The following is a 72,089-nucleotide window of genomic DNA, read 5'->3' as shown; positions in this document are numbered from 1 at the left end:
AGGTGTGGGGTATCCGGCCGGTGATGAGGGTCGTTCATGAACGAAATTTCGACGTGACTTGTTATCTTCCTCAACTGCTACCTTGTAATGCTCGTCGAGGTGTTTTTGCGCTTTTCATTCCCTTCCCTGAGGGGGATGGGCGGGATACTTGAGGACTTGCAAACCATAAATGTTCAAATGAGTGTGAAATCTTATGGGACTTAACTGCTAAGGTCATCAGTCCCTAAGCTTACACACTACTTAACCTAAATTATCCTAAGGACAAACACCCACACCCATGTCCGAGGGAGGACTCTAACCTCCGCCGGGACCAGCCGCACAGTCCATGACTGCACTTGCAATACCCTTATTTCTTTACTTATTCATATTTCATGCAGGATTGCGATTAATCATTTTTGACAAAAAAATGTTGAGCTTCGTATTGAATAACAATACATATATAAATTATAAAATTAAGGTTAAAATTATAAAATTAGCAAAAATAATAAATTGTAACGTCGCCTTAGAAAAATTAATGAATTACTGAGCTGGTAAGCCCCTACGTTATTTGATTTCCAAACAGCTGAGCAGAACTGAACGTACTCAGACATTTCTCACTTTACTTATTCTGATCATCACTAAATTGACACACAATATTTTTAGCGCAACGCAATCTGACTTTTAATAATCCCTACAAAAGAATGGCCCTGACTACTGCAATACAGCGAGCGCCAGTACTGCCAGCTAAATAAAAGATTCTAACTACTGAAGTCACTAACTACTGATAGGCATAGTTAGCAAATGAAAGATTTTGATAAAGAACAAACAATGTATTTACCTTAACAGTGTTCAAAAGTCATAATATATATCAGTTCATGACATCCAGTCTTACAAATTTATTGTCTCTGCTGGACACACGTTCAGATCATCCGCTCTCAAAACTCCGCCATCTCTCTCCCCACATCCACCACTGCTGGCGGCTCACCTCCAACTGCGCAACGCTACGCACTGTTGATTTTCATATAGAGCGCTACGTGGTGTTGTCAATAAAAAAAACCTAAACAGCCTACTTACAAAATTTTTAAGGCTGATGAGTTAATAAAAAAAGAGACTTCGTATTTCAATCGTTATGAACATAACAATGAAAGCAGTAATTTATGTTGTACAAAAGTATGGAACTGGTAAAAATTATTCACTGAGGTTAATGAATTAATAAAATTAAGGTTACAGGTTTTAAGGTGACTGTTTTATGTGCTTTGGTCCAAGTCTGTGGTGTTGCATTAGTTGTGCTTGCATTGGTATTCACTTAGGCTACCACTGAAATCACTTCTTGAGGAAGCAGAGTGCTAAAACTAACGAATATGACGAGTGCATGAGATGAGGAATAGTTGTGCAAATGAAAGATTAATTAAATCAATTCTTGTTGGCGTGTATGTAAATTTTTTTCCTGATAAGAGATACAATTTCTTGCTCTTTTCGTTCAAAATATTCTGCTGTTTTATAGTGGTCAACTATTGGTGGGAGGTGAGGATAATTTTAGTACAAATTACAATCTAGCCTTAGTAAAATTTACAATTTGTTGTTTGTTTCAGCTACCCTCGATTCTACACCAAAGCCTCCTGTCACCATAGAGAGTTAACCGAAGTGGGCAATTACAGGGTTTTAATGTACGCTACTATCTATGGCTACCTTATTCAAATGTGTGTGTGTGTGTGTGTGTGTGCGCGCGTGTGTGTGTGTGTGTGTGTGTGTGTTTGTGTGTGGAGTGTGTGTATTTTTGCGCGTGGATTGAGTCTAGTGTCGGTTTCCTTGTGGTGTGTTTGTCTTTTGTGCGGTTAGTGCAAAATCGTTCAAATGGCTCTGAGCACTATGTGACTTAACTGCTGAGGTCAATAGTCCCCTAGAACTTAGAACTATTTAAACCTAACTAACCTAACGACATCACACACATTCATGCCCGAGGCAGGATTCGAACCTACGACCGTAGCGGTAGCGCGGTTCCAGACTGCAGCGCCTAGAACCGCTCGGGCAACCCGGCCGGCGTGTGGTTAGTTATTCTGCGTTTGGTCCAGGTGAGTGGGTAGTGCGATCTCTCCTGTTAAAGGTTCCATAGTGGGGGCAAGGTCCGGGTATTTTTTGCTGGTATTGTGGGCTTGTGTACGCGCTGGATGAATATATTTGAAATTGGGTCGTCTGTTTCAGGACGCCATCCATGTCTGGGCATTTCGTCAGCATGTGTCTTCCATAGTTTGTTCTACGTTTAGTCAGTCTGGTCTGCAGCGGCTCTGCTCCAGTGATGTCATATAGGTCATCACTGGGTGTAAGCCTCGTCAGTCAGGAGACGGTACGTAGAGTCGAGTAAAGTCGCTACTGGTTTACGTGTGCCCCCTTAGGGGGTGCGGCATATTCTATCACGGATCTAATGTATGTCTTGTATGTGTGAATCGCAGTTTGGTCGTCGCAGCCACAGAATCGTCCTTGGACTCGTCTGATTACGCTCTGCCTCTTTCTTGTCTTGTCTAATAGGTATGTTAAGTGCGTTTGCCAGTTTAGGTATTTGTCTAGGAATACACCTACGTACCTAGCAGTATCATCAAGTCTCAGTGCTTTGTCCCAGAGGGTCAGTTGTACATCGTCTATGTTCTGTTGTCGTTTTTTTGGTCAGGTGTCTGTCTGAACGGGGTCATTTGGATTTTGGATGGGTGTAGCTGGAATCTCCACCTAGCTATCCAATTTTCTTGTCGTTTTAGGTAGGTCTCTGTCTTTCGTTGTATGGTTGTTGTCTTGAGTTCTGAACACCAGTAGGCGGTGTCGTCAGGATAGAGTCCTACTCTGTCAGAGGGAGGTAGTTACGTGAATCGTGAAAAGCACGTACAACAGCGGGTATAGGATGCCTCAGTGTGTTACTCCTGCCTGAGGTGTGAATTCTTGGGAGAACGCATGACCGACATATACCTTACACTTCCTGTTGGTGATATACGTCTTTATCGTACAACGCTGGTCAGGAAGTCCAATTGGTTTGTCAGAGCTTGTCGTTTCGTTAGTCAGGCAGTAATTGTAGACGAGGGAGAGGATGGGTATTAGGAAGTAGGGAAGGGCTTTCTGCAGATGTGTGCGTTTTATGTCATTCTGTCCAGGGATTGAGTTGCGTCCTGAGTGGACTGCGTTTATAATTTTTGTTTCGGTGATTTTTTTGGTCAGTGTGTTTTCGTCTTCTGACTGGGTTGATGGGGTGTTTAAAGTAAAGGTTAGTTATTCCTCTATATGTTGCCCGAAGTTGTCATCGAATTTTCGTCTTGTGGGTGGATGTGTACTTGTTGTAGAACTTGTTCCACTTTGTCTGTTGTTGTTTCGTTATCCAGTATTAATGTGGTGTGGGTTGACTGCTGTTGACATGTCAGCGTCTTAAAGTACAACCAGAGCTTACCTCCTTCCTTGTAGTTTAGTTGCCTGTACGTATCGTCCCACTGTCTTTGTCGGTGATCAGGGATGATTTTCTTTTATTTTCGCGTTAAATCTGTTGCATTGTCTTTTCAGGACTGGGCTGTGGTCGCGTCTGGTTTGGCTGTAATTCTTTTGTATTAGGTTGAGAGCTTCTTGGGAGGTGTTTTGTTTCCAATTTTCAACTTCTACAATACGGCTTCGTGAATTGCTTGGTGCGTGGCAGTCTCTAGTCTATTGATGGCGTGTTGGGCGTAGTCGTCGTCTGTAATGGCTACCGGTATTGACTGATAGGCATTCTGAGACTACGTCTTTGTATTTGTCCCAATTTGCGTATTTGCGAATTGGTCGTCTTGTGGGGAGTTGTTCCGGGTGGAGTGTGGCAGTGGTCGTGAAAAGGGCTGGCAGATGGTCGTTCGTTATAGAGATGCCGACGTCGGGCTCTGACTTTGTGTCGCTAGTGTATTGGCTATATAACACGTGGTCCGATGGCTGTTAGTCTGCGGATTAGGTCTACGGTTAGGAAGTCAAACAGATGGCGCCCGTTTCCGTTATCGGCTTGTCTCTTGTCAGGTGGTGCCTTGCGTTGATAGTAGCCTAGAATTATACAGAGGGTTCCAGAAAAATGTAGACATTCTTTGATAGTTAATATCTTTGGAATAAAATGACATATCGTTGCAATTTTGGGCGGTAGCATAGTCCATTGTTTTTTTTAACAGATCTTGGCGGGTATTTTCCAGCAGGCCGTACTGAAGTGGTACTGGAAGAACAAAAACGTGATGGAGGTACATCAGCAATGGCGTAACGTGTACGGAACTCAGCCACCAACTCGTACAACAGTTTATCATATTCGGGATAAATTTGAAGGTGACAGTACTGTTCAGTATGTGCATAAGGAAGGTCTGGCAGACCAAAAACATGAAAAAGTCCAACTTCCAGGACTGCTGGGTACCAATATTTTATTAGGTCTCCTAAAAAAATCTGTGAAGCAGGGTGCAATGAAAGCGGGGTAAGCTGATGAAGCGTACGACGAATTCTGAAGGCTGCAAAGTGGAAAGTGTACATTCCAAGACCGATGCACGATATGCAGGAGGACGACCCGAATCGAAGGACGGAGTACAGCAAGTGGTTTAGAGGCATGCGCGGCGAGGATGAATGGTTTGCACGGATTCTTATCTGGGCTGATGAGGCGCAATTCAAAGTCAACGGTACTGTAAACCGCCACATCTGCGTGTACTGAGCTCCTGAAAATCCTCACGTTCTCGTAGACAAACATGTTAATCTACGTTAACGTTCGGTGTAGTCTGTCATCGGGCGATTTGGTTGGCCCATTCGTCTTTTAAGACACCGTAACAGGTGAGGTGTTCTCCATATGCTGCGAACATCGATTTTACCTGTCATCCGAGAGGTGTTTGGAAATGAAAGATTTTATCTGCAACGAGATGGCCTCCACCTCGCTACCGCAGAGATGACAGAGTCTACTTGTATTGAAATCTACTTGAACGATGGACAGGTCGAAGAGCAGCTGTTGAGTATCCACCACGGTGTCGAAACCTTACACCTCTTGACTTCTGCTGCTGGGGGACCTTGAAAAATGAACAGAAGACAGCTACACTGAAGGAGCTACGAGAAACAACCAAGGCGTCCTATGCGGCTATCACACTGACAGCCGTAGTATGGTGGCCTCGATGTTGTTTCGCTGCTAATGAGGGTCACTTCGAACACATAAAATAACCTTCACCACGTACAAGAATTGTAACGGTATGTCGTTTTGTTCCATTAATACTAACTGTAAACGAGCGTCTACGTTCTTCTGGAACACTCTGTACATCTATTGTACGTCATGTGTCGTAGGAAATTACGTGGTATAGGTTTCGAGATGGGCTGTGGTGATGGTGCGACTGTTTTTCTTATCCAAACTGATATATATATATATATATATATATATATATATATATATATATATATATATATATATATATAAGGCTACTCCTCCTCTGCCATCTGGCCTGTCCTTCCAGAATGTTCTGAAGCTAGGGGGATCGAATGTTTGTTTGTTTGTTACTTAGTGTCAGTCGTGTGTCGGCAATACCTGCAACATGGATGTCTTCCTGTTGTACTGTGTGGATTAGTAATGCTCGTTTTGCTTTGACTCCTTGTGCGTTTACGGATGGGAGGTTTAAATTATTTATTTATTTAATAAATGTAGTGTGTCGGGCAGCGTGACGGTATGAAAATTGAAGGTGGAGAGAGGAGAAAGGAAAGGAAAGGGAAGGGATTATTTATGTCAGCTGCATCGGGACATTACGCGGAATCAACGGCGACGAGTAAAAATGTCTACTGGACCGGGATTCGAACCCAGGAGTTTCTGCTTACTAGGCAGATGCGTTAACCACTGTGTAGTAAGCAGGAGATCCAGGGATCGAATCCCTGTCCAGTACACATTTTCACTCGTCGCCGTTGATTCCGCATAATGTCCCGATGCAGCTGATATCACGCAATCGCTTCCCTTTCCTTTCTTTTCTCATCCGTCCTTCAAATTACCACGTGGTGTCTGTTCTTTCGAACATGTCCCGAAGAACAGGTGCAGTTCAAACTGAACGGTACTCTCCGAAAGAACAGGTACCACGCATTCATGTTACACATCCTGACGGTGTCTGGGGGATAGGGGTGGGGAGGGGGAGGAGGAGGAGGGACTTAGTGTTTAACGTCCCGTCGACAACGAGGTCATTAGAGACGGAGCGCAAGCTCGGGTGAGGGAAGAATGGGGAAGGAAATCGGCCGTGCCCTCTCAAAGGAACCATCCCGGCATTTGCCTGAAGCGATTTAGGGAAATCACGGAAAACCTAAATCAGGATGGCCGGAGACGGGATTGAACCGTCGTCCTCCCGAATGCGAGTCCAGTGTGCTAACCACTGCGCCACCACGCTCGGTGGGGAGGGGGAGGGGGAAGGAAGTGGGTTCCTGTTCAGTTTGTGTATTGTGGTGTGTTTCTGTATCGTGTTTCGTGCTGCCAGTAGTCATATGTTGTTAAGTGTATTTTGTTTCCAGACTGCATCACCATAAAGTCTTTTTCTGATGTTTGCCTAGTCGCGAGTCTGCGGGGTTTTCTGACTGCTTCCCCGAGCTCTTGGAACAAGTCGAGCAGGGTCGCAGCGTAGACTCCTACCAGGACTTCCTTCAGTTCAGTTTCGTTTTTCAGGTCATCAGTGTTTAACTAGCGATGGCACTGACTCGTCGATGATCTTGACGGGCGCGCAGGTTTCATCATTTGCGGCTTCCTTAGGACGCTGGGTGCACTTCTAGGAAAGCATTGAGCGGGCACCCTTGCAGTAGGCACAGTGCTCTTCCTATCGTCTGCAGCAGGAGAGGTAGTGCAACCCACTGTATCTTGGGCACTTTGTTCGTTTCTTGCAATTTGCAGTGGCGTGCTCGAAGTTGAAGAACCTGCCACATTGTGCTGGTTGAAAGGGGGGGGGGGGGAAGCCCCGTGGGGGTTCTGCTTTTCGTGTGGTTAAGTCGGTCTTGGCTCCTTCACTTAGAAGCCTGTCGACCGTATGTTGGCAACGCGAAACTTTTACCTGAAGGCATTGCGTTTACCATCTTTGATGCACCACGTCTTCTCTACGTCGAGGACTTGTTGGCGTAGTTGTTCGCGCATTGATTCGTCCGTTGTGCCGTGGCGTCTCTGTTTTAGGATGAAGCTCATCGAGGAGTTTTTCCGCACTTCCCTATCGAGCCTCTTGATTCCCTTGTGTGTTTGGTGCTAATTATCACTTCTGGGTAACCCAACTTCTCCTTAGTCCCCCCTCCATGGTCGGTTCGAGGCGTCCCATCCGCAGTCCGCTTCCGCTAGTAGCGTCCTTAAGCGTTCCCTCTTCGGTCCGGTGCGCCAGGCTGAACGTTGGTGTTTCGTTTTCGGTCTTCTCAGAGGAGCACGCAGGAGTGAAGACGAAACGGCAGTGGGTTCGAGACCGGATCGGAGCCGCCACAGCGCCACCGACCTGTCGTTTTCACCTGCCGCCGCCAGACTCCTGCCACGGGGCATTGGGTCGTGCCAAAAACTCTTGTACTATACAGTCAACAGATGAAAATTCTGACACGATTATTTGCGTTGATAAACTGTTCTCGTTAACAATGTTCAAGAAGATTGGTTTGGCCCACACAGAAGACGACACACCGATCGAACTTTTAAATTTTTTTTAAAAAATCTTTATGGTACGTGAAGTTTAAAACTCCAATATCAAACTTTCGAAGCAGACTCTGAAGTTTTCTGAGTATTCTTAACGCCCTGAAGCATTGTCGCTTTTGCAATTGTCTGTGTGGTAGGATGCTTGCCTGCCACGTGTATGGCCCGGGTTCCATTTCTGGCCGTGGTAAATTTTTAAACAAAGGTGCATGTTCGCCAAGCAATTTGGCGAAGCAGAGAGTATGAAAACATGAAGCAAAAACTTAATTTGTAATTTTGCTTTAATTTAATCAATTTTTGCTAACAATATCTTATAAAAGATCGGTATTGAAGAATGTACATTTGCAACAAAAACTGGATTTTTGTGTGTCATATGTGATAAGAAGTAAGAAGACGTGAATTTTTCATAAAAATGACAGATATATGTTAGGATACAGCTGATGAATTTTTATATTTAATGACGCAGGAATTCAAACTGAACGGAAAAATACGGAAAAAGACTACCGAAACGAGACTCTAACCAGCAATTCAGTGATTACAAGTCTCGAGCGGTAACGATATTTTTCCATCTTTGTATATTTTACGCTTCACGGAAATGCTCGTATAATGTTCACCTTTCTTTAAAATCTTGCAACAGCGGGGAATCGAATCCAGACCCCCTACAGGCCATGTGAGCATTCTGCTATGGAACCATAATGCTTGTCCACTATTCTCCCTTATTTGTTGAGAGCTGCATCTATGGGCTTCAACTGATTGATATTTTAGTTCTGAATCTGACATATCATAAAAACAAAAAATTTCAAAAATCAGATTTCTGGGTGGCCTCCTTGGTTCACCTGGACACACAGGGGACGTTTATTCTTTAACTTGTAACATCCCATTTAGTTGTCACACAAGGGTGCTCTTCATGTGGCGATTGTCTAGGACAGGGTCTTTTTCTGGGGGAAGGAGGCTTTCTCCAGCATTGACTTGATGGGCTAGTCTTCCTACAAGGATACTGGTCTGGACGTAAGAGGCCAGACTCAAAGACGAATAATTTCCCTACGATGGGAGTACGTACGTCCCATGCCTATACTCCTATAGTATTAAAACTGCAATGTTCATGACACAGTATCTCAGATAGAGACCTGAAATTTTGGTAAGTATTGTATATCTCCTTTTCTGATTACTGAACCATATTCAGAACATACAGAGGAATACATATTTAGTTAGGAATTTTTTGGACGATGTTTAATTTTTTCTTTCAAAACTCCAGATTTTCCCTTTGTAAGTGAAAAAACAGTTAGAGATAGATGTATGTGGGTGGTTCAGATGCTACAGTGCACCGAAAGACAATAAAGTGTAAAACTAGCTATAGATATCTGTAATACTTCCTGAGACACTGGGGCACATCTTTTAAAAAAAGTCATTTTCATGAAATCAAAGTTTCAAAAGATATCAACTCACATACAGAGTCATAGCAGCCCCTACAAACAGCCATATTCATAACCAGCATTGTCTGTATCTTGTTCTAGATCGTCCACCAAGCCTAGAGACTTCCTTATTTTCCTGCCTCTTGCTTCTTTAGTCATTTCTTCTGCTGCAAGCTGGGCTATTATGATTCTAAATCGATCCATTAGCTGGAAGGCTTGAACTGGCACCTGGAGTGCTACCTAGTTTCTCCAGTACACTGCCGGCCGTTGTGGCCGAGCGGTTCTAGGCTCTTCAGTCCGGAACCGCGCTGTTCCTACGGTCACAGGTTCGAATCTTGCCTCGGGCATGGATGTGTGTGATTTCCTTAGGTTAGTTAGGTTTAAGTAGTTCTAAGTCTAGGGGACTGATGAGCTCAGATGTTAAGTCCCATAGTGGTCAGAGCCATTTGATCCATGTTCTCCAGTTACCGTAATTCGACATTATCACAGCAACAAAACACCACGGTACAGAGTTTTCATTCGTACAATCATATTTATTTGTATGCAGGTCCACCATGCGCTCGACCATGGAGACATTTGGAAAGAAGGTCAGGATGAGCCAACTACCTATACACTGGTTTAATAGCTTCCATCGCTGCAGATGGTATGCTGTTTTTGTGCTTTCATTGTTCCTTTGTATCTGCTGCCTAAGCCCCCCGGTCGGCAAAGATCAATAGGGGTATCATCGCTGTATGATCTGTGGAAGAATGTAACCCACACTGGAGTTTCCATTTCTTGTAGGTTATATAAGTCGCATCTTATTGCCATTCCACAATAATGCTGGAGTTCATCAATGTTTTTATCTGTATGTCCTCCTTCAGCATTTAGAATTTATTTTTTTACAATTCAGTATTTACAAAGCACTAGAGGTATGTAAAATACTGCCACTTCTGTTTTCATAGCGTAAACCTCTTAACATAAGCATGAAATCAAGGAATAAATAACTGAAAACCACAGCCTTCTAGACTGCATACTTCCAGAGAGAGAGACATTTAAGTAAATCGCTGTAGAACTGCAGGATTTTATTACGTTATCTTTGAAATGATAAAAGGTACACTTCCAGTTGGAATTATTTGAAAAATAATACATAAAATTTTCCAGAAGACATAAATTATTATTAAGAAATAATGATTTGAAACTGTCACTTGTAGGCAAATTTCACCATACTTACTTCCCTTGAGTTTCCCAGTGTTCTGGGCGACGGTCTAAGGCGCTGCAGTCATGGACTGTGCGGCTGGTCCCAGCGGAGGTTCGCGTCCTCCTTCGGGCGTGGGTGTGTATGTTTGTCCTTAGGATAATTCAGGTTAAGTAGTGTGTAAGCTTAGGGACTGATGAACTTAGCAGTTAAGTCTCACAGGATTTGACTTCGCACACATTTGAACATTTTTGTTTGTTCTGGGCGAACAAGTGACCTACCACATAATATGTGATTAATTGAGTGTAAATTTTTTGTGATCTCTCGCTGTTTTAAAAGAAAGTACTTATACCAAATTTAAAATAAAAGAGTAATAGAAGATTATTAAAATAGTGGTCTAGGGCGTTTGAGTACGATCACCACCCCACGGCGAGAAACAGGAAAAGCAGTGGCGCTACATGAAGGAAAGCATGAACACGTGCGCCGACTAACAGTGAGAGACGAATTCTCAGCGCCGGCCTGAACGTATTAAGTAACCATGCACAACTGCACATCTAGTCACAGCCCTTACATCATATTGCGGAGCCTGGACGGTTGTGTTTTGTGATCGAGATGGACATGGCGAGCTTTAACAGATGAAAATAAATTTCAACTGTTTCCGTGGAATTTTCGGGTGTTATTTTTGTATGACTCTCTGTCAGTTGATTCTGATCTGTAGTCCTGTTACTTGTTGCGGTGGTTTTCGGCGGGTGTTGCTACTAGCCAGTTTGAGACTATTTGTTGAACTGTTTGGGGCGAACATATAACAGTTCAGTGATCAGGTGTCTGAATCTTTCCTAAAACTAGGTAGTTACGAGGAGACTTCAAAAAGTAAGTTAAACATTATTATGGCAAGCCAAGTAACTATTACTCAATGCTGCACTACACTTCGGACTGATACAGATACACGATGCTACTTTTTAACAGTCACCAGGCCTCTCTAAACAACGAAAAGAAGGTTGTAGCAAGCAGTTTCTCGACGTTAGAAAACTGATACTTGGTCATGGAGTCATTTGCGAATCGCTCTGTGAACGTCCTCATTGTCATAAAAGCTGCGATTGCTGGATGAACATTGTCGTCTGTGATAGCGCTTAATTTCTAAAATTTGAGGGACCGGAACCACGAGTTTCGATTTTTGAAACCTTGTGTTATTTTTAACAAAATACTGTTGCGAATTTAAAGTTTTTAAAACATAATTTCTTGTAATCGAAGTAATAAAACCACAAGATTTTATATAAACTACAGGTGCGACAGCCGGTCCCAGTAGGAGTGTCGCCACGGGGAGTGGCCGCGCGGTTTCAGGTGCCATGCACGGACTGCACGGCCCCTCCCGTCGGAGGTTCGAGTCCTCCCTCGGGCATCGGTGTGTGTGTGTTGTTCTTAGCACAAGCTAGTTTAAGTTAGTTTAAATAGTGTGTAAGTCAATTACCTCAGCAGTTTGGTCCCTTACGAGTTCACACACGTTTCAACATTTTTGAAGTAGCATTGTCACTTAATTCTCTAGTTGTGCTCGATACGTATTGCCACGACTCGGTAGTCTTAGTGGCTATGACGCCATGTTTTAAAAATACCGCCAGCCGCAACGTTCAAACAGTTGCATTGCAGCTACTCGGTGAACGTTATCTATTCCTCACTGGAACACGTTTCACAAGAATTCGGCATACTGGTAGATCACTGAGGTTGCTGGCAATCATAAACAAAAGACAGTCGACACGAAGGCTACCGATATTTACCGATCAAACTTCGGTACGAAGCTCAACTTATGCTTGGTGTACTGTAAACACACACACACACACACACACACACACACACACTCACACACAGTACCTCGTCCCACGCCCCTGCCCACCGCATTTCGTTGGTCAGCCATTGTCACGTTCGCTGGTGCCGGCGCAGCGACAAATTATAGCTGCGTTGCTATTTAATACAAGCGTACTGTTTTAAATTTTTGGTGACGAATTGTTTCACTGAATTAAAAAAAGATCCCTGGGAGGTGCCGCAACGTCGTTCCGGGGCGTTCCGGCCGAAATGAAGCCCCGATGTGTGGTCGTTGTTGATGAGCTTCCTTCCCTAACAGCATCACCCACGGTTTTGCAGCCTTGTTCAAACTGTTGACACCGTTTTACTATGGCCGCATCCGGTGCTGGATTTCGTCCATGTAAAGAAGCCAGAGCTACATGGTGAATACGTGTGTAGTTTAGACCTTTTCCCCACAAGAATCGCACTGTTCCGCGTATTTCAACTTCGGATTACGTTTCCAGTTGCTGCACCATTTGACTCCCATTGTGGGATGCACGTCTCATCCGTACCGCAGCATTACTGTGACTGCGTCCGCGGCTCGTGGTCTTGTGGTAGCGTTCTCGCTTCCCGCGTACGGGGTCCCGGGTCGATTCCCGGCGCGGTCAGGGATTTTCTCTGCTTCGAGATGACTGGGTGTTGAGTGTCTTTCATCATCATTTCATCCTCATTCACTCGCAAGTCGCCGTAGTGGCGTTAAAGAACTTGTGGAGCTGCGGCCGAACAGCCCCGTGAGGGGTCTCCCGGCCACCAATGCCATACGCTCATAATTATTACTGTGACTGCAGGAAACCAGTACTCTGACAACGCGACAATCGTGTTGAGCAATGTTCTTTGCTCCGGACGACGTGAGTATCTTATTTCTTGAAGTCCCCTCGCAGAAAGAATTTAATTATTGACTTTGTAGTTGTGACGAGATTAACGCTGTCTCACTGGTCGAAGCGAAGCTGATGTCCCTCAGTTAGAATGATTGGAAGTGTAGCGGAGCAGAAAATTAATATCTGTCGGACAGTATGTGTTTCCGATTAAATCTGCCGAGCAGTTCGTAATTTGTTCCACTCGCCTCACGTTGCCATGTCGGACGAAAAGAACGTTGCAAACTGTAGGCAACTTCTATGGAAATCCGGGCATGGAGATAGCAATTAAAGCAAGGTGGTTAGGATTCAGAGACAAGAGAGTGAGGAGTAGGATTAAGGTATATCTCTCAGTATACTGTCCAGGACAGAACTACATGCAGTCATCCCACTTAAGGAACGCAGATCCATGTTTCCTTCGAAAGACTTGTATGAGGTGAGCTATTAACAGGAGAATTCAGTATATGTTTCCATATCCTTTTAACAGTTTCGATTATTTGGAAGAGTAAGTCTGGAATACAGTGGCAACCGCCATGGTCGTTAAGTGCAGCGAACAACGGGATACTTGTTTTCATAGTAACTTGCTTGGCTCGAGAAAGACTGAGGAACAATGTGCCGCATGTTTTCAGCACAAAAGAACTTACCTGTAGACCTGCGTCCACCCGACGATTCACACATTATGCAAATTCCTATGACTGCTCGACCTGCCACAAGCAGTTCACCTACAAAATAACGACGAAAGTTCAAGAACACACAGTTTATACTATTCTCGGCAAGTGAAGTCTGTGGAATCCTGCCCAGTCGTCTCTTATAGGGTGCCTAGGAAGCTACTAAAAAAAAAAAAAAAAAAAAAAAAATGGTTCAAATGGCTCTGAGCACTATGGGACTTAACTTCTGAGGTCATGAGTCCCCTAGAACTTAGAACTACTTAAACCTAAGAAAACGGGGGATCTGTTAGATGACGATCAGCTTTGCTTTAGGAAAGGTAAAGGCACCAGAGAGGCAGTTCTGACGTTGCAGTCGATAATGGAAGTAAAACTGAAGAAATATTAAGGTATATTCATAGGATTTGTAGACCTGGAAAAAGCGTTCGATAATATGGTGCAGGATGTTCCACATTTTGAGAAAAATGGGGGGAAAGGTGGGTAAAATGCAGTATATAAAAGAACCAAGAGGGAACAATAAGAGTGGAAGACCAAGAACGAAGTGCTTGGATTAAAAAGGGTGTAAGACAGGGATGTAGTCTTTCGCTCGTTCTGTTCAGTCTATACTTCGAAGAAAGCACTTTCTTTCTCATTTTTCTGTAAACAATTCGTGGAAGTTGGTTGGTTAGAGGACAAAACAGCGACATCAACGGCTTAGGGAAGGATAGCGAAGAAAGTTGCCAATGTCCTTTCGTAGGAACTATGACGGCATTTACCTGAAGTGATTTAGGGAAATCACGGAAAACCTAAGTCAGGATGGCCGGACGCGGATTTGAACCATCGTCCTTCCGAATGCGAATAGAGTGTGCTAACCACTGCGCCATCTCGCTCGGTTTCGTGGAAGTATTTTGTAACCAGATGATCTATTAAATTGATAGCTGCGTATTATTGACACTTGTCCGCACCTACCTCTTTTGGAATTGGAGTTATTAGAATTGTTCTTGAGGATGAAGATATGTCACTTATCTCAGGTCTTTCAGTGGTCTGTCAATTTCTTCTCATAGTATCATATTTGCCGTCCCATCCTTATTTACTTCTTCCGTTTCTGTACTATTGCCTTCAAGTTCATTTCCCTCGTACAGTCCTTTCACATTCCTTCCACCTTTCAGCTGTCCCTTCGTTGCTAATGAAGATGATGATGTTTGGTTTGTGGACACTCAACTGCGTGGTTATCAGCGTCCGTATAAATTCCCAGTCTTTTGCACTGTTCAGTCTCGACATTTTGTCAAATGGTGATGAAAGGATGGGTGCAACACAAACACCTAGTTCCGGGGCGGAGAAAATACACAGTCTGACCAGTAATCGAACCGGGGACCCCGTGATTCAGAGGCAGCAACGCTAGCCACTGGACCATGAGCTGCGAACTGATTAATACTGCCACGTCATTTGAGCTCTTGACAGTAATATTGGTGCTTCTCTTTCTTCAAAAGCTCTCATTAATTTTTCTGTAGGCGCCATCTGTCTTTCGCCTACTTGTGCATGCTTCTACATCTTTGCATTATTCGTCGAGCCACTGGTGCTTAACCATTTTCTGCGATATCTGATAATCTCATTTTTAGAGGTCTGTATTCCCTTTTGCCTGCTTCATTTGCTACTCCCCTTGTTCGAGAGAGAGTTACTTCATCGAAATAGCGTAGATTTCGAGATAACGAGGCAATCCGCCAACAGATGTAGTCCCTAGATCGTACCCTAGTGACGCCAAGGACATAAAATAAACATTGCTGGATCCAAAAAGCGATGGCTTGCTGATTTCAGGAAAACTGTTGGATAACGACAGCACTAGATACGGAACCGAGTGATGTGAAACAATATGGTGGATGACTGCATTCAGCAAAGGATGGATAATGGCTAAAAAAGGACGTAAGATACAAAGACGCAGTAGAGAATCTTTCTCTTTACAGTGGTACTTGAAGCACAGCTGAACTGTCCAGGTTCCCATGTCTCTGTTCGGAGTGCACAAGAAGCGGTGTTCGCATGGCAGCATTCTTCCGTTGGTACCAAGAACTGGACGTCAGATCATTGTCGGATATGTTTAATTGACTACTAATAAAAAGACAGCTTGCTAGTGGCGGGATTATCGACACTGCCGACACTAGTAAACACTTATCGTTACGGAGGGCTTGGCCAGAAACAAGAATAACCAGTAGCATTGCACGTCATTAGTGTCGGGTCACGTGACTTCGCTCGCTTGCTACTTGGAGAGTCCATATTGAATTTCACATATGCTATTGTTTCTGTATTACAACTTGCGTGTTATGAGCCGGCCGAAGTGGCCGTGCGGTTAAAGGCGCTGCAGTCTGGAACCGCAAGACCGCTACGGTCGCAGGTTCGAATCCTGCCTCGGGCATGGATGTTTGTGATGTCCTTAGGTTAGTTAGGTTTAACTAGTTCTAAGTTCTAGGGGACTAATGCCCTCAGCAGTTGAGTCCCATAGTGCTCAGAGCCATTTGAACCATTTTTTTGCGTGTTATGACAGTTTGTCGTTTCACGGAAATGACCCGTGGAAGACATCACGGACGTCACTCTTGGTACGATTTGTTAAAATTAAGTGTAAGTTAACGACAAATAAACGGTTAAAAAAACTCTTTAAGAGATTCTAAGGCCGAGTTTCGAATGTGAATGGCGTGGTGTTGTGGTTAGACATGTGATTTTGGTACTGGAGGAAGTAGGTTCACATACTGAGTGATGGAAATTTTCTTTTCATTTTTCAGGTTATTTCTTATTCGTGTAACAGAAGTATGTTCTGCAATGTTCAGTGCCACTTACACACACGAGCATGCTCTCTCAGGAACAGGTTTCTTCGATTTTGTGACATCAGGCCTGTTAATAAACCAAATATGAAACTTTCGCAAGTGAAAAGACCAGCAGTGATAACCACGTTCTAGTTTGTTACGAATGCTTTGCTGTTTATTCCGAATATGTCGCAATTTCCGAAGACACCTTAAATCGTTGCGAGTGAAACAAACAGCAATCATTTTTCTAGTTTTGTTTCTCAGAAATACTTTACCGTTTATTCCTAAATGTCGCGATTTCCGAGGGTGTGATTAGGCAGGAACCTAAGAGCGCAGGTTAAATTGATGCAAGTGAAACGAGCAGCAATGACGTTTATATTCATGCTTGTCACACATATTTACCTACGATCGAATCGTTAACAACACTCAAACGAGCCGTGAAGACAAAAGGTCGCACCACAGAGCGAGTATGGACTTCGTGCAAAATGAAGCATGTACAGTGATGTTATGCTGTCCGACTCTGATTTTACCATAATTTCCATATTTCACGTTTTACGTCTCGGTAAATAATAATTTAAAGACAAAAAATGCACTGTAACTGTTGCAAGTAACACTATTCGTCAAGACAGCCGATTCAATACAGTGGCGGCTATACAAATTACAAAAACGTTTTTGGCGAATCTTTTACACTACGTGAATGTTACAGAAGAAGTCAGTCACACGAGAACTCACATATTGAAAATATGAACAAAATTTTATTTCCTCCTTTTTCTTCACAAAATGTATTGGGAAAATAAAGTGTTCCATGAATCATATGCTGAGAAATTGTTCTCGCAGTGTGTAAGGTGGGCATGTCATTTTAATTTTGTAAGTTATCGATGCACACCTCAGAGAGAGAACAAGCTATATTACTGTTAAACAATCTTTGATCTTGTTGTGGCACAGTCTTTGCTTCTGTGCAGACTGTACATTCTTAGTTGAAGTGTGGTACGTGATGGATGTATACAATAGTGCTGTGTTGATCTATGATTGTATCTGTTAGATTAAAGATTTAATGTAAAGCATAGCAAGGATGAATATGATGTGGATAGCATATTGAAAGTCGAAAAGCATATAATTTTTTTTTTAAAGGAGAAGAAGTTTGAGGTAAGACTGCAGCACTGCGCAGCTATTCCGTCGGAATGGTTATTGTCAGGTAGTTAACTTCGTTCACCTACTCAGAGCTGACAGAAAGACCACCCCGTATCCCTGAGTCATGCATCAATATATCAGGTGTTTAATCTGTTTGGTTTTTATAGAAATTCTCTGTTAATACTGTACCATTTTTAATTTATTGTTCACTTTGTTAAGCAAAGTATTGTTCAGACCAATGTTATGTGTGAAGGGAGTTGTACTCTGTCTTTTTGAATACATACTGCATTCTAAAATTTTTGTCTTGGAATACCATTTCATAGGAATAGTTACTCTCAACATCCCACTGTTTAAAACAGGTTTATCACTAGGCATTACCACACTGCACCATGTGTATCCAACAGTGTGAATACTGCTTGGAGCCGCGCGGGATTAGCCGGGCGGTCTGAGGCGCTGCAGTCATGGACTGTGCGGCTGGTCCCGACGGAGGTTCGAGTCCTCCCTCGGGCATGGATGTGTGTGTCTGTCCTTGGGATAATTTAGGTTAAGTAATGTGTAAGCTTAGGAACTGATGACCTTAGCAGTTAAGTCCCATAAGATTTCACACACACACACACACACACACACACACACACACACACACACACACAATACTGCTTGGAAATTTTATTTAAAAATAGAAACCTAGCTTAGCCGCTGCCTGATTGATGATTGCTGCTGTGCTTTCGAGAAATCTGCTACAATGTTGTCAAGACGCGTGGTAAGTGAAAATTTTAATTAGGGTCAGAAATTGTTTTACTTCAGCTGCGCATTTAATACACTGAAGCGCGCAAAGTATCTGGTATAGCCATACGTATTCAAGTACAGAGATATGTAATCAGGCACAATACGGCGCTGCAGTCCGGAACGCTTATGAAAGACAAGTGTCTGGCGCAGTTGTTAGGTCGGTTACTGCTACTACAGTGGGGGGATTTTCCCGTACGATTATTTCACAAGTGTATCGTGAATACCTGGACTCCGCTAAAAACATCAAACCTCCGACATCGCTGCGGCCGGAAAAAGATCCTGCAAGAGCGGGACCGACGATGACTGAAGAGAATATTTCAACGTGACAGAAGTGCAACCCTTCCGCAATTTGCTGCAGATTGCAATGCCGGGCCATCAACAAGGGTCAGCGTGTGACCTTCAACGAAACATCATCGACATCAGCTTTCGGAGCCCAAGGCCCACTCGTGTACCCTTGATGACTGCACGACACAAAGCCTTGGCACTTCAGCACCGACATTGGACTGTTGATGACTGGAAAAATGTTGCCTGGTCGGACGAATCTCGTTTCAAATTGTATCGAGAGGATGTATGTGTACGGGTATGGAGACAATCCACGGACCCTGCATGTCAGCAGGGGACTGCTGAAGCTGGTGGAGGCTCTGTAATGGTGTGGGGCATGTGCAGTTGGAGTGATGTGGGACCCCTGATACCTCTAGATACGACTCTGACGTGTGACACGTACGTAAGAATGAACATTACTGAGCGTATCTGGGATGACTTTCAACTTGCTGTTCAGAGGAGATCTCCCCCTCCCCCGCCCCCCTCCCCCCCCCCAACCACCATCATACTCTTACGGATTTATGGACAGCCCAGCAGGATTCATGGTGTCAATTCCCTCCATCACTATTTCAGACATTAGTCGAGTGCATGCTACGTCGTCCTGGGGCACCACCGCGTGCTCTCGAGCGATCTGCATAATATTAGGCAGGCGTGCGAGCTTCCTTGACTATTCAGTGTATGAAGACAAGTTGTATTAAGGTCAGTTACTGTTCAGTTCAAATTGGGTTCTATTTAGTCAAAGGTTAGCAGACGAGTTTATGTTGGATAACAGTTTGTGGGTATATAGTTTTGTAAAAACGTATGCTTCTTATATAGTGGGAGGTAAATTTGGACTAAATTACATACAGACACACATAGTGGGTAACTTACAAACGTTTTACATGTAAACATTCAGCTTTCGTTATGTCTCCGACAGCGCCCACAGAACACCGAAGATAAAAATGTCACCGCACGACGGTACACAGGCTCATTGGAAATGTCCTGTTGTGTGTTGCTAGTCTGAAATGCTATTGATTATTTACATTCCGGGCCGAGCTGTACCTAATGATAGCCGCGCGGGGTAGCCGTTCGGTCTAGGGGCCCCTTGCCACGGTTCGTGCGGCTTCCCCCCCCCCCCCCCACCTCACCCCATCGGAGGTCCGAGTCCTCCCTTGGGCATGGGTGTGTGTGTGTGTGTGTGTGTTGTCCTTAGCGTAAGTTAGTTTAAGTTAGATTAAGTAGTGTGTAAGTTAGGGGACGATGACCTCAGCAGTTTGGTCCTTTAGACCTTACCACCAAATCCCCAATCTTCTAATGATAGGTGTAGTAAACAGACAGGCTGCCGGTGGAGGGGTGCGCAACGCCGGTGGAGAGCGGACAGTGTGCCGAGGCCCGCGCGGCGCTCTCTCACGTGGCGCGACCTCGCGCTAACAGGTCACGTAGGCGGTCTCACTTTATCTGTTGAGCACAAGTAGCCCGCCACGCCACGTCAGCCGCCCCACACACGGGATCGCCGGCCGCCGCCGCGTCCCACTCGCCCTGAGGCCAACACCGGCTATTCTGCTCGCGATTGTGTTCACCGCGCTCGTGCTGGATACAGTAGCGCGTGCCGTAAAATCATATTTGAAAAACAAGAGACAAGTAACAGCGGAGCAAAAAAATGGTTCAAATGGCTCTGAGCACTATGCGACTTAACTTCTGAGGTCATCAGTCGCCTAGAACTTAGAACTACTTAAACCTAACTAACCTAAGGACATCACACAAATCCACGCCCGAGGCAGGACTCGAACCTGCGACCGTAGCGGCCGCTCGGCTCCAGACTGTAGCGCCTAGAACCGCACGGCCACTCCGGCCGGCAACAGCGGAGCACTTACCACTAACTACGGCTTCTTGACGTGAAAATAAGGAAGGTTCATCTACAGGATGTCTCATAATTAACAGCAAAAACTGAGACTGGCGAAAGTATACCATGATTGATGCAAAAACATTCCAGTAACTCGCGTTAGCAAACGAGCGGTATTTTTTTAAATTCTTTATTCAACAAATAATATTGAACCATGGACCTTGCCGTTGGTGGGGAGGCTTGCGTGCCTCAGAGATACAGATAGCCGTTCCGTAGGTGCAACTACAACGGAGGGGGGTCTGTTGAGAGGTCAGACAAACGCGTGGTTCCTGAAGAGGGGCAGCAGCCTTTTCAATAGTTGCAAGGGCAACAGTCTGGATGATTGACTGATATGGCCTTGCAACACTAACCAAAACGGCCTTGCCGTTGTGGTACTGCGAACGGCTGAAAGCAAGGGGAAACTACAGCCGTAATTTTTCCCGAGGGCATGCAGCTTTACTGTATGATTAAATTATGATGGCGTCCTCTTGGGTAAAATATTCCTGAGGTAAAATAGTCCCCCATTCGGATCTCCGGGCGGGATCTACTCAAGAGGACGTCGTTATCAGGAGAAAGAAAACTGGCGTTCTACGTATCGGAGCGTGGAATGTCAGATTCCTTAATCTGGCAGGTAGGTTAGAAAATTTAAAAATGGAAATGGATAGGTTAAAGTTAGATATAGTGGGAATTAGTGAAGTTCGGTGGCAGAAGGAACAAGACTTTTGGTCAGGTGAATACAGGGTTATAAATTCAAAATCAAATAGGGGTAATGCAGGGGTCGGATAATAATGAATAAAAAAATAGGAGTACGGGTAAGCTACAACAAACAGCATAGTGAACGCATTATTGTGGCCAAGATAGACCCGAAGCCCCCGCCTACTACAGTAGTGTAAGTTTATATGCCAACTAGCTCTGCAGATGACGAAGAAATTGATGAAATGTATGATGAGATAAAAGAAATTATTCAAGTAGTGAAAGGAGACGAAAATTTAATAGTCATGGGTGACTGGAATGCGAAAATAGGAAAAGGGAGAGAAGGAAACATAGTAGGTGAATATGGATTGGGGCTAAGAAATGAAAGAGGAAGCCGCCTGGTAGAATTTTGTGCTGAGCGTAACTTAATCATAGCTAACACTTGGTTCAAGAATCATAAAAGAAGGTTGTATACATGGAAGAATCCTGGATATACTAGAAGGTATCAGATAGATTATATAATGGTAAGACAGAGATTTAGGAACCAGGTTTTAAATTGTAAGACATTTCCAGGGGCAGATGTGTACTCTGACCACAATCTATTGGTTATGTACTGTAGATTAAAATTGAAGAAACTGCAAAAAGGTGGGAAATTAAGGAGATGGGACCTGGATAAACTGAAAGAACCAGAGGTTGTACAGAGTTTCAGGGAGAGCATAAAGGAACAACTGACAGGAATGGGGGAAAGAAATACAGTAGAAGAAGAATGGGTGGCTTTGAGGGATGAAATAGTGAAGGCAGCAGAGGATCAAATAGGTAAAAAGACGAGGGCTAGTAGAAATCCTTGGGTAACAGAAGAAATATTGAATTTATCTGATGAAAGGAGAAAATATAAAAATGCAGTAAATGAAGCAGGCAAAAAGGAATACAAACGTCTCAAAAATGAGATTGACAGGAAGTGCAAAATGGCTAAGTGTGGATGGCTAGAGGACAAATGTAAGGATGTAGATGCTTATCTGACTAGGGGTAAGATAGATACTGCCTACAGGAAAATTAAAGAGACCTTTGGAGAAAGGAGAACCACTTACATCAATATCAAGAGCTCAGATGGAAACCCAGTTCTAAGCAAAGAAGGGAGAGCAGAAAGGTGGAAGGAGTATATAGAGGGTCTATACAAGGGTGATGTACTTGAGGACAATATTATGGAAATAGAAGAGGATGTGGATGAAAATGAAATGGGAAATACGATACTGCGTGAAGAGTTTGACAGAGCACTGAAGGACCTGAGTCAAAACAAGGCCCCCGGAGTAGACAACATTCTATTAGAACTACTGACAGCCTTGGGAGAGCCAGTCCTGACAAAACTCTACCATCTGGTGAGCAAGGTTTATGGGACAGGCGAAATACTCTCAGACTTCAAGAAGAATATAACAATTCCAATCCCAAACAAAGCAGGTGTTGACAGATGTGAAAATTACCGAACTATCAGTGTAATAAGTTACAGCTGCAAAATACTAACGCGAATTCTTTACAGACGAATGGAAAAACTGATAGAAGCCGACCTCGGGGACGATCAGTTTGGATTCCGTAGAAATGTTGAAACACGTGAGGCAATACTGACCCAACGACCTATCTTAGAAGAAAGATTAAGGAAAGGCAAACCTACGTTCCTAGCATTTGTAGATTTAGAGAAAGCTTTTGACATTGTTGATTAGAATACTCTCTTTCAAATTCTGAAGGTGGTAGGGGTAAAATACAGGGAGCGAAAGGCTATTTACAATTTGTACAGAAAGCAGATGGCAGTTATTAGAGTTGAGGGGTATGAAAGGGAAGCAGTGGTTGGGAAGGGAGTGAGACAGGGTTGTAGCCTCTCCCAGATGTTATTCGATCTGTGTATTGAGCAAGCAGTAAAGGAAACAAAAGAAAAATTCGGAGTAGGTATTAAAATCCATGGGGAAGAAATAAAAACTTTGAGGTTCGCCGATGACATTGTAATTCTGTCAGAGACAGCAAAGGACTTGGAATAGCAGTTGAACGGAATGGACAGTGTCTTGAAAGGAGGATATAAGATGAACATCAACAAAAGCAAAACGAGGATAATGGAATGTAGTCGAATTAAGTCGGGTGAAGGTGAGGGGATTAGATTAGGAAATGAGACACTTAAAGTAGTAAAGGAGTTTTGCTATTTGGGGAGCAAAATAACTGATGATGGTCGAAGTAGAGAGGATATAAAATGTAGACTGGCAATGGCAAGGAAAGCGTTTCTGAAGAAGAAAAATTTGTTAACATCTAGTATAGATTTAAATGTCAGGAAGTCGTTTCTGAAAGTATTTGTATGGAGTGTAGCCATGTATGGAAGTGAAACGTGGACCATAAATAGTTTGGGCAAAAAGAGAGTAGAAGCTTTTGAAATGTGGTGCTACAGAAGAATGCTGAAGATTAGATGGGTAGATCACATAACTAATGAGGAGGTATTGAATAGAATTGGGGAGAAGAGGAGCTTGTGGCACAACTTGACTATAAGAAGGGATCAGTTGGTAGAACATGTTCTGAGACTTCGAGGGATCACCAAATTAGTATTGGAGGGCAGTGTGGAGGGTAAAAAGACCAAGAGATGAATACACTAAGCAGATTCAAAAGGATGTAGCCTGCAGTAGGTACTGGGAGATGAAGAAGCTTGCACAGGATAGAGTAGCATGGAGAGCTGCATCAAACCAGTCTCAGGACTGAAGACCACAACAACAACAAAAACAACAACAATATTGATTCATCAAAAAATATGGTTCAAATGGCTCTGAGAACTATGGGACTTAACATCTTAAGTCATCAGTCCCCTAGAACTTAGAACTACTTAAACCTAACTAACCTAAGGACATCACACACATCCATGCCGAGGCAGGCTCGAACCTGCGACCGTAGCAGTCCCGCGGATTGATTCTTCATAAGCCACCACCTTACACGTTAGTGGGTCTTAACTATCTACAATGTTATTATTTTCTTAGCAGCATTTAGTGCTATGTTTCAAATTTTCTACTTTACTACTTACTACAGGATATGAGGATATAAGTTACGCTGTGGGCAAGTGTCACTATCTACTGATATGCTATTCTAACTATCCTAGCAAGCTAATTCCTGCAACGTTACAAGCGTGCCAGTAGATCTATAAACCTACTATTTTTTGGCCATGCCCACCCAGCTAACCCCAGTGGGCGTGCCCCTGGGCCTGGGCTGGCTTTAACTAGACGTCGTTGCAGGTACTGTTAGCGATTATGCAAAAAACATCCTACTTAAAACTACCTAACTGCTATTAGTCATAATTAGTGTGCTATGAGTCAAGCGTTTGCGAGGTACACTGATGAGCCAATACATTATGGGCGCTGTTTATCGTGAGATTGAATTCCGCCTGGTGGCGCTAGGGCCTGCGACGCGGTAAGAAAAGTATACAGGGTGTTTCAGAAATGTTGCACCAAATTTGTAGGGTAAGTGGGGCACATTATGAGGATTGAGAATTGCACAGCAACCCACGGCTGGAAACGTCGTCGTACGCGAACGTGAGGATTTCCTGATTCCAGTGCTAGCCAGCATACGAGGAGCACGGAACAACATACGAACGACGAATTTCCAGACATTTACTAAAGGTATGGAATAGCTAAGTGCAATGTGCGAGCCGCTGAACACATTTATCGAGAGCGCTTCCCAGAGAGACATCAACTCACCAGTTTATTTGTAGGTCTGCATCGAAATTTGTGCGAGTACGGGTCATGAAGTGGCACGGCTAGTGGGGACAGGGCACTGTCGCCGCGTCGGTCGTTACGGAAAAAAGTGTTGGATGCAATGGAGACTAATCCAAGCATCAGCATACGTGTCGTTACCTCGGTCGTACGAACGTCTTGTAGCAGTGTCCAGCGAGTCCTTGAGCCTTTCATCTCAAAAGCACTTGTGCTTTTCGAACATTTGTTTCTGCAACAAAGCGGCCGCATTGTGCATTTCCCAACTAATGTGCTGTTCACTGATGAGGCCACATTAATTAAGGATGGCAAATTCACTCACCACGGTGAGTATTTGTGGGCACCAGAAACATGCCACGGTGTTTGGCACCACGCAGCTCAACATAGCTCCACAGTTAATGTCTGGTCGTGTTCGGTCAGCGACTGCTTAGTCGGGTCGTACCTTCTCCCACTCCACTTGTCCACCGCGAACTATCAGATCTTTCTGGAACAGGATCTTCCCGGCTTGCCTGGAGGTGTTCCAGCAAATCTGAGGCGCGCATGTGGCTCCAACTTCATGAGGTACTTGCTCATTTTGAAATGGCTGTTCGTAGTTTTTGAACAGATAATTCCCGCATCATTGGATTGGGCATGGTAGACCAGTTCCCTGGCCCTCATCCCCACCGGATTTATAGAGCCTTGATTTCTTTCTGTGGGAAGCCACGGAATCTCTCAAGTATCGCGAGCTTGTGGAGTGTGAAATGAATTTCGTCCAAAGAACCATCTGCACAGCTGCTTTAATCAGCACCCAGTCTGCTCGAGCATGCCCGGCGGTCGGTGCGTGGCGGAGGGAACATTGTACCAGTACTACTCATTTCCTTTCGTGTTCCACTTGCAAACAGAGCGAACGTAAAATGACTGTCCATATGTCTCCGTATGAGCCCTAATTTCTCGTTTGTTACCTTCTTGGTCCTAACGTGAAATGTATGTTTGAGCCAGCAGAATAGCTCTGCAGTCAGCTTTAAATGCCGATTGTCTAAACTTTCTCGTTAGTGTTCCTCGAAAAGATCGTCGCCTTCCCTCCAGGGGTTCCTAGAGTACCCGAGGTACCTCCGTGATACTTCCAGGTTGCTTCTATGTATTCCTTTAACCCAGCCTGGTGAGGGCGCAAATACTTGGGCAGTGCTCAACAATACGTCATACTAGCGTTCACATTTATAGATGAACTATACTTTCCTGAAGTTCTCTCAATAAACGGAAGTGGACCACTCGTCTTCCCTACTAAAGACCTCACACGCGGGTTCCATTTCATATCACTTTGCAATTTTACTCCCATTTATTTAAACGCCGTGAGTGTGTCAAGCAGGACGCCACTAACGTCGTATTCGAACATTAAAGGTTTGTATTTCCTACTCATCTACAGTAACTTACATTTTCCTACATTTGGAGCTCATCACATCAACTACAAATATTGTATAACTCATCTTGTATCCTCCTGCAGTCACTTCACGACGATACCTTCCACTACATCAAAGCAGATTCCTGCTCACTCTGCCCGCCAGATCATTTATGCTTACAGAAAATAATAGCGGTCCTATCACACATCCCAGAGGAACTCCCATGATTGCTTGAGGATCATCCTCTAGTCCAATGTTGGGCATTGTGGTACGTACATGATGAGGAACGAGGACATTTTGTTGCTGATGTATGAGGTCTAGCGCGCCATTATACTTCAAGATGGACTGGTCGAGCAAAGGCCTTTACCCTGACCACCATGATCACCTGAACCCGTCGCTTTTATCTGTCTGGAGTCACCTCAAAAGTGAAGTGGCCAACACTCATGTCGATTTGATAACCGGGGGAGCAAACTGCAGAGTCTCGTCAACATTTGTGGGATGTTTTGCGTGAATTTGAAAACATTCCAAACGCAAGGGCGACCTGTGAAACACCTCATTTAACAAGAACGAGTGTATAGTAAGTTGTAACATGTAGGGTAGCTGGGGTTAAAGCCGCAAATGAGGTAAAAACCGCTCCGAGGTTTTGTACTGACTGCCATTGATTCAGTTGCTGACCATCAGGTGACAGGTTTGTCTCATTGCAACCCACTGTTCCACGAAAGTTCGTCCCAGCAGTTCGCCCTAGAAGTCAGAAAATGAGGTAAGTCTGTTTTTAACTACTTACATGTAACTTTTATGATAATTTACTTGAACGTCGTGCAATGTAGGGTTTTATAAGAAGAATCAACGAATTACTCGTTAACAGTGCTACATTGTAGCTTCCAATTCTCATGTAAATAATTGTTCCAGTTGGTCCTCAAAATCAACAATGAAGCACTTGTCAGGCAATGGGTAAATGGGATTTGGGATAACTCCTCCGCATTTCCCACAGTGTGACAACTTTTCAATGATAACCCCAGCAAAAGATGATTTTCAGCACACAGTGCGTGAGATTATCTCACCTAAAGATGTAATTCTTCTGTGTAAAATAAAGAAGTAGGGGCAACTTTCTGGCAAACGCATTGAAATGTGTGCTTCTAACGTCGAAGCTCAATAAAGAAGAATGGAAGAAGAATGCGTGGGAAAAGAAAAGCTTGCTACTGAGAATGAAAGATGTGCCAAAGAGAGAAAAGAGTGTGCTATAGAAACAAAACAAACGTAAGCTAGTTTTCATTTCATCAAGACAAAAAAGGGACGAAAACTTATCAAACAGCCCGCTGATTGTTCTTCATAGTCAGATTCAGACTCCATGACAGTAGCTGTGATATAGATCTTGACTTACTATTTGACGAAGGTGTATCCGAAGAACTAGTGCCTGGGATTTCAAGGAAGACTCAGAGGACCTAACAAAGTAGTCTATTTACTAAGTAATTATACAGCTTAGCTCCAGTAATTGCACTCTTTCATGTTATCCTACAAATCCTCCTTTCGTGGAGAAGAAAGTGTTGTATTATTTTTGTATAAGTATTTTTGAGCCCTGTTGTATTGGGTAATTTCAATATTGTATTGAGTAACTTGGCTACAATACAAAAATATCACAAAGGATTATTTCAAGTGTTTTTATTAAGCAGTCATCCGTTTTCATACATGCCTATCTTAAACATGGTAAAATTTAGCTGAACCTTAAATTTCTCTGTAATTGAGAATTTGGGATTTGTATGGCTTAGAGGTAACAACCCAATCAATGACTTCAATTTGAAATCGCGGGAAAATACATCCCTCATTGACCACAATATTAGAAAAACTGAAAATTGTTGGGTTTTACCCCCATCTGTCCTAACGTGCTGCAGCAATACTGTTTCCTTGTAAAGGTAGACCATGGGTGACATTTGACCCCGGTCGGACGGGGAGTTAATCCAAAAGCTTACAATTTAAACGCATTTGTACTAATCAGGACATAAGTCAGTGACGGCTTGTAGCCAGACATTTGCAGTTATGTTGCAAACGGTTCGTTTAAAGATCGACGTTTACTAGAAAGTTTTTACTTCTATTATTGTATACTTTCACCCATGTGAGTTTTCGGCATTAATGATGATCCTTTCTGTCTTACACGCATCGTTCATGTCCCATGCAACGTATCAGTTACCACCTGCAACAGACGGGTTACGATAGTCTTATTCTCCTTTTCTCGTCATTTCTGCCGTCTAGTAAGGAGACCGATTTTTCAATGTTTTTCAGATTTTATTTAATTATTTAACTTTGTAGCCGGATGGCCTTCCTGACTTCACAATCGCCAAGGTAACCTAAGGGAGGAAAGTTGTGTGCACCGTCTATATGTGAATCGTGTATGTGATCGTGTTTTATCTGCTTGTGTATTGTCTTATCTGAGGCGGAATTTGGGAACAAGTCCAGCATTTGCCTAGACGACTGTGGGAAACCGCCCAAAAATCACGATCAGACTAGCTGGAGTTGCAGCCCACGGTCGTTAATCCGCCGGAAGCATTTGATCTCGTTCTGATTAATCGCAGCCAACGGTCTTGCCGCAGTGGTAACACCGGTTCCCGTCAGGTCACCGAAGTTAAGCGCTGTCGGGCTTGGCAAGCACTTGGATGGGTGACCGTCCGGCTTGCCGAGCGCTGGTGGTAAGCGGTGCCCAGTCAGCCCTTGTGAGGCAAATGATGAATTACGTCGTCTGGTAGAGGAGGAGGAGGAGGAGGAGGAGGAGGGGAGGAGGAAATTACTGTCTAACGTCCCGTCGACAACGAGGTCATTAGAGACGGAGTACAAGCTGAGATTAGGGAAGGATGGGGAAGGAAATCGGCCGTGCCATTTCAAAGGAACCTTCCCGGCATTTGCCTGAAGCGACTTGGGGGAAATCACGAAAAAACCTAAATCAGGATGGACGGATGCGGGTATGAACCGTCGTCCTCCCGAATGCGAGTCCAGTGTACTAACCGCTGCACCACCGCGATCGGTGCTGCGTCTCGAAAACTTAAAACGGCCGGGAAAGCGGTGTGTTGACCACCTCCCCCTCCACATCCACATCCATTAACGCATGTAGGCCGAGGATGACACGGTGTTCGGTCAGTACCGTTGGGCCTTATGAAGGCCGTTCGGACGAAGTTTAGTGTTTTAGTTCTCTTTTTATTAACTGGCCTAACTCACATGCTTACCCCACTACGTGTTACGATACACGAGCAGGTCAACAAACGAGTTGTGATAGCAATAAAATATAAACTTACAATTTAAATTATTTGAATGATTCTATGTATGTATTGTATGACGCAAAATTTTGTCACAGCATGGTAGTAATTTATCGTCTTTGAGGTTGCGGCATATGTTGGTGTAGCTTATGACGTGTGATGCACTTGGTGATGCACTTGACCGAGTCGAGGATATGAAATACCTCGTTGTGGAATGCCAAAGTCTACAAACAAATGGAAAACGTTTTGGATAGTCCATTTCGTCCAGCAGTGGCCAGGTTCTTCATGGAACATTTCGAAGTACAGGCACTCAACTTGGCATCTTGGAACCTAAGGCGCGGTACAGATATGTTGACAATAGCTTCGTTGTGTGGAGCCATGGTGAGGAACAGCTCGGTGACATCCTGACACCTGGACAGTCTCATACAAACATAAAATTTACCATAGAGGTACAAACGGACCAACAGCTACCCTTTCTTGACGTGCTGGTCACAGGGGATGATGAAAACCTGGGGCAAAGAGTGTATCGAAAGCCTACACACACGGACCGATACCTGAACTAACAGTCACGTCACCACCCAAGCCAGAAAAGAGGCATGATTAATTCGCTCGTAACGCGAGCAAGACAAATATGTGAGCTGGAGCACCTCAGACGCGAGGTGCAACATCTACAAAGGGTTCTGAGGAGCAATGGGTACTTCACAGGTGGTCACAGATTCAAACACAAGGGCAAGTGACACTTCCGGAAAAGAAATGTCGTGTTCGGCCTTTTTGCCATACATTCCCAGAGTGACGGACAGAATCGGACGTATACTGTACAAACACGGCGACTATTTACAAACCGACAAAGAAGATCAAAGGTTGTCTCATATCGGCAGTGTCGAGAATATACCGCATAACGTGTAAATGTGGAATAAGTCTGTGTTGCAAATGACTTTACGATCAATCACAAACCAGGATCACCTAACATATGCGCCATTGCATGTTGGGGCAGGTGGAGGAATCGGTCGTGGCGGAGCACTCGCAGTATGAGACCGAACACACAGTAAAATTAGCCGACACGGAAGTTGTGGCCGTAGAGAAGAGCTATCTCAACCGCTTGTTCAAGAAAGCTATAGAAATATACAAGCATGAAAATAGCTTCAATGAGAAAGAGGAAACCCTCAAGGTGAACGGAACCTGCATTCCAGCGCTGCATGAAAGACCAATGCAGATAGTAATGGGAAAAGCACACCGGAAATGACCATGGGAAAGCCCTCGGACGTTGGCGTGCCAGGTACATATTGAAACGTCCCCTTATAACAACTATACAAGACTGTGCTGAAACTGACACACAATATTTTGTTAGCGCAACGCAATCTGACTTTCAAAAATCCCTACAAAAGAATGGCCCTGACTAACATTAACCTATAAGTTTCACAAATCACTTACCTCACAAAAATCTTCGCTACTCAAGCTACTGCAATACAGTGAGCGCCACTACTGCCAGCTAAATAAAAGATTCAAAGTACTGAAGGCACTAACTACTGATAGGCATAGTTAGCAAATGAAAGATTTTGATAGAGAACAACCAATGTATTTACCTAAATAGTCATAATATATATAGCAGTTCATGACAAATTTCAAAACTCTGCCATCTCTCTCCCCACATCCACCACTGCTGGCGGCTCACCTCCAACTGCGCAACGCTACGCGCTGTTCACAGCCAGCTGCCTCACACTACAATGGCGAGTATTACAACAATGCAAAGCAGCCACAGACTGCACACAGCACAGCCAGTGATTTTCATACAGAGGTGGCGTTACCAATAAAAAAACCTAAACAGCCTACTTACATAGCGCTGTTCACATCCAGCTGCCGCTGCCCAACACTACAATGGCAGACAACAATGCAAACTAGACACAGACTGCACACAGCACAGCCAGTGATTTTCATACAGAGGTGGCGTTACCAATAAAAAAACCTAAACAGCCTACTTACATAGCCCCCATGCTCCCCACAAAAAATTTTACAAATTGGTTTGGGCAGTGGCCAATACAGATTTGAAAAAAATTTTCATAATTACAATAACAAAGAAATAAAATGCACACGCTTATTGATACAATGTTGGTCAAAAGCTAAAATTTTGTCACAGTCCATAAAGACAGTCCTGATCATTCATCATAATAGTAATTACAGTTTTTTTCGCAAAGTCTCATTAGTAAAAGAAATTGCACACAGAAGTAGTGGATTTCCATGCAGTCTTGAAGAAGTAGGGTTGTCCTTCCAACGGAAAGACAGCGCTGACTCTCGACATGCACACAGGTAATGGGCTACAACAGAGCAAACCCACAGCAGAGTCATTCGACGTTTTGAAGAATATTGGTAGGTAGGTCATCACAGAGCGGACCCACTGTAGTCCTGGTAGAGATTACGGTATTGTTGGGTCATCAAAGGTGCAGACCCACTGCAGTCCTTGTAGAAATAATGGTATTGATGGATCATCAAAGATGTAGACCCACTGTAGTCCTTGAAGAGATGGCCAGCAGCCATCTGTTGTGACTGTGCAGGTGCACAATCACCACTGAAGAGTCTTGCGGATAATATAGCAAGTCCATAAACCACCACTTGTCCACTCACAAAAAATTTGTTTGACATGTCCTTAGAACCAGCAATGCTGTTATCCAGTCCCTTGCTGAATTATTAACACACGTGCAAACACTATCAGTCCCTACTTCTCACATATTGTCCATATACTATGACCAATGGAAATGTGTGCAGTGAAATGAATGCTTACAAGTTACTTAGTTTGATAAACTGGTGTCAATTACAATTTTATAACATGAGAATACAATAACAAAGGTACAGAACACATCATTAAAGAACATAACAATACAGATAACATTTGTAGTAAAACAGGCTTTACAAAAGAATAGAAATAGACATATACATCAATGTTACAGGAATTATGAGATAAGTACATACATAAAAGATCCGAATAATTGTTGAAACATTGACTTCACACATGAGCATTAAAACAGAACAGAATTAATAATGTCTAACATCTTTACAAAGAAAATAACATATTATAAATGCAAATTATATTTGAGGATAACAGTATTCCTCATCATAGTGAATGTAGCTTAGTACTAGAACAGAAAAAAATTTCTATGAAACAGTACACAGAGACAGGAAGAAAAGAAATACACAAGGGTACACAAATACATAGCATAATAATACAAAAGGAAAGGACAGGGTTTGTTTTACTGCAGTATTTTGCAAACAAAACTTTCTTTACTTCTTGGAGATCTCCCTTCATTCATCATTATTCCAAAAAAGTCCTATCTATACCTGCTTTCTGTACTTTTCTCGTATAGCCTCTCAGTGCATTTCTTCAAATTCATCGCAACTCATTCTCTTATAGGCTACCCCCTCTTAAGCTAACTTAAATCTACTGAGCTCAGATGCTAAACTAAGGGACGAGGCAATGCAGCAGCACAAAACAATTGACACAAACATCAAGGACAAAAAATTTAAATAGGCAAAGCAATTGCAATATTACAACTAATGTAAGGCACTGTGCAGCAAACAAGAAAAATAAGTGCGTAGTAAACTGGCTTAACAGCGTAATACAAAGTCAAATTCAGTAACATTATGCCTGGCAAACAGCAGCAGCAAATAAAAAAAAACATATATCTAAACATGACATAGCTCAAGCAGAAAAAATAGTACACTAATGACAACAATGCAGACAAGGGAAATGTATATTCACATCTTAATGTCTATGTAATTAAAGTGGTGCACCACAAGAAGTTATTCTACCAAAAAGTTACCAATTACTTGAAAAGAAAATTATGATTGCAGTTCCTCTGAAGGTAAATGTCATTTTGTGCTCCCTCATTTTTTTGAAAAAATTATTATTTACTCAATCTGTAGACAGAAAATATTTATATTAGTACATCTATAAAATTTTATTTTAACCAATGCTGCAGTGCAGCTAGAAACTAGATATCAAATGAAATAAGCAACTATGTACAAAGTAAAGCATAAGAACATCATTCAGTAGTCATTAGGCATTTCATAAGTTAGTAGAAAAATTTCTCAACTAGAGAGACAGTAGTCATAATCAGGTGTATAGACATAAAAATATTTCTCGTCATTTCATTAGGCAATTTAGTAAATATCATAAATTAAATACTCTACAGTGTAATCATGTTTTCAAGTTTGAGGGTGTCGTATTTACGATGCTTTCTACAAAGGAATGTCGATAGCGAGGATAATGGCCTCCCCCTTTTTTTTGTCTTTTCTACCTGTGCTCTGAAAAGGCACGCGCTAATGGCTTTTTCTCCAGGCGTCTGACACAGCTGGGTGCCCACGACGCATTACGTGCAGGTGGTGACTTAATTTTCTTACGGAAATATTTACGACAGCAGTTTCCGCTACAGTGGCAGTCTCATATAAAAATATTCACAGGTTAAGAATTTGCGTTACAAATCTGTAGAAACAAAATCCTGTAAATATAACAGCGTCCAAAAAATTTTCGTCGGCATTGTGGTACATTCAAGCATTTACACACATTTCATAATTCTTAAAGTACGATTCTTGGTTTCCAACAACCGTTTCCACAAATCAGAGTCCCTAAACACTACTTATTATTCCTTACCTCATTATACATATACATATTCGTCGACACTTCTTCAATATTTCATCATGAGAAATACGTAGCATAATAAACATTCCTCAACAACATAATACACATCCTCGTCGTAATAATAACATCATAACACCTCAGTCAAATCTCAAAAACGTCGTAGCTTTCTGCAATAATTTCAAACCCTAAGAAATATTCTCTGCTCATTTCAATAATGTCATCTACCTCAAACGTACTTTAAAAATCATCAAAGCTCTCGTAGTATCACAATGGTTCCGAAAAATATGAGCAGTTCACAAAGTACAGACAAAATACAATTTCATAAGTGTGAAGTTACCCAACTGTGTAATTGTGTAAACATGTGTCACTGATGTAGCAAAAAAAATGTTTATCTCTCAGTTAAATGATCAGATAGCTGTGTAATTCTGTGTTAGAGAAATATGGTACCGATGTGTAAAGTTGTATAAGCAAATACCATATTAGCTAGGGCTCCTTGTGCTTGCCAAACACATGATACACAAAGTAAGCGTGTACCCCCCTGAGGATTAATGTAATTATACCCTCAGGTGTTACAGATTACAGCAATGAAATGAAATGTATCACTGAAAACCTTTGCATCATTGTACTTCAAATATCATTAAAAATAAATGTTTTAAGTACAAAATTAATCACTCAAATACGTGTCCTGTAGCGCTAAATGTGCGTCTTGCTGTAAGATAATCTCTGTGGAAGTGTCGTAGTTATTGTCCTCTGAAAGCTAAGTTCTGCAGAAGTCAATGTACTTACCTCATCATACACCAAATTTCAAGTAAACCAAAATGTTGCATTAAAATCTCATTAGCAGTACTGGTAAATGTTCTAAGTATGTGAGCCTTATAGTCGTTACGTAATCGTGCAACAAACAAGCAAGAATGCACACGCACAATAACACTGTGTCGTCTGTCCACAATAATAATGCATTCGTAATTTCAGTTTAAATAAGTTCTCTTGGTTCTTGACTGGATATTTAACTTCAAACATTGTTGTATGTTAACAGATTCTAAGTCTGAGAAAGCATACTAGCAATGTAAAGTGAAAAGTTATATGGCAAAGACAAAGTTAAAAAGCAGATTATCTTTCAATAAACGGTTTTAGATGTGAAATGTGGTGTAAACCTTTACTCTTCCTAGTACGCAGAGTTTCAATTTCAATGCAATTATCATGTGGTGTATGTCGGTAAAGAATACTGGAATTTTTCTCAAGGTTAGCGTCTATGTTATTTTTCTCTGAGCCAGCCGGCGCACGCGGCTGCCTGTGGTGCGAGTCATTGTCTGTTCCTTTGTTGGCGCGCGTCGTTATTGGGATTAGGAGCCCTAACTTCTACAAATTCGCCTTGCCGAGAGGGCCCAGCCCTGTTTAAATCCCGCGAGTTCTGATGCAATTCAGGTCTGTCATTACGATCACATCGTCTGTCGTCATGTCGGTAGTTCCTGTAGTTTCTTTCTTGTCGGTTAAGTGGTGGAGAATTTCTCCCTGAATTGTAACTGCGCGCTGGACCGTTGCGTCTGAAGTTATTCTGTCTCCCTTGATAATAGTTATTTTGGTTCCCATATTGTCTGTTTCTCTCATTGTTTCTGTGATAGTCATTACCGCGGAGAGGTGATCTTTCCCTGTAATTATTACTACTCTGCCAACGGTTGTCATACAGGTGGTGTCTGTTTTGGTCACGATTTGTGTTGTGAGAATAGCCTTGTCGTGTCCAGTTATTATTTCTTTCATCGCGGAATTGCGACGGATGTGACTTGCAATTGTTGTGTTCCTGTTTTCGCGTTCCGCGATTGTCAGTGTCAATTTCTAATTCTTGTAAGAGTCCTTGAAAAGCTTCAATGTCGTCTTTGCAACGTCTTGCCAAAATAATGTGTCGTAAATGTTCAGGCAATTTGATTAAGCAAATGCGGATAAGTTCTGAGGGGCTGTATGGGTTTGACAGGTACTGATTCTTGTGCAACATGTCTTCAAAATATTTCATAAGACTGGAAAATTCAGATTGTTCGAAACGTTTCATCATTATTATGCTATGTTTTACTCGGTCTTGTGTAGCTTGAGACCAATATGCTGAGAGGAAGGCATGATAAAAATCTCCTTCATTGTGGCAATCGTGAATGACCGATCGCATTCTTACAGCTGGTTCATTCTCTAAATAGCCACACATAAATTCTAATCTGTGTTCTAATAACCAGTTGGGAGGAAAACAATGAGAGAATTGATGGAGCCATGCTTGTGGATGAATGTCGTTGGCAGAATTCTTAAACGTTTTGAATTTACGTGTAGTAATGAACAGCTTATAGTCAAATTCATCATGTCGGCGAGTCGCATATCGGTCATTGTTACGTCGTTTCGGCGGTTCCATTTCAAAATTCGGTGCACCTTGCCAATTTCTTTCATAATTTCCGAAATGCGCTGTGTTATTATTTTGTGGCTGTTCCGTATTTGTATGTCCCTCTTCCCATATTGGGGCGCGAGTGGCCTCTGAAATACGTAATTCTTGTATTACCTGAGTCAGCTGATCTTGTACTTCCCGGATTTCTCTTTGGTGTTGCGTATTAATTTGATTCTGATTTTGTTTGAATTTCCTATTTTGTTCGCACTCTTCTGTGTCATTAAAGACTACCAGTTTTGTGTCGTTCAGATTATCATCTACCTTAGTAGATAAGTTAGTGAACTGATCCGAAAGTTCGGCTACTTTCTCCGATAGTGAACACATTTCCTCAATGTGTTTTTCTGAACCAAGTTTCAGAGTGTCCATTTGTGTTGAAATCGAATCTACTGTGTCCTTTAAGTTTTCCTGAGTTTTTGCAAGTTGCGTAACCGAATCGGTAGATGCAACTGAGTCAAATTTAGCTTGCAAGGTCTCATGATTTTCATGAACAATAGTTTGCAGTTCTTTTATGGCTGCTTCGTGATTCTGTAATGCATTTTCATGCCGCGAAAAAATAGGTTGAAAATGCTCACAAATTTGTGTTTTTACGTCATTACAGACTTTTTGACATTTCGATTCAATGTTATGTAACTCAGTAGTTAAATCTTCACGTGTTTGTTCAAGAGTTTGTTCCAATGAGTCTAACTTTTGAAGCTTTTGCTGTGCTTGTCTCTGATTTTGTTCCATTGTGTCTAACTTTTAAGATTTTGTTCCACTCTGTCTAACTTTTTAAGATTTTGTTCCACTGTGTCTAGCTTTTGAAGATTTTGTCCCATTTGTCTCTGATTTTGTTCCATTTGTTGCATTAATTGCAATAATAATGTATTAGTGTCTGGAATCTGTTTCTCTATGCTTTTTGGCAGTGCATTTTCACCGGCAACATTCACATTTTGACAAGCAGAAAATGTGTCTTGACTCATTTGAAAAAACGGTGAGGACCCAAAACCTGAATCTACAGTATTTGCAAAATTGTGTCCTGTCATTTCGGATTCCTGAGGCGAGCTGTTGCCGAGCGATCGATAGATAATGCTTCCCTGTTCACTACCTGTTTCACTGTCTACGGCATTGTTTGCAGCCCGCTCCATTTCCCTATGCACAGTTACCAAATTACTACTTTGAACATCTGTTAATTCATTACACAGTGGTGCTGGTAAGCTACGCTCGTCGTCACTATTATTTCTCAGTTTACTTTGGAGCCTAGTGTTACGTTTTCACACGCCATTATTGTCACAATATTTCACACGATAACACAGAAACGCACAATTTGAAGGGCAAAAATAAGAGAACACATTAACATAGCACTGAAAATAATATCTAGTTAATTGCAAGCGCAGCTGCGAAATACTTGGTGCAAATCTAAATGCATGCCACAACTGTGTACAACAATGAAAAACTACAACTACAAAGGAAATTCTCTCAACAATTACGCGCTAGCAATAAACAATAGCTACACTAATTACACAAACTACAAGAAAAAAAAATCAGAAGATTCCAGTGAGGTATCCTAGGCTAAGGGTCGACATATGAAACGTCCCCTTAGAACAATTTATACATGACTGTGCTGAAACTGACACACAATATTTTGTTAGCGCAACGCAATCTGACTTTCAAAAATCCCTACAAAAGAATGGCCCTGACTAACATTAACCTATAAGTTTCACAAATCACTTACCTCACAAAAATCTTCGCTACTCAAGCTACTGCAATACAGCGAGCGCCACTACTGCCAGCTAAATAAAAGATTCAAAGTACTGAAGGCACTAACTACTGATAGGCATAGTTAGCAAATGAAAGATTTTGATAGAGAACAACCAATGTATTTACCTAAATAGTCATAATATATATAGCAGTTCATGACAAATTTCAAAACTCCGCCATCTCTCTCCCCACATCCACCACTGCTGGCGGATCACCTCCAACTGCGCAACGCTACGCGCTGTTCACAGCCAGCTGCCTAACACTACAATGGCGAGTATTACAACAATGCAAAGCAGCCACAGACTGCGCACAGCACAGCCAGTGATTTTCATACAGAGGTGGCGTTACCAATAAAAAAACCTAAACAGCCTACTTACATAGCGCTGTTCACATCCAGCTGCCGCTGCCCAACACTACAATGGCAGACAACAATGCAAACTAGACACAGACTGCACACAGCACAGCCAGTGATTTTCATACAGAGGTGGCGTTACCAATAAAAAAACCTAAACACCCTACTTACAATATGATCTACGTCCACGAGGTCGACTCCAGTCCACCACTTGCAATGGGGCGTCAAGCTTTAACAATACAAACCGCTAGTGCTGGCGAAGGCGAAACGTCGACCGAAGAACCCGAGACAGAAAACAAAAGGCAATTTGTCTTCAGTCTTTGTTGACACTGGCAGTGAACGCTCTGCTTCCTGCTTTCCACATATGAAAAGAACCACTACCCTCGGGCTTTTACCCTTACCTCACAGTGGTTAGACACTGGACTCGCATTCGGGAGGACGACGGTTCAATCCCGCGTCCGGACATCCTGATTTAGGTTTTCCGTGATTTCCCTAAATCGCTCCAGGCAAATGCCGGGATGGTTCCTTTCAAAGGGCACGGCCGACTTCCTTGCCCCTCCTTCCCTAATCCGATGAGACCGATGACCTCGCTGTCTGGTCTCCTTCCCCAAAACAACCAACCAACCAACCTTACCTCACAACGTTCCAATTTACACAAAAGAATTGGATGGTCAACTCAAATGCATTTTTTTAATTAAACCAGACACCTAGTTACCATCAACCTATTGTTTAGCTCAGCTAGCGACTCACGCACGAAATAATAAATTGTAAATTGCATTTTCTACGAATACTTTTTCCTGAGCTCAGACTGCGAGTTCAAGAACAAATCATTAGCACTAAGATGTGCGATCAAACACTCCAGTAGAGATTTGTATAAAAATTGGCTGTAATTGTCTACATCATCTCTTTAACCCTTTTTATACAGTGCTTTCACTAGCGCGTTATTTTAGTCTGTCAGGAAAGCGACCACACCTGAAACACACACTGCACGGTGACTGAGGCCAAAGGCACGGATCTTCATGTATCTAATTGATATTTCATCATACCATGGGTATCTTTACTCTTTAATTATTTAACAACTGATTCAGTTTCATGTTTTCTTGTATCCTGTGCCTGGGTGTGATACAGTTGCCTCGGAATATCGGCTTGTAAGAGCCCCTGTGTAATAAAATCTTGATTTAACTTGCTGGCTATTGACAAGTAGTGATTATTTAATATTTTGGATAACCGTGGTGGATCACTAACAGTTTCATTTTCATCCAAGAGAGGTGTAATATGTTGAGCACCTACAGTCTGTCCTGATACCTCTATCGCAATTGACCAAATAATTTTCATTTTCTTCCGAGAGCCATCCATTCTTTTGGTGTGATGCGATAGTTTAGAGTGTCTGATGACATTTTTCACCAGTCTGCAGTATTGTCTGTAGTACAGAAATACTGTAGTAATAAGATGTACTCCCAGCAGGTGGTAACTTAAAGACAAATGTAATTATCGGAAGAGGTGACAGAACTAAGAAGAATGCCCGCTTTGGAAACAAAATCTGGTTAACCTTTACGGCCGGCCGTAGTGGCCGTGCGGTTAAAGGCGCTGCAGTCTGGAACCGCAAGACCGCTACGGTCGCAGGTTCGAATCCTGCCTCGGGCATGGATGTTTGTGATGTCCTTAGGTTAGTTAGGTTTAACTAGTTCTAAGTTCTAGGGGACTAATGACCTCAGCAGTTGAGTCCCATAGTGCTCAGAGCCATTTGAACCATTTTAACCTTTACGCGGAGAGCTGATCAGCTGGAAGCTCAAACTGTCAATTCTGAGTTCTTCTAGCAGTATCAAAGATTCTGGTACTAAGAGATGCATAATGAACGTCGTAGTTTTAGGCAGTTCTGGTTTTGCAAGGCGAGTTTTTGTGATTTAGTTTTGGTAAGAGTTTCATTTTGATATCTGATCTGTATTAAGTAATATAGAGAATACTAAGCTGTAGAAGTTTATGAACAAAGGATGGGCAACCATCAACCACCAGCTGCTTGCAGTTGGTAGTTGATGCTTGCAGACACAACATCGCTGTTACAGTATTCTACAGAAGCCAGTTCATAGATGTTGGGAGCCGCGCGGGGTAGCAGCACCGTCTGAGACGCCTTACCACGTTTCGCGTGGCTCCCTGCGTCGTGGGTTCAAGCCCTCCATCGGGCATGGGTGTGTGTGTTGTCCTTAGCGTAAGTTAGTTTAAGTTAGATTAAGTAGTGTGTAAGCCTAGGGACCGATGACTTCAGCAGTTTGGTCCCATAGGAACTTACCAAAAATTTCCAAATAGATATTGGCCACTGATGGGATCGTGTCTACGATTGGAGTTCACCCTTTAAGAGTCATTTAAGGCCTTAAGACGATGTATTGAGTCACCGAAACTGGTTACAATATAACAAATAACATCAAAACGACGACTACAGGTGTTAAATTTTGTTACGTGAAACAACGCCCGTATTTCCACAACCCATCAATCAGAAGGATGGACACACAAAAACTTATTATAACAAGAGTTTTTTCTTTTGAGCTACGACACGATTGAAAGGAATATTAGGAGTTAGCTAGCCCATTCAAAAATCTCCTCTATAGTTATTTTACTACAACCAGAGAGCTTCGGACCCTAAATCTATACTGCTGGTATTGCGTGTAAGTTACTATGTACCGAGGCAAAGGGAGGATGGCGAACCTTAATAAAATATGCTTCAAATTTACAAGTGTAGCTACTGGATCTGTGCTCATCGATGAAAGATTTCCATTAGTGGTCGCGATGTGCCGGGTAGTTCCCTCAGTACCATGAACATCACATCGTTTCACTTTACTTCATCGACTGCATCCGAAACTGGTTTCGTTGTACTTTCCTGACATTAGTTAAGTCGACCAGTACCAACTACCTTGCTTACCATTTTAATGTCCATTATATCTTATTAGGACATTACGTTACCATTAGAAATAGCAACACTCCTCACAGGTAATTACTCAACTATGTAACTATTTTTATCACCACCATGATATAAGAACTAGTTATGTCTTTCAGCATTTAGTCAACTGGCCGTTATTAGTGAATATAGTAGGTATGTTTACAATCTGCACAGTAAGTTTTGTAGTTATTTCTGTCCTATGACAGACTGCTATTTGTGGACGCTCCGACCACTAACTGTTACGTTCAACGTTAAAAACTTGTAGGATGCATATCGTTTATAAAACAGTTTACACCATTATTGAGCACATCGTAATTAAAAAAATACACCTATACCCACAATCATAGTATGGAACTCGTGTATTCTAATGCGAAACACTATCCATTGCACTAACTGGGCACCACTGATAAACACTATTGAACGAAGGTACTTGTCGTACATATAATTACATGGTTGCCAAATTGCTTCTCTGACGTCCACTGAAAATACGCACATTTCGGAATTCTGATAGACACATATTTGTGCTGTTACTATGCAAGGAATTACGCTGTGAGCTCCTGGTGTACGAATTTTGGTTCAATTTTGTATACAGACACACACACACACACACACACACACACACACACACACACACACACTGGTGTCCAAAATTAAAGCAACCAACGGAAATATTGCAAGTTTGCGTTTATTTTGCCACGAAACGGTATAATGCCAACGGCCTTACCGCAGTGGTAACACCGGTTCCCGTTAGATCACCGAAGCTAAGCGCTGTCGGGCTGGGCTAGCACTTGGAAGGGTGACCATCCGGTCTACAGAGCGCTGTTGGCAAGCGGGGTGCACTCAGCCCTTGTGAGGCAAACTGAGGAGCTACTTGAGTGAGATGTAGCGGCTCCGGTCTCGGAAACTGACATACGGCCGGAAGAAAAAAAAATGGTTCAAATGGCTGTGAGCACTATGGGACTCAGCTGCTGAGGTCATTAGTCCCCTAGAACTTAGAACTAGTTAAACCTAACTAACCTAAGGACATCACACACATCCATGCCCAAGGCAGGATTCGAACCTGCGACCGTAGCGGTCTCGCGGTTCCAGACTGCAGCGCCAGAACCGCGCGGCCACTTCGGCTGGCTATGGCCGGAAGAGCGGTGTGCTGCCCACATGCCCCTCCATATCCACATCCATTGACGCCTATGGGCTGAGGATGACACGGCGGCCGGTCGGTACCGTTCGGCCTTCATTGGCCGTCCGCAGTGGCCGTGCGGTTCTAGGCGTTGCAGTCTGGAACCGAGCGACCGCTACGCTCGCAGGTGCGAATCCTACCTCGGGCATGGATGTGTGTGATGTCCTTAGGTTAGTTAGGTTTAATTAGTTCTAAGTTCTATGTGACTGATGACCTCAGAAGTTAAGTCGCATAGTGCTTAGAACCATTTGAACCATTCGGCCTTCATTCCCTGTTCGGGAGGAGTTAAGTTTTTTAGTTTTAAAACGGTATAAACAGGTGATAGTAATGTAGAAACAACATAAAGAATACAGACCGTAAACAACTACAACGTACATAACAATGGACGAAAATGTTCTTCGTTTTTTCCAACTTTACAGATTTTCACACAGATTGCGACAACTGGTTACGGTGTTCACTTCTGAGTGTCACCACCTCTGACAGCAATACAGGCTTGACAACTACGGAGCATGATGTGAATAATGTCATCAGTATTATGTTAAGGCAATAACGCCCATTCTTCCTGCGGAGCTTCTAGCAAGTATTGGAGATTGGCGGGTGGATGTTGACGTGATGCAACCCGTGTCCCTAGTGCGTCCCAGACACTTTGTATGTGATTAAAAGCGGGAGAGCGAGTAGGCCACGCCATGAGTGCAGTATCTTCCGTTTCCAAGAAAACGTCAACCATTCGTTCTCTATGAGGTCGAAACTATCAACGATCAGCACGAAGTCTGGGCTCACATCACATCGCAACAACCGTACATGAGGTTCCAAGACCTTGTCACGATGCCTGACAACAGTTAAACCTTTCCGATTCGCGCGTACAATTTCATGAAGTGGTGTTAGAGTGGTTAACATAATCCCTACCCACACTTCTAGCGATCCTCCTCGATATCGGTTTCTTTCCACAATGGTCGGCTCTCGAAATCGTGTTCCACATTCCCTTCACATGCGAATCCGTCGAGAAACACTCTCCAGACCAAATAGGGACTCATAAGTGAAAAGAACATTCGCCCACTCTTCGACTGTCCAAGTGTTGACGACTCCACTCTAGACGTTCCCTTCTGTGAAGACGCGTCAGAGGCACAGGTACAGCGTGTCTCCGACAATAAACGCCGCTCTGTTGAAGCCTTCTCTACACCGTTTCATCAATACAACAAGTCCAGTGGACGCTGCGCGGTTCGATACCAGTTGCTGAGCAGTAGTAAGACCGTACCGCCGCGCCTTTATAGCCAAAAAACGGTCCCCTCTTTCCGATATCACACGTGGTCGGGCCTGCCCTGGTCTCCGAGATACAGCAGAACGATTCGCATTCAGCCATTGGGCCTGCTTCTATTCTTCCTATGGCCCTCCACCGCAGAGAGTCTGGTCGGCGTCTTCTCTGAGCCATAATACATGGTCTGTGACCGTGTACAGAGCGATTGTGGACGTGGGCCTACCCAACAAAAACTACTCCGTTTGATAGGTGCCCTGACGTTATCGTTGGCATCTTTCGTGCGGAACACGATCGTACGGACATCTGTTAACAGTTTGTGTGATTATGTCGTGAATTAGACACAGGAGATAGAGAAATAGCGGTTTGTTGCTTTAATTTTGGACACCTATGTGTATGTATATGTATATATACATTGGTTCACCCTGTATACCTATACATACGGGCTGTTTAAACGTTTTTGCATCAAACGTACTGGGGTGATAGAGCGCGTTATGAGAAACATCTTTTGTTAGCATGTTGGCTGACGCTTCCTGGTGATGCTACGCCTCCAGTTAATGAATTCGCCCGCACTGGGACAACTCTAACAAAAGCCTTCCTCATGACATGATCTATCAGTCTTAGACATCGATGCAAAGACTTTCCTGAATATAAATAGATGCAGGGTGTAAAAAGAATACGGACAGGGTGGACCATTGATCGTGACCGGGCCAAATATTTCACGAAATAAGTGTTAAACAAAAAAACTACAAAGCCGGAAACTTGTCTAGCTTGAAGGGGGAAATCAGATGGCGCTATGGTTGGCCCGCTAGATGGCGCTGCCATAGGTCAAACGAATATCAGCTGCGTTTTTTTAAATAGGAACCCCCATTTTTTATTACATATCCGTGTAGTACGTAAAGAAATATGAATGTTTTAGTTGGACCACTTTTTTCGCTTTGTGATAGATGGCGCTGTAATAGTCACAAACATATGGCTCACAATTTTAGACGAACAGTTGGTAACAGGTAGGTTTTTTAAATTAAAATACAGAACGTAGGTACGTTTGAACATTTTATTTCGGTTGTTCCAATGTGATACATGTACCTTTGTGAACCTATCATTTCTGAGAACGCATACTGTTACAGCGTGATTACCTGTAAATACCACATTAATGAAATAAATGCTAAAAATCATGTTCGTCAACCTCAATGCATTTGGCAATACGTGTAACGACATTTCTCTCAAGAGCGAGTATTTCGCCTCCCGTAATGTTCGCACATGCATTGACAATGCGCTGACGCATGTTGTCAGGCGTTGTCGGTGGATCACGATGGCAAATATCCTTCAACTTTCCCCACAGAAAGAAATCCGGGTACGTAACATCCGGTGAACGTGCGGGCCATGGTATGGTGCTTCGACGTCCAATCCACCTGTCATGAAATATGCTATTCAGTACCGCTTCAACCGCACGCGAGCTATGTGCCGGACATCCATCATGTTGGAAGTACATCGCCATTCTGTCATGCAGTGAAACATCTTGTAGTAACGTCGGTAGAAAATTACTTAGGAAATCAGCATACATCGCACGATTTAGATTGCCATCGATAAAATGGGGGCCAGTTATCCTTCCTCCTATAATGCTGCACCATACATTAACCCGACAAGGTCGCTGATGTTCCACTTGTCGCAGCCGTCGTGGATTTTCCTTTGCCCAATAGTGTCTATTATGGCGGTTTACGTTACCGCTGTTGGTGAATGACGCTTCGTCGCTAAATGAAACCCGTGCAAAAAATCTGTCATCGTCCCGTCCCTAATGGCAGAACTGTACACGACGTTCAAAGTCGTCGCCATACAATTCCTGGTGCATAGAAAAATGGTACGGGCACAACCGATGTTGATGTAGCATTCTCAACACCGACGTTTTTGTGATTCCCTATTCTCGTGCAATTTGTCTGCTACTGATGTGCGGATTAGCCGCGACAGCAGCTAAAACACCTACTTGGGCATCATCATTTATTGCAGGTCGTGGTTGACGTTTCACATGTGGCTGTACACTTCCTGTTTCCTTAAATAACGTAACTATCCGACGAACGGTCCGGACACTTGGATGCTGTTGTCCAGGATACCGAGCAGCATACATAGCACAAGCCCGTTGGGCATTTTGATCACAATAGCCACACATCAACACGATATCGACCTTTTCTGCAATTGGTAAACGGTCCATTTTAACACTGGTAATGTATCACAAAGCAAATACCGTCCGCACTGGCGGAATGTTTACCACGTACTTATACGTTTGTGACTATTACAGCGCCATCTATCACAATGTGAAAAAAGTGGTCCAACTAAAAAATTCATATTTCTTTACGTACTACACGAATATGTAATAAAAAATGGGGGTTCCTACTAACAAAAAACTTACTTGATATCCGTTTGACCTATGGCAGCGCCATCTAGCGGGCCAACCATAGCGCTATCTGGTTTCTCCCTTCGAGCTAGACGAGTTTCGTTCTTTGTAGTTTTTTCGTTTGATGCTTATTTCGTGAGATATTTGGCCCGGTCACTATCAATGGACCACCCTGTATACAAAATTTTAGAGTGTTTAGAGGAGATGAAAGAAACACGTTTTATGTAAGAAAGGTGCCCTCACTATGGGTCCATGAAGGTTTTGATACTAGTGATGTTCACAGAAGGTATTCAAACTGCCATGCGATGAATGTTGTTTTAGAGGTGTTGCTGACCTCCTAAGGCCTTTTTGTGGTGAGAGATGAAGTATTCGGTGTAATAGATACCGATAGACGCTCCACTTTTGTTGGTTGTCCGTTTCGTTGAGGCTGCAGCCATTATTTGGGAAACAGGGGAAACAGCTTCTTTTGAACAGGTCTTGGTGAGAGGAATATATATAGGGTGGTCAGAAAGTCTGGAAAGCTGGTGAGAGTGTTGCGGGGTAGGTTGTCTTGAGAAAAAAATTTTATGAGAAAAAATTCGATACGTTGCGCCGTTTTAGAGTTAATTAGTATTAAAGTTAGCCAATAAGGCCAATGCGCATGCAAATTCCAGCGGTCCACCGATATAATTAGTGTCAATTGTTTTCATAGAGCAGTTGATGGCAAACGAGAGTGCTCACCCTCTGGCTCCTTACTATTATCCCATGTCCAATTTTTGTTACGCTGTCTTGTTCGATTTTAAGAAACCAAATGAAGAACACGTTCGGTGATAACAGTCTCTGGCGAGCCATTTAAGTATCTCGGGAACGGCACAACATATCGAATTTTTTTAACCATTATTTCTTAGTACAACCTACCGTACAACGCCTTCACAACCCTTCGAGTCTGTTTCCGAGCACCCTATAAATACAGGATGTGTGTGTGTGTGTGTGTCCAGCATACCCTCCAAAATCATTGGATCTATTTCAACCAAATTTCGTACATATACTGCTTGGTATGTTAGAGCTAACACTTTGGCGGCTAGAATCCCTAGCTCCCAAAGGAGTGGCGATATGGGCGAGATGTAAGGTGCCTTGCACAGATAGTATCAGCATACCTTGCAGGGGTACATGTGTTGCTGAGTGTGGATGAGCAGAGAGAAGCAGGGAGGAGGTGGATTTTGAGAAAGGAGGAGGACAAGACGACCAGAGAAAGGGGAAGAGGGGCAGCAGGCGATGGACAGAGAGAGTGGGGAGAAGGTTGCGATGTGCCAAGAGAGGAGACAGCTAGATATGGATAAAGAGACAGAGAGAATGGACGGAGGAATTGTGCAGAAGAGGGAGAGGAGGAGACTGGTAAGCGGAGATGGACAAAGAGAGGAGGAAGGAGGCGTTTTGTGCCAGGTAATATCGGTATGTCTCGCAGGGGCTACAGTATGGCTGGGCATGGCTACACAGAGGGGGGGGGGCGTAAGGAGATGGATAATGAGAGAGGGGGAGGATGAGGTGGACAAAAAGGGAAGAGAAGAAAGAGAAGAAGAGAGGAGGAGATGGAGAGAGAGAGGACCGAGAGTGGGACTGAGAGCATGAGGGAGTGGAGAAATTGTACAGAGAGGAGGGAGGAAGGAGAGATACAGGAGTCAGGTGAAAAAGGAAGAGGGTGGAGGTGGAGATGGACAGAGTGAGGGGTAGGAGGATATGCACGGTGTGAGAGGGAGGGAAGATACGGTTGGAGAGACAGGGCAGGGAATATGGACAATAAGAAGGGAAGGACGAGATGGACAGGTAAAGGTGGGAGGATGAAATGGACAGAGAGGCGGGGAGAGGAAGATGTGGGTACAGAAAGGAAGGAGGAAGATAAAAGCACAGTAAATGTGCCGAACACATACGGGAGCAAAGCTGCGATGAAAAAGGGTCAAGGTAAATGGGACACAAGCAAATGTTGTTCAGCTACCAGTTGGGATCATATCCAACATTTCTTGTAACTTTATTCGCTACGAAGATATGAACAGTAGTATTTAGTAATGTAATTCATTGTGGCCACAAAGTGGGGTAGGTCATTGAAAGGTGCTCACAGTGACGACCGTGGACAGTGACTCAATGGTCTGCGCAACGGATAAAAAAAATCATATATGTAAAAGATGGTGGGTAGGCATTATTAATTCACATCTGTGTATCAAGACGAATGTTTAAATGGTCAGCATGGAGCCATATTTATATAGGAATGTGAAACATGAAGGTAAAATAACTCGATCTACATCGTACAGATGATTCAGAGACCCTGAAGCTAACTAAGCGTGGAGTTCTGCTCTCGAATGGTAACTTCATTGATGAATTAAGACACCTGTCAAAAGGGTTTGTTAGCTGGTCAAAAGAGTGTGTAAAATAATGCACAATATGATATTGCGGAACTTGACTACATATCGAAGCTGCAGGATCTGTTTGAATTACATACGGACACTGCAGCGAGTCTTGAAGAGCACGCAGCCCTGGTGACCTGGGAACAGGGGCCGCCGGTCAGTGGTAATCGATGAACCAGTGACCGGCATCGGCAAGTAGCCGCGATGTGCAAAGTGTGCTGTGATCACGTCCCCGGAGACTGGGGAAATGCCAGCGCGAGAGCACTCGCGGTCCAGACGCTGGAAACTCCGAGGCTTCCGTAGATCTCTGCAACATTTACTTCTACTTTTTGTGTTAATTTTTTAAATAAGTACCTATTCTGTCTTCGTTAACAATTCACATTTTTTTCTGTGTAACATAACTGCATCTTGAAACGCTTTTCCTGTGGTATCGATCCCTGTACTTTATTCTCAACCCGATTATCAAACTACTAATCTCGTTAGAAGTTGTATCAGTAAACTCGCTTGCATTTTTTCGCTATTAAGTAAAGGTTAACGATCGTAACTTGAATAATAATGTTATCAATACTAGCATGATAGTTAGCGTGTGCTTGTTAACGTAAAAGATGAAGTGATCCCTTTCATATAGTGCCATTTAGTAATAAGTCAAAATCTCCACATAATTAAAAAAAAACTAACTGATGGTAAAACGCAATGATAATCTAGTCTCTGATAGGCGACAACTTGTAAACAGCCTTTAAAGCAATCCAAACACGGAAGCAACGTTTAATTTCAAGTGACACAGAATTTACGAAAATTCTTAAATGGAAAACTAATTACCTTTGCAGAAGTTTACATCTCATTAGAAAGCTCAGGCGATGGAGAATCCAGTAAAACCCACACTTTCCTTCAAACTTGCTGGATTGAGAATTATTAGACATCAGTACGAATTTTATTACGTCTTAAATAACTTATCCAAAACGGAACTTATTCAAACGTTTGTCATTCTCAAAACGTGACTTTTTTTATACTGTCAAGTTAATCAGATAACAAAAAACACCACAGGTTTGAGGAACATGTAACAAAATATCATTGTTGACAAACTCGCCCAGAGTACAATAATGGAGTCAAATTACATGGAGTACTTACAAAAGTGTTTGTAGAACCATATCTGCATATTTAAGCCCTAATACGAGTACTATAAAATCCTAGTTATGCACAAAACACATCAATATCTACACTAAATTTCACGTCTATTGTAAACTCTTCTTAACATTTGCACCCAGAAATAATATTGTAAACAACCAGTTGACTCTGAACTTATTCCAAAGACCCCAAGCATTTCTGAAGCGAGACACGCGTGTAAAATGAACGTTCTTGAAATCAGACGTCTATTTGGCTCTGTAAAAAGATTGCGAACACTAAAAAATATGTTGCAGTGTAAAAGTTGGATAGTGGAAAAACTGTCAGCCAATAAATCCATATATCTCTCAGTATAAAAGCGGTTTTACTTTATCGAACAATTCCCTTAAGGATATGTCCGCAGAATCAACAAATCTGGAACACACAATACAACTCAAAGAAGACGACGCTGGGAAAGCGAAGTACAAACTTTATTAACATTCACGTAAGCAGACAGCCGTCTTTCATCATCGGAACTTCGTCGTGCGTATCTCATGTCACACGCGATAGCAAGACAAGAACGCTGAGTGGACGTTACGATCTGTAGATATAGAATCTTACGTACTCTCGACGTACCGTATCCACTTAGCCTGCGATTTTGCGGTCACATTTTCGCTGGTGCCAATCTCGTACGCATCCTAATTCTCGTTATGTCTTATTTTATAATTTCCCTTGGTTCGGCCTCTAATATAAAATGATTGTTGTAGCAGTCACGAATTTTATTTGTTCAACCCCTAAGTGTATGTTTTTCGTGCGTGCGCCTGCTCCTCAGTTGGTAATTTCCTCTAGCGCTGGCATTGCTTATTCGTTAAAGCATTTCTTTGTTGATTTTAAATTATGGACCAAGCCGAAAGTGGTTTAGCATCGAAAAGAATGTACTAAAGAAGAGAATCAAATTTTACTTCCACATAACTACAGGCAAGTTTCTGTATGAAATATGTATAAAAATTGATTCTACACAGAGAGAAAGTTCACATTCTAAACAGCAATAAGATGTGTCTTTTCGAAGGTCTCATCTCGTACATACTCCACACTTCCTTGTTGACATTTTCTTCTTTGTGCCTGGCAAAACTACTGGATAATGCCTCGCTATAAGACGAGTCGCTTTTGGCATCCCATGTGGGGATCCACACCCTTGTTGTGGAGAGGATAAGGCTAACTGTTCCCCGAGGCTAATCACGAATTCCAATCTGCGTTTTTCGCCGCCTTGTTTTTCGTACTGAACGTACGTACTGAAGCATGCAATGTTCAACAAATGGCGAAGACTCTTCTGAAAATATTGTTTTCAGTCTGCTCCTGACCAACTGGGAATCGTCCCTACTCACGCCTCCCATATTCTTCTTGCAATCCATGACAAAACTAGGCTTTTGCACGACGCCGCTCTTGGCATTTACTTGTTGCAATGCATCACTCGCGGAACATACCGACCATCGTGACGTCTCTCTTGTCTCTTTACTTCACCAACACGTGCTTGTTTGCATACCCGTTGCCTATTCTCCCTTCTTATGTTTTGCCGCATTATGCCGACGACATTGGTGCTCTTATTCACGGGCTGCTGATTAATGGCATCGCACAGTGTTTAACGATGAATTGCGATTCTGCCCTACCCCAGATGATCATCATTTGCGAGTATAACACCGACCTGTGGAACGGTCATAAACTTTCAGTGTTGTGGAACTGCACAGCGGTGTTACTACTGGCACTGTGATGTGAGAAGCCATAAGGTATGACTTCAGGTCCCAGCTGGTAGTGGTTGACGGAACTCTGACGGAAGAATGGTATGTCACAGACATCCTACGTTCTCGTGTGATACCTCTCGCGCAACAGCATCGTCATGTCATTCTTCAACAGGACAATGTTCGTCTACACATCACACGAGTGTCTATGAAGTTTGGGTGATGTTGAGTTGTACCCGTCACCAGCAAGATCCCAAAATATTTCCCCAATAGAACATATGAGGGACCAGCTCGGACATCAAGTTCGTCCCAATGGCAGTATCCATGATATCAAGGACCATTTTCTACATTTGTAGGCTAGCTGGCTTCAGGAGAGGACTCAACAGCTTTATTACAATTTGCCCAACCGAAACAGTGCTTGCATTTAGGTCAGAGTGGGTGCAACGTCTCACTAGTCAGTGGGGTCAGACTGGTAAGTTCTTTGTATACATTACTCGACTTTGTGAACTCTGAAATAACATAACATACCCTCTCAACCCGTGAAGTTTCATTTTGTTTCCTTTTTCCCCTATGGGTGCTTCTTTCGTTTTGTCAGACAGTCTATTTCCTGTAACTTAGGACAGGCAACACAACTTATATCACCTGCCTCGGGCGAGGATAATGTAAACAGGATTGCCTATTTTATGGCTTACGAAATATTTTCTGGACCAGTTTTATTTTGCACGCCCATTACGTTACTGTATATCCCAAGCCATTCTGCAGCTCTGCGCTCGATCAATGGTCACATTATTGCTGTTTAACCCTGCAAGCAGGATCAAACCGTTACCCTTCGATCCGGAGCTTGCTTGTAAATGATATAATTAATGTGAGTGATAATTCTTGCTAATGAATCATCGAGTGACGTTAATGTGAAGAATGTCTGTCGCCAATTTCTCTTAATGAGCACAGGCACAGTTACAGTAGTTAATGAGCCATGGGCTGTTAATTAATCCTAGGCAGAGACTGGACTAGGGTGGGAACAACAGCAGAGTGTTGCTTCTCATAAACGTATGCCGAACTCTTGATTCCGCTTCAAGGTTTGTGCCATAAAACACACAGTTCTTTCATTGCTTTGATAGAAAAGAAGTTTCTGGTTACATTTTTCAGTACGTTAGACTGAATAAAAACTGCTTTGAGAGGCGCAACGTCTTTTTTTTTTTTTTTTTTTTTTTTTTTTTTTTTTAGAAAAAAGAAGCTTGGCTATTGAGACGTAGTCAGGAACAAAAAGAGTTACTCTGGAGTAATCACGTGTAACTGCCACAGCAATTTGAGATCATCTAAAGGAGGTGTAGGCACTTGGAGGTCAGTTTCCACAATAGCATTTAAAATTGAGATTTGATATTGTTCTTGTGGTGTTTTGGAATTTGAATAACTCATCAGCTGGAAGTTTAGCCTTCTGTCAACTGTGAAATGCTTCGTCAAACAGTTCCTTGATCAATAGTGTACGACCTTTAGATGAATTTCAATGAAGAACAGTGATATCAATGTATATGAATTAGTTTTATTCCTGACGTACAAGTACATTAAAATCTTGACAGTGCCGACGGCTTGGTGGGTTGTGGAGTGGGGGAACGTTCCTCGAGCCTCTTCTTACCCCTTCCCCTCCACTTATTGGTGTCACTCTCTGCATGTCTGTATTTTTCCTGCTTCTGTGTTATTCAAGACAACTATGTTTTGATTAGTTAACGTGACAGGGCAATCAAAGTTTGGCAGTATAATTTTTTTTGCGTTTCTGAGCATCTGGACCACACCAAATGTCAGCATTTCGCACACAGCAAGCATCACATTTTAGTCTTCATTATGTAATCAAAAATATCGTCAAGCGCAAGATCCATTAGCTCTTTAAGTGAACACGGATTATGACAATTGAGCCGTAGTGCGGCTGGCACCAGTGTTCTCGCACTTAGAATGGCATCGCTGCCATCGATTATGGGGTCACCATCTTTGCCTTCTCCGATTCAGGCCGGTAGTCGGGTAGTTAACGGGGAAAAAAGAGACAGTGGAGTGGAGGTTCGCAGGGTCGGAGGTGGCTTGTTGACGTTTACCGTGAGGCCTGTGGTACGACGCCTGTACGCTATGGGCAGGGTCGGCGGGAGATCCCGGCAGTGACTTGATGGGACCTCGAGTTTGGTGTCGCGATGCTGCTCTGTTGTGTTTTGGGGCTTTTCTGCTGTGAGGGCATGTACAAGTTCTTGTTACTGGCCATTGACATTGAGATGTGTCTATGGCGTGACGGAGGAAATGTGTGATGCTCGACGCTGTTGCATGTGAAAACGCTTCGTCTGCCTTGTGTCTGTGCAGGAAATTATGTGAAGTAAATAGCTGATACCACGGCGACATCTTGTTCTCACGCGTTGTTGAATGTATTTCGGAAGTACTGAATGGTGAAGATATCCCACGTGTAAAGCAAATGAAGCCATTTGCGCCATACTAAGGTACTGTTTTATTCTGCTTAAATCAGTGTCAGTTATATGTGCATTTATATGCCCTTCTTTAGTTGCAGAAGTTATAGAAGTGTGTAAACAGAGAACTATGTGGAAAGGGATGTAAAGCTGAAACCCTTCCAATAAGTGAATACACTCGAACCCCGTATTACTAAAGGCGCCTTTCGACACCAGCACCTACCAAGGGGAATAAGTGTTATTTGGAGGTTGTCATGGTACTGCAAGTAATTATTATACACAAAATTGTTTATTCTGATAGTACTAAATTGGAGATGTAAGATCTGTTATGTACCGCTGTAAATTACTATTGTCTCCTCTGTGTGGCAGCCTAGCATTGTCAGTGGCTTCAATCATTATTCCTGTCATATTTCGAGTTTTGTATTCGCGGGTTTACTTAAGCTGACACTGTTGAGTTGTAAGACCTATAAACAGGCACGTCAAACTGAGTATTTTATGAGCTCAAGACGACATTCTATTACGAGGTACCTAAGTTTGTTATAGGTTAGGCCTGGGAGGCCACTGGCGATTAAGTTCATCCAACGTCCTGGAACGGTGTCATTCAGGTAACGTAGGACGTGCTTAGAGAAATCTTGCATGACAATGAAGTCATCTGAATCGCCTTCAGGTTGAGGAAATAACCAGTTTTGATGCTAGACAGCTTAGTCCTAATACCATTGCATGACGTTGGATTGGAAGAGGAAGAGCGGAAGATGAACATTGCCAATTGCCTCCCAAGTCTCCATACCTCACACCTCCTGACTTTTATCTGTGGGGTTACGTAACAAACCGCTTTTTTATCGCCCCTATGTCAGTCACTCTTGAATGTCTATGACATCGCATTGTTGAACCTGAGATTTCGATAACGAGCGACCAGCTGCTCCGTGTGTGGCATGACATGAGCCATCATTTTGATATTTGTCGTGTAACTAGTGGTTCTCACATTGAACGCATAACAATTTGAACTTTTCTCTTTCCAGGGCTTTGGAATTGTGTTTCTATCTTTTGTAGTTTGGAAGCAATAAATGTTTGAAATCTATTACTTCTTTTTGAATAGGCCTGTATATCTCCCATCTTGTTTCCTCGGTCCAACATCAGGCCACTGTCACGTTCAAAGCTCCACAAATGTGATTATTTCATGATTCGACCAGCCGCCCAAATGTAGATCCACAATAAAGCCCTTTCCAAACTGTTTGAGGTGCTGATGACGCTGTCTCACACGATAAACAGCACCTCCGTGTCCTTGGCAGCGATACTCATTGTTTTACGCTGCTCCCGTCCTTTATACACCTCACCAAGCCTGTTAATATTAAACAGGAACAACATTAATGCACTCTGATCTCTCTTGTATCAGTCGCAGAGAATTGCAGCTCTAATCATATACATATCTGGCGATAATGTGAAGGTGTATGCAGTTATACTGACATACGACCATGTCCTCTGGGTTCTTCATTTTTGTTGTCAAACAGTGTATTTTCTGGAATAGTTTCATTTTAACCAGCCTGTGTGACTATTATTTGGGCTGGTCACGAAAAATAAATTTTGAATACAGGAAGCCTGATTAAAACTGCGTATGTCATGAATGAAATTCATACGAACAAGCTGTGATGGGAAAAACGCGCAGAATTCCACTGAGGATGTGAGAAATCGGTGATATAATTGCGTCAAGTAGAGTTTACATGTATACTGCAACCTGGTTTGCTGCGGCGACAGTGGCTTCAGTGTCGCGTGGACTAGCAAGCAGAGGCTCATCCCTGTAGAAGACGGTTCTACGACACGTCTGCCCTCTCACACAGTCCGTCTAGAAGTAGTAACTTGTTGGACCAGAAAAACCGTTGGCCTCTTTTTTCCGCGGTCCTCATCATAGAATCTCCTCTCACGTTCCCAACTCAATGGCCTTTGTAAGCCTGTGGCTCCTCCACACATGAACCAGAAGGACAGAAAAACTTGTCTCTGTTAGGCTTCCTGGTAAGGTGTGACTGACATCATTTTCGTCTTCTAGGCGAAGCTTAAACTTACAGGCGAGGCCTTGCTGTCGCACGGAGTGGCCATTCTGCAAAATCGTCCCAATACGCAACCAGGGGCCAAGTGTAGCCAAATGTACTCCCTGCTGTCCCTTTGTTGTCTGTCTCGCTCACTTCATTCTTTTAAGTGTAGCCTATATCTTTAAATACATAATATTGCTCCATTACCAACTGTCCAGCTGTATGGTAACGAACCAAAATGTTCGTATTACTACGTCTGTGACGTAAATATGAACAAAATAATCCCCTTCCGGAAACTACATTTTTTGTATAGTTTAAGAGGCCTCTGCTGAGTTATTTTACAACTTCTGCAGTAAAGTGCTCTACTGACAGATCACTAACACCATCAGCTGACAGAAAACGCGGCTGAAGAGCATAGTATGGGTGAAGAGCGTCTTTCAAGTTTATTTTTATTACATTTTCACAGAGAGTAAAACATAAAAATAATGAAAGTGCAAGGCTATATAATAGATACTGTTTTCTAAAATATTCAATTTGCGTTTTGTGGAAAGTGCTACGTATGTTGAAGTTATAATTGCTCCCCATATCAATACTCTATAAAATTTGGTTATATATTTAGCGTTATAATTCAGTTATAGCTTCACCATCACCAGAAGAAACAGACACAAAATTTTAACTGAAGATATAGTTTTTATATAACTAAGTCCGAATAGGCCTCGGAAGGCCATCCCCAGCCAACAGGCGCCGCTGGGTGCGGTATGTGGGCATCACACCGCTCTCCCGAGCATTCTCAGTTTTCGCAACCAAAGCCGCTACTTCTCAGTCTAGTAGCTCCTTGATTGGCCTCACAAGGGCTGAGTATAGCCCACTTGCCAACAGCGCTTGGAAGACCCAGACTGTCACCCACTGAAGAGCTAGCCAAGGCCGACAACGCTTAACTTTGATGATCTGATGGGAACCGGTGTTACCACGGCGGTAAGGCCATCTAATGGTTAGTACTTAATTTTAGACAATTTTTATTATCAACTACAGAATTTGGTTTCTTATTGTGCTTATTCACAAAAAAATGCGTCGAACACAATAAAAAATTGAGTTTTATATAACTCACATATTATAAAATATAGTTCCAGTTCCTTAATTACTAATTGTTGTGCAGTATCGACTTTATTTGCATATTTCAACATTTATACCTTGAATTGCGTTGTGTGTGTATTGAACTGGGGACCTAGAAACGACGGAGAGGCTCCGTCCCGCCGTAGCCCTCAGTGGTCCACAAATCCACAGCAGGCCACAGCCATCCCGGCCCCCAGTGGACCCCCTCTCCCCCCCCTCCCTCCCCCTCCAGAGAACGTCTCATACCAGACGAGTGTAACCCCAAATGCAAATTTTTGTGTGATACAATAGTGATGCTGTGTGTGTATGTGGAAACGGTGTTTGCGCAGCAATCGCCGGCGCAGTGTAACTGAGGCGGAATGAGGGGAACCAACACGATCTCGCCGAGTTAGATGGAAAACCGCCTTAAAAACCATCCACAGGCTTTCCGGCTTACCGGACCTCGACACTAATCCGTCGGGCGGATTCGTGCTGGGGTCCGGCACGCCTTCCCGCTCGGGAAGCAGCGCGCTAGACCGCGTGGCTAGCCGGGCAGGCACATTTATACCTTACTGCGTTTTGTCCCATAGAAAACGTCAAAGAAAAATTCTCGGTTATATAATAGCTATGTGGTTTCTTTTTCTACGTACTGCTGTTTGAATTTCGTGTTACTTAAGGAAATGTCAAAACGTCTGAAGAAACTTCCCGAGGGCTTTCTGAAACTTTAAATTTCTAATTTTGTTCCCATTTTTTTGGAAGAGTATTATCTATGTAGATTTTCAATCTGTGAAACACTTAAAACATTTCGTTCCACGTTTCCTAATAGATACGTGTTGTGTGTACATGTTGCTGCTGCTGATCTTGTATCACAATTATATTCGGAAGAATTTATGTGTTATTGATAGCTCTTGAGGATATCCTAGCTAGGTACAATGTAGAACATTTTTGGCTTATTGTTTTATAGACATCAGAAACTTAAAAGTAGGTCATGATAACAGTCTATACTGTGCATTAACTTAACCAGTTTACCAGTTTATATGATGCAGAGGATCCTATGATTATGTAGTGTATTCTACTGTACTTCCAGTATATGACAGTTACTCTTGTACTCTTGTCTTATTCTACTTCTGCACCACGTTTTGTATCTGTATATTTATTTATTTTAACGAATTTTGTTTACTGAAAGGTATTACAGTGTGACTGGGTTTTGAAACAGGGTGTGACATGATGTTGTAATTGTGGTATTCTTCCTATGAATTTTGTTTGTTTGTGTGCTTTTGTGCATTGTGATAGGTACGACGAGATAGTTAAAGTTTTCGTTTTACCCATATCCCGCTATGAATACTAATTTATTGTGTATGCTGTGTAAGGAATATGGATTGTTCGTTAACTTTTTACTGTCTCTCTTGATTAGCTGAAATATATCGCCTACGTATCTTCTGCAATACACAATTTTCTTCGGATAAGGTTCTTGGCTTTTGAATAGTTTCTGTTTTAAGCGATTTATATACAAGTTAGTTATGGTAGCAGAAAATTACACTATTTAAATCGTGGCTGGGAGCAGCAAATGTTTTAACGCTGAGACCGAAAACCTTTATTTACAGACACATTATTTCACGAACTATTTTGTAATGACTGAAATGGAGTCATTAGAAATACTTCATTGTAGCTATTTTATAGTCACACAGTCCTCTAACTTTCGTAGTGATGGGATAAGGTAGGGAGAGGTATTTACAGTTGTAGTGTTGTATTTTTTCGACTATTCCTTATATTCTTGTGGAAATCAAATGTTGCAAATAGCTGCAGCATATCCTTTGAGATTTCAAGAGTTTCACTTCCTGGTCGGTGACGCCAGTATGGCTAATAGGGTAGTGAAATTAATTAAAGGTGACCTTCGTTATTACTTTATATCAGAGAAAATCGTCTCTAATTTGCAGTGAGTGTATATATGCCTCAGTCCTTTCATATTTCATAAAGGGACTACTCACATTTGCAATCCCTTTTTACCGTTTCTTCCTTAAGACAGTATTGAATATTGTCCCTGTTTACCAGCGTTATATCTCTCTTCACTGATGCAATATACACGGTGTCATCATTTACGTTCGTAATTCTGCTTCGACCCAGATGAATTGTAAGATAGTTCTCGCTAAGCTACGTACAATTCCCGTCATAACAACATTAATTACACATTCACGGTACCAACTTTCTTTCCTGTGGGCTATAGTAAATTCTAATATTAGTATCGTTGATATAAAAGAGACATATTTAACGGCGTTCCACTTACCGAAATCTGAATAGTATTTTTGGATAAATTTCGATATTCAGAATTTTGATTTCTCTGTTTTGATAGGGGAAAAAGAAAATGAAAATTTGCCCCAGTGCTGATTTTGATTGCTTTCCCCTTTAAAGACATCGCAATGGTGCAATATCCCGTTTCATTCAAAAAAATGGCTCTGAGCACTATGGGACTCAACTGCTGTGGTCATAAGTCCCCTAGAACTTAGAACTACTTAAACCTAACTAACCTAAGGACAGCACACAACACCCAGCCATCACGAGGCAGAGAAAATCCCTGACCCCGCCGGGAATCGAACCCGGGAACCCGGGCGTGGGAAGCGAGAACGCTACCGCACGACCACGAGATGCGGGCCCGTTTCATTCCTATCAGCGGGAAAATATGGATTTTAAGAAGTCAGAGCGCCATAGCCATCTTCAGCAGTAACGGTACCTCCAACATGATTCGTGGCTGGATAACGTTTCTATTCCAGTGAAGAGATTATATACCTATAGACGGAAGTCTTGCACTCTTTAAGAATCACACTTCAGAGGTGGGTCTACTCGCACCGAAAACGTTGGACGATGGGCATTGGCGTAAAAAGAGAATTCTATCACTTGAGCCTTGTCCCGCAGTGATGTAAGGTCAGCCATCGTTAATCGGATTAACGTTAACGTTAACGTTTAAGGGGTGGCCGGATACCCTTGCTGCTGCCACCCCGTACCCTCGGGACGGAATTAGTGTACCCCAATTGTCTGCGTCGAGTGTAATCCATGGAATAGTGCTAATGTGTTCAGATGTTTGCGAGCCGTGTAACTGAGGCGGAACATGGGGAGCAGCCCGGTATTTACCTAGCGCGATGTGGAAAACCGCCTAAAAATCACATCCAGGCTGGCTGGCACATCGGCCCTCGTCGTTAATCCGCCGGGCTAATTCGATCCGGGGCAGGCGCGGATACCCGAGTCCAGGAAGCAGCGCCTTAGCGCTCTCGGCTACCCTAGCGGGTTGGCGTAAAAAGAGAATACGCTGCAAAATTGATTCAGTTTTGAACTGAAGACATATTGACTGACAGACATTTCCAAAACGGGATGGTGGCGTCTCTTTAATCTCCCTTCTTCCTCTTTGGTAGAATATTGTTACTTAGGTCAGTTTACATGTCGTTACGTTGCAGCCAAGATACCTTCAATACGCTGGTGACGCAAGACAAGGTATATGAGAGGGGAGAGCTAAGTAATCGAGTTAGAGCGACAAGATGTGCTGAAGAGGAAGGCGCGCGAAAATTGGGAGCACGAAATACAATTTCAGAGTTGCTGACGGGCGACAGCGCAGCTACTGTGTTAGGGCGCGTACGCTCGCGGCAACATGGACCGGCTCCAGAATTGGTTCTGAGGTGACAGCGGCCCATCGCTCTCAACTTTCGCTACTAGCAGGCTGAACACTAGACATGCGGACGTTAACAGTGTTGTGTAGAGTTTGTATCGGTCTGTGTCAACCTGAAGATGATCATAATCGATCGAAACCTGTAATTAAATAAAATTTCTTTCAGTTAACCCTCAAACAATTCTGCAAACAATTCCGACTTCTGGATCGCTGTGCCCGTCATTGAGACCACGCCACATTTCGCTAACAATATTAGCCCAAGCTTGAAGACTGTACAGGAGGCCGGCCATTAGTGAAGCAGCACGCATTGACGAACACTCAGTACATATTGGCATCTACATCTACTTTTAAGAGTTTATCTATGCTCTCTCAATCAGTACAGAGTATCTGGCAGGAGGTACTTTGTAGTGTGTCATGCCTTAAGATATCTTCCGTCTCTAATCACTATAATCGAACTTGAGAAGGACACCTGTACGATACGTTACTACTTGAATTTCATCTTCACGGTCTCTTCCATAGCAATACGTAGGGGATTGAATATCATTCGTAGATTTTTGCCCGAAACAGTGGTTCTCCGACTTTTTATCTAGGTTTTGCGAAGTGTCCTGTATATTTCTTTGGATGCTCGCCACTTGAAAATTTTCAGTGTTCCTGCTAATCTCTCCCGCGAAGCAAGGGACATTCGCAACGGTCTTCTGAGTATCTGCTCGATGTCTCTTGTTACTTCAGACTGATGTGGATTCCACGCACTTGAGCCATATTCCAAGGTAGGGGGTTCATATAGGTTCTGACTGAATTCCATTCGAGATTGTATGCTAAGGCTGCTTATTATATAGTGACATTTTTTTCCTCAGAAGTATTTTATCTTTTTGCATTTAGTTGCAGAGCTGGGAGAATTTATTATCTGCTCAATCATTCGCGAAGGAAGAGGTTAACTGACAGGAATATTTACCTTCCAATATACCAGTTAATGTGTCTACGATTGCGCGAAACAACCAATATTACTAATCAATTTTTATATGTCAACAGGAGTCTGACATGTGTCAAACATGAACGTTATTTATATCTGCTATCCTGCTTTGCCTTGTGGTGAAATCTGTACCATTTTTCGTTATTAATATACCACTCCACCTCTGTTATGTATGTACTGTTTCGTGTCGTCCTTCACTGCCTGTGATTATGCCTGTCCAATAACTTCTCTGTTCCTTAGCAACTGTCAAGCAGGGTATATTAGGCCCAAGAACTGTAGAGTGTAACATTAGTAGCGTAAGACATTATCTTCAACGCTTTTCGTTTCGAGTAGCCCACGGACTTTTAAAAAACTTGTTCCACGTTTCACTGACATGTTCCATTACGTCAAGAAAATCTCTTTGAATACATTACGAGGTTTTGGTGAGGGTTACCTCATTGATGGAATTCTCCCGGCTGTTACGAAGGAATACAAAAACTAGTTGGCAATCCAAGATTTCATCAAAGTATCCGAACTGTCAGCTATTGCTCCGGGTGACCTTGATATGTCTTACACGACGTCGGTGATCCATGGCGAAAACAGAGGTTCTGGTTGACTCTCGAGAGTTCCGTCAGATGGATGGGGAATTCAAGAGTGCACATCATGTAATCCATAGAGGCAGAACGTAGGACATGATGACCATTAGCTGTTTCAGTAGACATGCAGTTAAGGCTACCTAACTGCTGCTCGTGGGGAACTTCTCTCACTTTCTGATATAGCGCACACCGCTCAAGTGACCTATTTACATGACAGGCTGTAGTATTGACGGCATTCTATTTTCAGCCTTCTCTTATATAAGATTTTTATCTAGGAAGGGCAGTTATCCCACAGACATTGAAGCAACATACAGTCATGTAATAACATCACCCTGGTACAGAAAAAGGCCCTTGCGAAACGATTAAAGAGATTTAAAATCTAAGACATATGGAGTGCACCAAGGGTAATTTCAACACTGCATTGGCATAAGGACCAGCAACTATCTTGTTATTTATTTAGTTTCCTCTCACAATTGCGTTCATATTTCTTAAAGGGGACTGGTTTCGAACGAGTCCTTTCATTTTCGAACGATCACTGGGTCTTTATCATGCGACTGTAAGATAATGCCAGCGTAATGTTGATTAGACTTCCGTGAAGTATCGCATCCTGCTACATGCATGTATGAGTTTATTTGGTTCGAGGAACAGTGTTTTGTGCCGCAGTGCGGTCTGGAAAAAATTTGTTCGAAGCGGACGCTGGATGTTTTGTGTAGATTTGACGAAAAGAACGAGCTTTGCATGGCAGTTGCCTGACATACCCTTTTTGTTATTATGCATTTGCCGTTGATGATCTCTGGGTATTAAAGGTGATGTAACGCTGCTCATAACCTGTTTTCGTTATGGTCTTCAGTCCGAAGACTGGATTGATATAGCTCTCCATGTTAATCAATACAGTGCAATCCTATTCATTTCCGAATAACTGCCGCAACCTACATCCATTTAAACCTACGTACTGATCTCCGTCCACAGTTCTTACCCGTACACTTTCCTCCAATACTAAAGTGACGATTTCTTGATATCTCACAACCTATCCAGTCGACCCTGCCCTTCTTTCAGTCAAATTATACTATAAATTTCTTTTCTTCCCAATTGTACGCAGTACTTCCTGATACACGATCTACCTATCTAACATTCAGGATGCTTATTTAACACCGCATTTAGAAGGCCTCTCGTCTTGTCTGAATTGCTTATCGACCGCGTTTCACTTTCGTAAAAGGCAACACTCCAGACAAATAACTTCAGAAAAGACTGTTTTATAAGACTTAAATTTATATTCGATGTTAACAAATTTCTCTTCTTCAGAAACGCTTTCCTTGCCATGGCCAGTCTACATTTTGTATCCTCTCTAATTCGGCCATTATCACTTATTTAACACCCAAGCAGCAAAACTCGTCTATTATTTTTAGGTATCATTTCCTAATCTAGTTCCCTCAGCATCGTCTGATTTAATTCGTCTACATTGCATTACCTTTCTTTGCTTAATTAATGTTCATCTTATACCCTCCTTTCAAGACACTATCCTTTCTCTTCAGTTGCACTTGTAAGTCCTTTCCTGTCTCTGACAGGATTACCGTGTTATAGGTAAATCTCACAGTTTTTGTATCTTCTGCCTGAACGTGAATACCTTTTCCAAATTTTTCTTTGGTTTCCTTTACTTCTTGCTCAATATACAGATTGAATAACATCGGAGACAGGCTACAATCCTGTCTTACTTCCCCTTCATATCCTCCGGATCTTATAAATGCCATCTGTACAAGTTGTATCTTAAATTTTCCTCCCTGCATTTTATATCGGCTCTCTTCAGAATTTCAATGAATGTATTCAAATCAACATCATCAAAAGATTTCTCCAAGTTTTAAAATGCTGTAAATGTAGGTGTGCCTTTCTTTAATCTGTCTTCTAAGATAAGTCGTAGGGTCAGTACTGCCTCGCGTGTTCCTACACTTCTCTGGAATCCAAACTGATCTTCCCTATGGTCGACTTCTACCAGTTTTTTCATTGTTCTGTGAATAATTCGCACCACTATTTTGCAATCATGACTTATTACATTGATAGTTCGGTATTATTCACATCTTTTAGGATCCGTTTTCTTTGGAATAGGCATTACTACATCCTTCTTCAAGTCAGAGGGTATTTCATCTACCTCGTACATCCTGCACTGCAGGTGGAATCGTTTTCTCCCAAGGATATCATAGTTGTTAGGGAAACTCCTCTACTCCAGGAGCCTTGTTTCTACTTAGGTCTTTAAGTGCTCTGTCAAACTCTTTTGCAGTATCCTATCACCCATCTCATCTTCATCTACTTCCTCACTTTCTATAACATTGCCTTGTATAGTTCCTTTATATATTCCTTCCACAGTTTCAACTTTCGATTCTTCCCTTGGAATTGGTTTTCCTCCAGAGCTCTTGATATTGATGGAGCTGTTTCTCTTCCTCCGGCGACCTCTTTAATTTTCCTCTAAGTAGTATCTGTCTTTATCCTACTTATGCAGGCTTCTATAGTCTCATATTTATCCTCTAGCCATTCCTGCTGATCCATTTTGTGCCTTTTGTCAATCTCATTTTCGTAATACGTATCTGAAATTATAGTGTAAAATACACTGATGAGCCAGAACGTTTTCACCACTATCTTAGTAGAATGTTGGTCCAGCTTTAGAACGAAATACAGCAGCTATTTTGTGTCATATGGACTGCGGAAGTCCTTATTAGATTTCCGGTGGTATGTAGCACCAGGTGTGTACGTACAGTTCACACAATTCCCAAATAGTAAGGTCCGACTGTTTATGGAGGGAGACCTGATACCCGACAGCGTCCCAAATGTGTTCCATCACGTTCAGATCAGCCGAGTATGATGGCCAAAACATAAACGTGATTTCAATAACATTCTCCTCATACCACTATAGTATGTTTCTGGCTTTGTGACACAGACAGTTATCCTGTTAGAACATGCCACCGCCTTCCAGGAAAACACGAAGCATGAACGGGAGAATGTGCTGGGCAGTAATGTTCATATAGTCGACAGCTGTCATGGTGCCAGCGATTACTGGAGATTAGTCCCATGGAATCCCAGGTGAATGTTCCCTATCGTTCAGTACTGTTCCATCGGAGTGCGTCCGTAGAGCAGCGTATATTTCGAGTAGCCATTTGCCTGGATGACGCCATATCTGCACACGATCATCGTCATGCTGTAACGAGAAACGTAATTCATCCCTCCGGGCCACACGTTTACATTAATCCACTGTTAATTTCCTGTTGTTACTGACAATTCGCAATTTTTCACAAAACACAACTTTTATTGATGTAAGTTCACAAGGCTGATGACTGAACAACAAACGGAAGGTAACAATAACGATGCCAGTAAATGTCTCCTAATTGAGGCAAACAAAAGTTCACTTCTAATTTTCCACAAAGGTTCATGGTAACACACACACACACACACACACACACACACACACACACACACACACACACACACACACTAGTAAGAGTCCAGTTCAGAGACGAAGACGTGATCTTCAGCGGTCGAAGTACACGAGGTCAGCATCCGGAATGAACTGAACTTCAGAGCTGGTTCTAGCCCCTAAATTGTTGTCTCCAGCCAATCAGGTTTTGGCGTAGTAATACTTCCTACAGGCCGTGGCTCGAGATCCCCCTGCAGGAAATAGTGCTCGGAGTGTCTGTTTCCAATATCTTGTATGTAAATAGCCGGTGTTTACCATTGTGCTATTGGTACGCTTTGGACATAGACAACCTCGTCTTCTGTAGTGTAATGTGGGTTGTCGGCCCTCAGGGGCTACCTTGGCTCCAGAATAACATTTTCAATAATCAAATGGCCACTGGAATCGTAAATGACGATGTCTTTGGATCAGCGTGGAAATACGTAGAAGTCGTCCTATATTCGAGAATGTGCGCCCAACGGCGTGGTCTAAAACACCTGCAACTGCACCTGTCGTTAGATGAACCACAGATCGCCACCTGTCGTGCTTTGCAGAGCGGGGAAACTCTCCCTCCGCGTTGTGTGATGATGCGTGGATACATCATCATCATCTTGTCACCCAACGTTGGTTTCACCGTCCATTAGCCACTTTCCATAGATGCTCAGGACAGTAACACACGAGTAGCAGACGAGCTTCGCTCTTGCAGAGATGCTCGTTCTCGGGTGCACGTCATAACAGTCTGCCCTTGTCAAAGTCACTTATGTCAGTGTATTTCCCATTCACGGACCGTATCGTCGCCAGAATGATTCCCTGTTCGTATCTGCTTCACTTACACACTATGCCTGCAGCGTCATGTCCTCGTAACGCTATCAAGAGGCGTTCGGTCTCGCAGTTGGCAGTGGTCGTAAGGTTTTGGCTCACAACTGTGTTATTCAACTATTGTCACGTCCGTCGAACATTAGCTTTCTTGCAGTCCATTAAGCTACAGCTTGCTTATTAATTAAGTATAAGGCAAGAGCAGATTGGGATGTTCGCTAACTGGCAAACTTTAAGAGTCCTTCTTAAGCTCGGTGAGAAATTAGTTTAGCTTCTTGCTTGTTCCATGGATCATAATGGCGACAACTTGCTATGACGTGGAACGTATCATTAGCTTTACGAATAAGATACATTTTCTCTCTAAAAATATTAATTCTTGTTGGCCAATACACTGCTGTCCAAATTTACAGCAATAAACCGCTATTTCCCCGTCTAATTCAAGGTATAATCATGCAAAAAGTCAACAGATGTTCGTACAATCGTGGTCTGCATGGAAGGTGGCATTCCGGTCAATGGAGAAAGACGCCAACGATGACGTCGGGGGACCTATCAAAAGGGGTAGTGCTTGCCGGGTAGTCTTACATCCACAATCGCAGGGCGGTACAGCACATAGAAGACACCTATCAGACTTCCAGCGGTCGAGGGCCAAAAGAAGAATGGAAGAGGACAGTCGCAATCTGATGTGGCCCGCTCGATTAACCACAAACACCAGGGCAGGGCCGACCACGTGTGATATCAGAAATAGGTGGCTGTTATTTCGCTGTAAGGGCACGACTGTACCGCCGTAGGACCGCACGTCAACTGGCATCTGAGCTCGCAGTATCCGCTGGACGTGTTGTATCGTGACAAGTGGTGTACAGAGGCTTCAGCGGAGTGGTCTTTACTGTCGGAGATGTGCCGTATGTGTATCTCTGACGCATTTTCACAGAAGAGAACGTCTAGAGTGGAGTCGTCAACATACTACCTAGACGGTCGAACAGTGGGTCAGTGTTCTGTTCACAGACGAATCCCTATTTGGTCTGGACCGTGATTCTCGAAGCATTCGCATCTGGAGGGAACGTGAAACACGTTTTCTGGACCAAAGCATTGTGGAAATAGACCGATAACGAGGAGGATCCGTAATGGTGTGGGCAGGGATTACTTGGACCACTCGAACACCTTTTCATGAATGAATCTGCAAGGTTGACCTGCTGTCAGGTATCGTGACGAGATCGTGGTACCTTATGTGCTGTTGTTGTTAGATAATGTGGACCTAGACTTCTTAGCAATGGACGAAAACACTCGACCTCATGGAGCACGGGCTTTCTTTGGAAACGAAAAATGTTGCACGCTTGGCATGGCCTGCTCGCTTCCCGATTTGAATCTCATAGAGCATGCCTGGGATGCACGAGGGAGACGGGTTGCATCACGTCAGTACCCACCAACCACTCACCAAGACCTGCGAGCAGCTCTGCAGGAAGGATGGGCATTATTGCCTCAATGTGAGACTGACGACATCATTTCACACCATAACCCCACATTGTCAGACCTGTATTACTGTCAGAGGTGGTCACGCCCCATACTGAGTACAGTAACCAATTGTCAGAATGTGTGTACAGATCGGTTAAGTTGGAAACACGAAGAACATTTTGTCTACCGTTATGAATATAGCAGCTATTTACGTTCAGTATCCTTTACGTTGTTTCTTCTTTACTATCACCTGTTTATACTGTTTCGTATCAAGATAAACGCAACCTTTCAAAATTTCCGTTTCTTGCTTTAATTTTGGACAGCAGTGTAAATAACCGGAATTTTTTTTAAAAAAATTGATATACAGTAAAATTTGATATTGTGACCTAATCATATAAATAGTACTCAAAAATTCGAATGTGATGTAGAAGGAGTTCTGAAGCAAGAATGATTTCAGTTTCTTGTCATTCCCCTTAATTCACTAGGGAGTGTTCAAATTTTTTATGGCTGCACTGTTTGTTTCCCTTGTGCATAGCAAAAGTGTTGCTAGTGTTGTATATATTTATAATCCTACCATTATTTTCAAATTTTCTCCGATTCTAGACAACAAGCTACTTGATATGACACCTGAGCGATCGACAGCAGACTGTGTGGTGTCGTAGACGTGGATCTCGCACGTATTGATGATAGGTGATGACAGCCAGATGTGATCCCGAAAAAATTATTCCTAACGTTGATTACATGTACGTATATTATAAGGTGCATATGAAGATGGGGCTGGTTGTCCAGAAGTCAATAACGCAGTAAAGAAAATAAAACCATCCTTGCACCCAGAAGCAAAATTTTTTATAGCTGCAAGTCATCACACGGCTGTGTTCCCACCATTCACAGCGATGGAAATCAAAAACAGTTAGTGGAAACAGTTAATAATACTTTTCAATGTTTCATGTATTGTTCCTTTTCTCGTGCAGCAGCTTCTGACTGGATTACGATGCTTGGATCATCAGGAGGATGTTGAACTCTGTGGATCGCCAGCATCTCAGCTGCTCAGAAGATATGTGTAATGAGAGCTGAATGAGTTGTGTAATATTGTCTTTTCCTTCTTATCAGTTAAATATGAATTGAGTCAATTAGTTATTATCCCTCAAAAGCACACTACACGGATAACTTTATTGATAAGGTAATGAGAAATTTACGCTTGTCTAGGAAACAGAATGTTTTGTAACTTTATGTTTCTTCCCTTGTAGGAAAAGCTGAGGAATTTGTACCCAGTTAATTAATTACTGGGAAAGGTAAGCAAGAGCTCAGGCGTGATAAGGCGTGGTAGCCCAGAGAACAAATGGATCAAATGGCTCTGCGCACTATGGGACTTAACTTCTGAGGTCATCAGTCCCCTAGAACTTAGAACTACTTAAACCTAACTAACCTAAGGACATCACACTCATCCATGCCCGAGGCAGGATTCGAACCTGCGACCGTAATGGTCGCGCGGTTCCAGACTGTAGCGCCTAGAACCGCTCGGCCACTCCGGCTGGTCCCAGAGAACAAATTTAAAAGTCTCATAAGGTATTTATTTTAACCCAGAGACGTGTTGCAAGAAAATTTGACATGTTTCAACAACCAAATAGAGCAAAACATAAATGGTGTCTTTTGCAAAATTAAAAAAGAATGATAATAAGTTTACTTTTATTTACACCAAATCTGATCTGATGGCACAATAAACCTTAAACGAAAAATGCCTTAATTTCTTGTAACTTAACCTGAATCTTAATTGAAACGAAATTTACAATGGCTCAATTAAAATGCAAAAAATAATTTTACTGAATCCAAAGAGTCACGTAACGTAAAGAAAACAAAGTGTTTCTCCCTTTTTTGACAAGGTATACAGCTAATAAACTAACATCTGACAATTATAAGATACATATTTTACTGCATGGAAAATCTGCAAGTGATAGATTGAGTTTCTTCCACGGCGTATGGCTATAATCAGAGCACAACCAGGAGACAACCAGCTATCACGGGACACAGTGTTCAATGTTTTCAAACGCAAATCCTAACCAGCAAAAACGACCAGCGTGCAGTCGCTCCGAAACTGTTGCAGTCCTGACATCTAACATAGCCCTTATGCCAGCAACGAAACAAATCCAAAATGATCAGTGGCGTATATAGCAGAAAACAAAATTTCTTATTCAACACTGCACAGCCATGTAGTCACTGGTGCGCATGTGTTGCTGTGTATAGCCGTACTGTCTTTCAGAGCATTCTATAGATGGAAGACTCAGACACTTCTCCCGTAAGCTCTGCAACACTGACCTCCTGCACTCACAGACAAAGCTCACGGGGCGCGCTACCCAAAGATCTCGCGTACGACGAGATCGATTACTTTGATAAAATGGGATAGATCTGAGCCGACCACGGCTCAGACTCAGTAGAGCCGCTTCTCATTGAGTACATTCTCCTCAAGTTGGTCATGTCTGACGTTTTATTACAGTCTGAAAGACATATGGGGTCAGAGCGTTCTGGAGTACCCCATTCCTTGCCATTCATGTGAAGCTGTGGCGCAAACAGGTAGTAGCACAAGGTCGATCTGAAGGTTGGTTTGAATGAGTTTACTAGGCACGGTCCTATTGAAGGTGGTATGCCCATTCTTAGTCTGACCTTTGAACTGACCTACCCCGCCAACTGGTGAGAAATCTGTAGTTCACCATGGACTCGAAAGCATTTATCATTTTCGCCCTAGAATCTGTGACAGAGGTAAAAGAAACTTTAAGTCCTAGGATCCACAGAGTATTGAGTCCCATATCTTCAGAACTGCAGTCTAGTACTTACAAAGCCACTGAGCCACACAGACCATAGGTACATAGTTATTAAATTTGAGGGTAATTACGCCCATTAATACACTTAGAGGAGTGGGACTGGGAACAAGCCATTAAGTTAATCGTGTAATCACTGGCTGGCATATGTCTTTCTGCATTTTCGAAGGTAGTTTTTTCAAATTAACAGAGGAGGCAATAATTTACAAGACCAGTATTTCACGAGAAATCGGAAGGGACGTGGTTGCATTCAGTTCCTGGTCATCAGACTGAGCTCCGATGTTGGTGATTAAATTTCAAATCTCTCAGAAGTTTTACATGAAAGCACTGTTGCTGATCATCTCTTCGAAAGCAGTGTCAAGAGGTGTAGTCATTTGCTTCATTCTCTCCATTGGCTTTGTTTCGCGCTTCTATTATGCTCCCATAAAAGTCCATGTAGCCATTAAATTTCAACACCTTTAAGACACCGTGTATTAACATAAAATTGTCATCAAGTGTACTACATGATTAGATATGAATTTGCATGTGCTTGCATTTCAGTGCAACCGGAAAAAAGATGTAGGAGTAATGGCATTTTGAAAGAATCTAACCAAAATTGTATCCTTTATTATTTGTGAAAGTGTCAATGATAAGATTGTTCCAAATAAATTATTCAACAAACCTGCATCTGACTGCGTCTGTGAACTTGTTTCTTGCACTCCTCCATTTTGCCAGAAATGCAACATGTATTTGACTCATATGGCAAGTTTAAGGGAATAATGCCGTTTGTGCAATGGCATTAAGATGGTACTGAAAAATTAACTTTTGGCCCTGATGTTTACTTAATGAAATTATATCTTGGTTTGAATAATGCCAGTTGTGCAATGGCATAAAATTAGTTACTTGGAATAACTTTGCTCTGATAACTTTAGTTATACCAAAATCGCTTTCAAACCATGAACTGCACATATATATATTGCATAGAGGCCTCATTTTCTTTACGTTCTTTCATTGGTGGGTAACTTTAGTTTACTACTCATTTTCGTATTCAATACAAGCAAAGGATGTGGATTATGATTCAGGCTGTTCGATTTAAACACAACGTTGATCGCAATATATATATTGTTAAAATGTTAAGTCATACACAAAACCTATCAGTTCCAACATTTTTGTAGAACGAATCAGTCTTACAAAAGATTTTACAAAACGCTTACTGCGTCAAACTTGGACATACAAATGCTAACTCTGAACATTATCGAACAAAAACCATTTTGAAA

General features: G+C 42.7%; 2 pseudogenes; both read left to right on the top strand.

Annotated features, from left to right (window-relative positions):
• Positions 1-28,783: 28,783 nt before the first annotated feature.
• On the top strand, positions 28,784-28,901 carry LOC124597242 (annotated as a pseudogene).
• Positions 28,902-42,239: 13,338 nt separating this feature from the next.
• On the top strand, positions 42,240-42,357 carry LOC124597637 (annotated as a pseudogene).
• Positions 42,358-72,089: the final 29,732 nt, after the last annotated feature.

The sequence above is a fragment of the Schistocerca americana genome, chromosome 2 (genome assembly GCF_021461395.2).
Source record: "Schistocerca americana isolate TAMUIC-IGC-003095 chromosome 2, iqSchAmer2.1, whole genome shotgun sequence".
Lineage (NCBI taxonomy): Eukaryota > Metazoa > Arthropoda > Insecta > Orthoptera > Acrididae > Schistocerca > Schistocerca americana.
The sequence above is the reverse complement of the archived record's forward strand: the minus strand, read 5'-3'. Positions and strand labels throughout refer to the sequence as shown.